The sequence below is a fragment of the Cyprinus carpio genome, chromosome A7 (assembly GCF_018340385.1).
Source record: "Cyprinus carpio isolate SPL01 chromosome A7, ASM1834038v1, whole genome shotgun sequence".
NCBI classification, from domain to species: domain Eukaryota; kingdom Metazoa; phylum Chordata; class Actinopteri; order Cypriniformes; family Cyprinidae; genus Cyprinus; species Cyprinus carpio.
In genome coordinates, this window is record NC_056578.1 from 24,837,034 (window position 1) to 24,901,510 (window position 64,477).

General features: G+C 38.7%; 4 protein-coding genes across 6 annotated transcripts; 2 read left to right on the plus strand and 2 right to left on the minus strand.

Moving 5' to 3' along the window:
* The first annotated feature begins 408 nt into the window (after positions 1-408).
* On the plus strand, positions 409-4,885 carry LOC109056293 (histamine H3 receptor-like). Its single transcript, XM_042760580.1, has 3 exons — positions 409-985; positions 1,076-1,242; positions 2,360-4,885. The coding sequence occupies exons 1-3, from the start codon at positions 613-615 to the stop codon at positions 3,269-3,271; spliced, it is 1,452 nt and encodes a 483-aa protein (XP_042616514.1). The 5' UTR covers positions 409-612; the 3' UTR covers positions 3,272-4,885.
* A 72-nt stretch (positions 4,886-4,957) lies between these two features.
* On the minus strand, positions 4,958-29,247 carry LOC109056304 (vacuolar protein sorting-associated protein 35-like). Of its 2 annotated transcripts, none has more exons than XM_019073512.2 (18): positions 29,200-29,247; positions 28,896-29,000; positions 27,240-27,338; positions 25,402-25,498; positions 25,107-25,230; positions 21,411-21,593; positions 20,137-20,350; positions 18,144-18,227; positions 17,884-17,993; positions 17,378-17,474; positions 17,135-17,283; positions 15,553-15,760; positions 13,486-13,641; positions 12,993-13,115; positions 11,608-11,787; positions 11,143-11,382; positions 8,857-9,000; positions 4,958-6,029 (listed from the first exon to the last, which is right to left on the minus strand). In XM_019073512.2, the coding sequence occupies exons 1-18, from the start codon at positions 29,230-29,232 to the stop codon at positions 5,850-5,852; spliced, it is 2,526 nt and encodes an 841-aa protein (XP_018929057.2). In that variant the 5' UTR covers positions 29,233-29,247; the 3' UTR covers positions 4,958-5,849. The 2 variants fall into 2 exon arrangements, with proteins under 2 accessions (XP_018929057.2, XP_042616511.1); XM_042760577.1 differs by lacking the exon at positions 29,200-29,247 and adding an exon at positions 29,121-29,141.
* On the plus strand, positions 29,244-33,410 carry LOC109056294 (origin recognition complex subunit 6-like). The gene is made up of 7 exons (XM_042760581.1): positions 29,244-29,442; positions 29,550-29,676; positions 30,398-30,561; positions 30,640-30,729; positions 31,333-31,442; positions 32,306-32,392; positions 32,641-33,410. Exons 1-7 carry the CDS (start codon positions 29,378-29,380, stop codon positions 32,769-32,771), a joined length of 774 nt encoding a protein of 257 aa, XP_042616515.1. The 5' UTR covers positions 29,244-29,377; the 3' UTR covers positions 32,772-33,410.
* Positions 33,355-52,299, minus strand: LOC109056295 (myosin light chain kinase 3-like). Of its 2 annotated transcripts, none has more exons than XM_042760579.1 (13): positions 52,015-52,299; positions 46,935-47,025; positions 46,475-46,805; positions 44,965-45,428; positions 44,185-44,290; positions 42,564-42,657; positions 41,099-41,208; positions 40,355-40,496; positions 39,559-39,629; positions 38,105-38,233; positions 36,645-36,797; positions 34,412-34,547; positions 33,355-34,287 (listed from the first exon to the last, which is right to left on the minus strand). In XM_042760579.1, exons 1-13 carry the CDS (start codon positions 52,204-52,206, stop codon positions 34,207-34,209), a joined length of 2,100 nt encoding a protein of 699 aa, XP_042616513.1. In that variant the 5' UTR covers positions 52,207-52,299; the 3' UTR covers positions 33,355-34,206. The 2 variants fall into 2 exon arrangements, with proteins under 2 accessions (XP_042616513.1, XP_042616512.1); XM_042760578.1 differs by lacking the exon at positions 52,015-52,299 and adding an exon at positions 48,504-49,302.
* Positions 52,300-64,477: the final 12,178 nt, after the last annotated feature.

Here is a 64,477-nt window from a genome sequence, read left to right on the forward strand (position 1 = left end):
AATGGATTAAAAATAATGATCTTCTATAGAACATTCAACAGCCTAATCTGATTTACTGGTCCTTGTTAGTCCTAGACTAGGTGGTTTTAGAGAAGATTTAGCCATTTTTCATATGGTCACGATTGGCGGTTAGCGAGACCAGGTGAAGACCAGCTTGGGCCTGTGAGAAGACACCTTAAACCTCTGACCACAGCCTGGGAGACCAGCTAAACCAGCTAAGACCAACAAACCATTTAAGGCTGATTTATTTCCTTTTTCACCAGAGCAGGATTTTAAATCACATTTTGTGAAACTGATTTTTGAGCAAGTTGATTGCGGCATGTGGTGAGAGGTGGAGACACAGCACACTGGGCTGTTATCACAGAGATGCAGAACATTGATGACAACACAAGAGCTGGGCGTCTGACACTCTTAACTAATCCTGGATGAACACTGCTAACGCAGTCGTCGACATCAGACCGAGCAGCGTTAAATAAGCAGCCAATGAACGCTCTGTTCCCTGTCGGTATAAAAACCTGTGAACGCCCGCGTCGCTCGCTGAACTGTGAATGAGCAGCTCACAGTCTCCGTCGGGCGCGCGGATGGCTCGGCAGCGTTTGCGCGCTGACTGTCATGCATAATTGCTTGTTTACAGAGGAAAGCACCATGCAGACGACTTTATTGTCCGCGGCACGCTCTCCCGGGATACCTACAGCCGTTTCATTCATGTGGAAATCAGGAAATCCGCAGTCGCCCAACTGGACCGGGCTGGAGATAGAAAACGCGACGAGTCTCGGCGACTTGGACACGTTCGAGAACCGGCGCGCGCAGTACGGCCAGTTTTCTCCATCCACCTCAATATTCCTTACTGTACTTATGACACTGCTGGTGTTCGCCACAGTTCTCGGGAACGCGCTTGTCATTTTAGCTTTTGTGGTTGAGAAAAGTTTACGCACACAAGGCAACTTTTTCTTTTTAAATTTGGCCATAGCGGACTTTCTTGTCGGTGAGTGACTTTGATGACTGTTTGTATTTCGGCTTTGGCATTAACTCTACTGTGTCCTTTAAGTGTATGTGTGTTTTATTGGAATTTCAGGCGGGTTTTGCATCCCCGTGTATATTCCCTATGTCCTGACGGGTGAGTGGAGACTGGGCAGAGGTCTGTGTAAACTGTGGCTGGTGGTGGATTATATGCTGTGCACCGCGTCGGTCTTCAACATCGTGCTCATCAGTTTCGACAGGTTTCAGTCCGTCACTAAAGCTGTGAGTGCTCCGCAGACACACATGAATGTGCTGGTAATGCAGTTATACTATGGCATTTGGGCGAATTCTTTTCGTCCCTTATTTGTCCAAATCTGTGTTGGAGAATGGCAATTCAAACGAGTCTGAGCCCCCACTGACAGACACTGAAACTTGTAAATGTACTTATTATCCACGCTTTTACAGAGAAGAGCACAGAATAACAACAACAACACAAAGATGATTACTTACAAGGAAAGTTTACCGTAAATTGAAATACTGTCATCATTTTTACTCGCATCTCGTTCCAAATTTGTATGACAATTCTTAGGTGGAACACAAGAGATTCTGAAGAATACAGTTAAAACCAAATGGGGTCAGTGTTTGTTTTAGCACAGGTTTGGAACAACATGAGGGTGACTAAAAGAGAGAGTTCATGTTTGCGTGAAATACTGTCGTAAATGTTTTCAAACTACAGTGTACAGTACAGAAATAATATTTTATCAGGCCATTAAATGTACTTTTTTATGGAGAAAACATTGAATTTGAACATAGATAAATCAGATTAACAAGTAAATTGTAAATAAGTATACATAGCTACAAAGTCTACATTATTAGAATATTGATGGAAATAAATAGCATAATTATACGTTTTAATACCTTCAGAATAAAGTGAAATGGATACCGCTGAAAATGAGAAATGTCAGATTTCCAATAAATAACGAGTATTAGGCTACTTTAAACATTTTGAATGTGTACAGATAATTTAACTCAGGAGTCAGCTGGTCACATAAACATAAAGCGTAATGTTTTGAAACAAAATCACATATACATAACTATTTGGGCAGACACAATGAGTGCAGACCTGCAAATGCCATGCACACTTTAACATTTAACAATCATCTGCCAGCATTAATTTGTATTCTATTATGCAACAGCACACAAAAGCATGAACCCCCTTGTCTCTGACTTGGAGATAAATACACTCTGACATCCATTTAATCATAATATTTAATTATTTCAGCTGGCAACCAGGGAAAAGGTTATATTTGTAAGTTATAAGTGCAATATCCATTCATCCATTCATCCATCGAGGCCTAAGTGTAATGCATATTAAATCAGTTATAAATCTGTGTTCCAGGTGAGTTACCATTGCCAGAAGGGCATCACTAGAGAGGCTGTTTTGAAGATGCTCTGCGTGTGGCTGGCAGCATTCCTGCTTTATGGTCCAGCTATTATCAGCTGGGAACACATCACAGGAGGAAGTGTAGTGCCAGATGGAGAGTGCTATGCTGAATTTTACTTCAACTGGTATTTTCTGATGACTGCCTCCACTGTCGAGTTCTTCACACCTTTCATAAGCGTCACTTACTTCAACCTCAGCATTTACATCAACATCCGCAACAGATGTGCAGTGAGGGAAGAACAGCCGACTTACATTCGGCTTAGGAGCTTCAAGTTGAAGCCGGTCAGAACTGGCGATGTACAGCGTGTGTTTTTTGTGAGGCCTGTCGAGGAAAGGGAGGTCAACTTGTCCTCAAGGTCACGGTGCTGCCGGTTACCTTCTACTGTAAAGGTGTCTGCTGCAGAGTTCGGCAATGGAAGACAGACTAAACGCAGAGACAGCACAATCGCAGACTTGCCTCCTCTGCAAGTCGGAGATCGGATCCTGACATCCAGTGAGGCACAGTTTCATTACGTGGATCATTCAGGTGGATCACATAGACACCGTCCTGATACGGTTGCCAGTCTGGCCAGCCGCTTTCGCCTGTCTAGAGATAAAAAGGTGGCAAAGTCTCTAGCTGTAATAGTTTGTGTTTTTGGACTCTGCTGGGCGCCCTACACGCTGCTGATGATCATTCGGGCAGCATGTCATGGTCAGTGCGTCCAGCACTACCTTTATGAAATCTCGTTCTGGCTGCTGTGGATAAACTCATCCATCAATCCAATCCTGTATCCTCTGTGCCACAGCAGCTTCAAAAGAGCCTTCAGCAAATTACTGTGTCCGAGCAAAACAAAAATTCAACCTCAGAACATGGACCAGAAGTATTAAATTAATGAGGATGACCACAACCACATTTTCAGATGGGGCCAGTCTTTTTTTTTTTTTTTAAGGGGTGCTCCGATTGATTGGCTATCGATCACTATTGGCCGATAATGGCTTTGGGATGACTGATCGGCGGTGTCCGATCTCAAAAAACCGATCTCAAGCTGATGATGCGCCTGCCGTCAGAGGTTTGGCAGGACATGCAGCGCAGCGGCACAGTCTCAGTCTCTGTCTGCCGCGGGTGAAATAATTGTAACGCTGAAGGTGAGGTACAGTTTAGATTTCTTCATTAAATAACTTAAGTAGCTAATTTGAAAACTTTCTGTGAGACATAATTTCACAGCGTGAGTGAATCACTGCGCGCGCGCTCTTTCTCTGAAAATGCGCAAATAGCTTTAAATCAAATCGCGTCTGCACTGTAAGTGAGCTGCAGCTGCACAGTTAACACAGGAATTGTCACTTGCACAATCGAGGCAGTGTCGCATCATCACTAAAGTTTATAAATTGCATTTCTTTTTAATTCTTGCCAGTGTTTAAACCTGGAGATTGAGCGCTCGTGCACACTCGCAGTGCACACACATAATGCCAAGGTCACATTACTCTGTTTGCACTTTGCAGTGTGTATGCGGTATAAGCTATTGTGCAACAATTGCATGATTGTAAAAACAAAAATGCAGTGCATGATCAAACATTTAGGTGAGATAAATATTTTTGAAAAATGTCTAAAAAATACCCTGGCCTCAAAAATCCTGATCGGAGGACCCCTACTTTTTTTTTTAACGTACTTGTATTTAGCAGTACCAGACAGTAGCACAACATTTTCCTTGTGTATGTTGTGAGAGAGTAGATCTTTTATCTACTTATTAAAACTCAAATTTTTGTAAGAAATGGTGGCATAGCTATTTTTCTTCCAAATTCAGTGATGACTTATTGATTTGTTTCATAAATTATGTATAAATGACTGGAAGGGTCTAGCGCAGTGTCATGTTTGCCTTGGTAAGTAATTTTTTAAAATGTACTCGTGAAGTTATGATCATAATGTGTTATACCTCTTGAAACTACAGTTTGCAATGAGAACAAATGAGATGATGTTAGATGAACTGTTTGTGATAACTGTATACTGATTCTACATGACAGATGTACAGGGATTGCTGGCGAAGCCTATAGTTCCCCTAGCAACTGCACTAAATACAGAGAAACATGACTCATCTCTTCTAATCATATCAAGATAACCAATTTATACCAGATTATTTCAGGGCTTATAGCAAAGTCCGAACACTTGTCTCTAATCAACGGTAATAAGATGTACAATGCATTGAGATTCTGTTCAAACACAGAGATACAGAACAATAAGTCAGAAAACCAACATACAAATACCCTTAATAATTGCATGTATTAAATAACCAGTACAGATGTTTTTACCAGCTTATTAACAATAACAGCACAAGTAAGCATTAAAAATTTACATTTAAATCAATTTTCTAAATGCATGCGATAGATATTATTGTCAACAATGTAAATTTTTCAAGTTTTATCTATTTTTTGACCTTGTAATGTTTAATAAAAATTTTATCACAGATTTCTCTCAACAAATGACAGAATGAACTAATTCCTGCACTACATTTCTTCTTTTTTAATAATCCATTACATTCGGATGTATGTCACAATATGTAAGAAAAGATCTGCCACTACTTGTTTTCATAACGACTTTAATAATATTAAAATCACACTTCAACAGGCATGTGGGGTTAATATCTTTTTCTTTTTCTTTTATTTGTGCAAATGCCATGAAATCAATGATATTTTGTTGTAACTGATTTACAATTAGATTATACATACAGTATAAGAGGGAGGGGGAATCATAATTCAAAAAAAGGAAACAAGCTGCAAGAGAAGGCTTCTGACATTGTTTCAATTCACAGCCACAGCTACTCATTCATAAACAGAGTCTATACACGTTCACCCATTCCACATATTAGTCAACAAAACGTCTCACTCCACCAAAGTGTCTGCCGTAAAGTAAAAAGGTGAGAAACAAGACTGTTCATTAGTTACACAAATGTCTTTAATTCAGCATGGTGTTTAAAATATTAATGCTGAAAAAACAAAGTAGAATCAAGTGTAGGTCCTCAAAATAAAGACTTTAACAATGCATGGCTGGCTGGAGGGGCTAGAAAGTGGTGTAGCCACACTAAAACTTGTTTTTTTTCTCTCTCTAATCTCTCTCTCTCCCTCTCATACATATATATAGTTTTATTCTTGCTCATTTGTATGGCAACAATAGTATCAAGAGGGAATGGTAGTCTGAAGGAAGCGCAGAGCAGGAGTGCAGTGTATACATGGTTTTCTAAGGACTTCACCAGGAAACGCCTCACGAAATGAGAAAAAGAAAGAGGAGAGTAAAACAGGCAGAGGACATAAACAACAGACAGAAAGTATGAGCAGTAAGAGGAATGGGTAGAGAGGCAGATGGGTTTGGCTTCGTTTTTCCCCTGGCTGGAATACCCTGGTGTGCACATGTGATCATATACATATATCTCTCTATGCGTGTGTACACAAATATAAATGTAAATGCGTGAGGCTCCTACAGCACCAACCCCTCGTAAGCAGGTCCCTCAGACTCGGGCGACTCTCTCTGCAGACGCAGGTGCTCCAGTGTGTTGTGGAAGTGTTTGTTAATCTGCTCCGTCTCCTCGCTGGCCTCCAGGTTCGGGAGATCCTCACGGATCTTCTGGATCAGCTGATTCAGAACTTGGACTGTCACCTGCAAAGCAAACATGCAAAGGTTGAGTAATCCAGACTGATCTGGATTTATGCAATTTAAAGTGAGAGAGAAAGAAAGCAATGAACAAAGACAGTGTTGAAGAGTTTTTCTTAGTAGCAAAGAGTGAAATCTTAAATACCTGTGATTAGATTATGTTTACTGACAATAATAATCACGTTTGCACCTATATTTCTAAAACGGAGATTTAGCTAGGAAAGATATATCAGTACCAAACTGGTTATTGTGTAGTGCACCATAAAAAAAATGGCAAGAAATGTCTTTCTATTAAGTTGTCCTCATGGGCTGAAAGAAAAAAAAAAATACAGTATATAAAAAAGCAAACACTGTGGTCATATTCTTGAACAAATTAGTCTTATGAGCTGGTTCTATTTATATTGAATTAAAAACATACAGCGAGACCAGTGTAGACCGATTCACAAACAAATGACACTTAGGACTCAGTTCTAATGAAGTTAAGAGGAGTTACTAACTCACTCATGTTATTATTTTCAATGATGCTGGAATCAAAATGACAATGAGACTTTAACGATGCATGACTGCTCAAAGATTTGGGATCAGTAAGATCCATTTCAAATAAATGCAGTTCTTTTGAACTTTATATTTATCAAAGAATCCTTAAAAAAATGCATCATGGTTTCCACAAAAATATATAGCAGCACAACTGTTTTCAAGCTTGATAATAATAATGAATGTTTCTTGAACACCAAATCAGCATATTAGAATGATTTGTGACACTGAAGTTCAGATTTGCCATTACAGGAATAAATTACATTTTAAAATACATTCAAATTGAAAAGAGTTATTTGAAATTGTATTATTTCACAGTATTACTGTATTTTTGGATGAAACGCAGCATTTGTGAGCATAAGAGACTTCTTTCAAAAACATAAAAAATTACTGACTCCAAACTCTGACAGAAAAATGAAGGACGTAAACAAAATTCCACAGGAAAAGAAGAAACAGAAAAGTTGCAGTATAGACAGTTCTGTTGATTATAATAGCTGTGCTTATCTTGTTTCTATAAATGTGAGCGATCTCACTTGCAGTGCAGACATGGTGCAAAAACTGTGCCAGGCACTGAAAACACACGGAGCTATTTATTCAGACACGAGACGACGAGCATCTCAGGTAAATTCACACACCCACACAATCACACACTCAAGAGACACCAGTGTTACATTAACACAAAAATAACTTTGGTGTCAAAAACTATTGATTTGAGGCAATTTGATTTGATTAATGCATTTGATTTCTGTCACTTTATTGTATACAATCAAAGAAAATAAATTTTGGTTTTGACTACGCAGAATCCAGTCATAAACACGGAATTCACCGTTTAATGCGGAATTTCATGGAATATGTCAAATTTTGAATGAATTAATCAAAAGTAGTTCATTACACTTAAAACAAATCATGATATGGAGTAGTAACTGTAAATATTATGCCGCAAAAGTCGATTTAAAATATGAATCCTGCATGTCTCTGTTAAAGAATGGCGCAGGTGCTCGGTTTCATTTACTGCACACATACTGAAGCGGTCGTGACGATCGAGGAGACTTTAGCGTCTGCCCTCTCACTAAATGATGACGCAAACACATAAACAACATCTCTAGAACTGCTCTGAGAGTGTTTGAGTAAAACTAGCGTCATATCACATACACAGAACTGTAAAGGTATTCACGGCAACCCGTCAAAATAAAAGTCTGGTTTTATTTGAAGACATTGTGTCTATTACTCTTTTTTTTAGTAGAATGTACATAGCCTACTCTAGTAAAATTAAACAAACATTATTTTTTAAAGGGATCCTATTATGCTTTTTCACTTTTTAAACTTTAGTTAGTCTGTAATGTTGCTCTTTGAGCATAAAAAAAGATCTGCAAAGTTACAAAGCTCAAAGTCCAATTCAAAATCACAACACAGACTGGCCCAGCTAACCAATCACAGCACATTTTGTATTTCAGAAGGCGGGCCTTTATTTGATACAGGAACTATTCCAGCCGTTCATGCCAGAGATATTGTAATAATGTAAAATATGTGAAAAAATAATGTGTTTTTCGAACAACCTGAGAGCCTGTTCTAGTACACCCCCAAAACAAAATCAAGACCTTGAAAAAGAGCATAATAGGACCCCTTTAAGGAATAATCCCACAACATTTCTTCCAGGTTTGAATTTTAATAGTAAAACAATGTTTGCTTAATTTTCAGTAATGAAAAGATAAATTAAATTAATGTTTTATGCCTTCATTTGATAACCAGAAAAATCGAAATACACAACAGAATTTCTGAGGGAAACAAGATTTCATAAGGCTACTTTAAGAAAAAATGTATGTAGGAATTTAGGAAAAAATTTAACTGATTTCATATGGCCCTTTATATCCACATTTAAAGAGGCCCTTATTCTTGGATGAAGCTCAGATGTCAAGAGCGACCTCAATAATAAGTCCAACAACTGATGGGCACAACTTGACATTGACTGCGTGCATGTTTGTCTGTGCTTCCTCTTAGTCCTAGCTGCCCTGTGCCCCCGATGTGCTCCAGCAATTCCTGACTCAATCTCCCCCAAATTGAACATGGATACAGATGCTTCCTCTCAGATAAGTGCAAGTAAGGTATAATCTAGCGCTGCTTGCACCAGACAAAAATGTGGAGCACGGAGAGGGAAAGTGAGAATGAGTGAGAGACGAGAGATCAGAGGAGAGACACAGCAAGACAACAGGTTAAAGGAGAGTGAGTAATAAGAGATATAATAGAGTGGAGAAGAATGAGAGGTGAACGATCAAGAGTGAAAGAGCATCTGTGGTCATACCGCATCATTCTCTCGCTCATAGAAGCAGATGTATCTGTTGAGGATCTCGATGAAGAGCTGAACTTGCAAGGACGGGTCCATGCACTGGTTAGCGATCTTCAGAGCCTTCTTCAAGCATTCCATCACCCTCCGCCCATCACGGATCTGACAACAGAGAAAAATCAACCCTGATTTCAGTTATGACAGCCTCAAATTATTCCATTTTATCTTGGCAAAAGCCACTTAAGTCAGCTCCACGTTTCAGCGTATGGGGTTATGAACTGGATTGGGGAAACTCTGTTGTTAGGGGCAACACATACCTCCCAGGAACATGCTGTGGAGCCGAGAGAAGGAAAACAGCATGATCCTGTTCCTCCAAATGCATTCATGAGTCACAACAACATTGTCTATCGATCCTTAATAAAAGAAAATAAATGAAATTGCCAAATCAGGTCCCCTGTATTTAGTGCCATTTCAAGGGGAGCTGATGTATTCTTATTGATCACTGCAAATGAGAAGGTCACTTACAATGCACTATGCACTCTAGAGCAAAGAAATGACACATGCTGAATACATACACATTTGACAATCTGCTCACGTCATGCGGTCATAAAATATATTTACAGTAGATATTTTACTAAATAAAATATACTTCATGCTGCATTTATTACACTCAGAGTGTTGTCCCTTTAACAAAAAACATAGTCATTAATTGCTAATAAAAAAAGATATCAATCTGCACAGAGATAAACACGACTTTTGAGAAACAGCATTCAAATTTTGTACACCAGCGCAAAATAAAGACTGTTAAAGAGGCTGTTTTATTTTACATAGATCAGGTCACACCCTCATGATCTTGGCCATGCTGATATATATGTCGATATACAGTATTATTGGCCAATAAATGTCAGAATCATAATTTTTATTTTGACAGTGCTGAGAACTCAGTGGCTAAGCACAGAATTTTCCCTCTTTATTAGCTTACTGTTTTTGGTTAAAAGCTCTGTCTAATCATTAAAAGGCAAAGCTTTCATATACTGCCTGCATTTCGCAATTATGGATTTTAAACAAGTCTTTGAATATGTAATGGAAATTAATGCCACAAACCTCGCAAAGTGACCGTATGTATCAGCACGTGTGCAGTACAGTCTAAATAAAATGAGTAGGCCTGGAAAAATTAAATATCCGAGGAAGCAGCTCTTTATAGAGTGATAAAACAAACCATGACATCCTGCAGCACTCTTAAAGGAAGGATAAATACTAAGTATAAAAATGAACACATGGCGCTTGCCAGGTGCTGGCCACGTATCAACACACAAAAAATGACAACTGAATCTAAGAATGTCTATTATATGTAATGGATGCATGTGCTATGAGTGCAAAATACCCCCCTACTGCTAGGGATACTAGTAACAACTAGTAACTAGTAGTATGGGATAAATTAATATCATGTAATGAGTTACAACTGCTGCAGATGTGTTTTATTTACAACTACACACAAATAAAATCTAAATCTTGAGAAACAACTAAACACTGCAGCAGTTTAACACAAGTAACAATCTTCTGTAACTGAACTGAAAACCTTAATTTTCATGAGATACACCTGCATTTTGGGAGTGAGCTTAAAAAGCTGAGTGCAGTGCGAAACATTCACACTTCTCTATGAGAGGTCAAGACACACAAGCAGATAGAACGACATTCTGAACAAACTGTCTACAGCCTGCACACATTGCTGCTTCACTGGCAGATTCATTTATCATTAAGAGCAATTTACCCATAATTCTCACCTCAATACAAATGACTCATAAGAACATCTTTCCACCTACAGCTTCTTGACAACGGAAAAAAAGAAAAGCTTCCGAAATGACAGCAAATACCTGAATATTCGATTGCACTGACATTTTGATTTTCATATCTGAAATAGCATGTTTCATTGCCAAAACACCCACAATAACTTTGTGATCACAAATAAAACCACTTGAAAATTGAAAATGAGATGCGTATGACATGCATTCACCAAAATTTGGACATTTAGATTCTGTTTGACCAAAATATAACAGGGTTATGAATGAATAAACATAGCACCACTGATTTTTTTTTTTTTACTCATGAGCATTATGTGGCAATTCATGGTGAGACCATAACTTTGTTCAAGACTATTCAATGTGACTTACATAACCTGCAATCCAATTACAACTCAAGGTTAGTCTAATTCACAGTCACAAAGGAACAACTAATTCTAGAAATGAGATTTTTCTCAAAGCCAGATTTCATTGGTCTTTTAAACTGCAGAAACCATATACCAACCTCTTCTCCATCCTTTTCAGTGTTGCGTCCTGACCAGAAAAGGTGGGCACAAATGCTGACCGCACGGCACTGGTCGGGTTTCTTCAGCAGTTTGGAGGCAGCCAGTGCACACTGGGTACGCAGGGGCTCATGGTTCTCTTCGCTAAAGCACCGCGTGCGCTCAAACGTGCCAATGATCAGCGTAATGGCGGCCAGCTGAGCCTTGGAGTCACTTATCTCATCTTCATACAGTGAGAACGCCTTGGGACACACACATGCAAAAAATTAAATGGCATTTTAGAAATAAGGTGTTGGGTGTGAGAGTGAGTGAATGCAAACCAATATTTTTCTGATCAAGTCTTGCTCTCAGGCTATTACTGTATCATTGTGAATAGTGATGAAAATGAGAGGCAAGGATAAAGAATCCAAACATGTTACCCATCTTAATAGTGACCTATTAGGCATTTAATCAAAATGCTTCTCTACCTGAGACATGAACTCGTAGGCAACAGTTTCATGGTTTTCAAAGCCAATCTCTCCAGCCGCCAGAGCCCCCTGGAGGAAGAGCCTCAGGGGTAATTCTGCCAGCTCTGCTTTGATCAGAGCACTGATGGTCTGATGGGCGAATGAGAAAATCTTCTGACATTTCTTTTCCCATTTATCATCCTGGAAGAGAAAGATTGACACATATATATATATAAAAAGTCTCTTCTATTATAAACTGCGATTCTAATGCGGGTGCATTTCATAAGTGTGAAGGTACGAGACAGATGAGGCTTCTGCAGGCGTACTTCCGTGAGAAAGGAAAGGAGCACTTTCACTTCCAAACTATGGATGCCAAATGAAAACCTTTAAAGGCTTTTCTAAGAATTCTATGAAGGAATGCTTCTTACTATTTCCATAAATTACAGTAAATTAGAGTTAATTTAATGACAGTTATAATTTGTATAGTTCCTGTACACAATAGATGGCCTGCTGACCTCTTGGCTAACCGACCAACCATATGGATTACAGCATTCGAGTTATAGAATTTCACAGATTTTTTTTTCTTATCTTTTATACCGGTGTGTAATTACACAGTAGCTTTGGTACAAAATCTAGTGAGCTGCCAATCTAAATGTAGAAATGAGCTGAAAACTGAAACACTAAATGTTTAATTCTGTATCATACTGAAAAAAACAGTTCCATCTAATTAGAAGTGGACTTTTTTTATTTTTTTTAAATATTGCAGGGGTTATTGGAATCCAATAAGTATGCTTGGAGATCCAAAGAAATATTGTGAGAAAAAAATAAATAAAATTCTTAGGGCTGTTCACTATATATGTAAAATGCAAGACTATTACTGAATTTATAAATGCTACCACATTTTTTATTTCAAAGTTTTGTTCTGGTCAGAAATCTTGACCTTACAAATTTTATTTAATTCAACTGAATCAAAGTATATTCCCTCTTCAATTAAATAAAAAGTAAATCTGTAAAAACTAAATATTTAATCATTTGTTTTAGTACGACAACAATATAAAAGAATAAGAACCTTCTTGTCTGCTTGTCATGGTTAATATTGTTCTCACAGTACAAATGCATCTCTATTCAAGAGAATATATAGCTGCTGTTATATTTTTAGTAAGGGGATCATAGTATTTGGGAGTTCTGGGCATAAAAAGTTTGAAAACCCCTTCTCTACTGGAGCGCTATTGCAAACGCACGTGTTCACCAACAGAGTTGCTGCCCAAACGCTTCAAATCCTTTTTTTATGATGGTCCATTTCGTTTAACATGCTGCCTCTAAATGTTGCAATGTAGAGAGAAGAAATCACTTTGAGGTAATGACACGGAAGAGTAGGATGATTTGTGGTTAAAAGTGGGACATACTGAGGAGGAGTTCTCTTTGTAACGGAAGGCCAGTTGATAAGCAGCGAACACCAGCGGGGGAAGAGTGTGTCGAATTCTCTGGTTCCCCCCAGCACCAAAGTGTTTCCTGGCAGTGTTTAAAATCTGTGGGAGGCACAAAAAACAAAAACAAAAAAAGGAGATGACTCAATTTGAATATTTCATTATGCAGCATGATGACCTCATCAGCTGATTGAATGAGGAATAAAACGTTCACTAGGAGTTAATTAGAGCAGTTCTGGCTGACGTCAAACAATCATGACATTTCAGTCATTTGTTTATGTTCCAACAAGGGGATTATTTCTCCTTAGGATCCAGTGCTTGTGAAATGATCAAAGAAACATGCTGTACTTCCCCCACAAATAAAGAGCACTTTAACTGCAGTGCATTTTATAGATTTCTCTGAGTGAAGTGTAACAAAGCTTTGCTCTGTCATATGTTGAAAGGAGAGGGTACGAGAGGAAAGAACGTGTACCAGATACTGCTGGTCAGGGTCGTCTGAATGTAGCAGATGAATGAAGCGGCCCACTAGGCTCTGTTCATCTGTAAAGTCCTCTGGGTCAGGATCCTCAGCAGGCTGATCTGGCTGGTCCTGGATCAGCGTCGACACTAGGTTCAGGATCGCATCAACCTGCAAGGAAAGAGCCATGAAATCATGTCTGGAAAGCAGGAGGCAAATAGTTAAGACAGAGCAAAAGTATACAGAAGAATGCTATTAGGTGCTCCTAAAATACACCAAAAGTGACTTAAAGAATCTGTAAAGACATCTGAATTCAGGTGAGATTATGTAAATATGATTAGATGTATTATAATCAAATAATATAATAAATTTGAGTGTACTAAGAGAGTACAAATGAATAAAAATTCATCACCACTGTTACTCTATCCAACAAAAACCACCCAAAAAACAAAATGTTTAATACTCCAGAGGTTAAAAACCCTCTTATCAACTGGGTATCATCTAAGGCTACGTTTACACTAGTGCGTTTTTGTTTTAAAATGAAAATGATCCTCATCTACACTTGCGTTTTCACTGCGTTTTTAGAAACGATCTCCGTCCACACTACACAACCGAAAATGCAGGTCACATGACCATTCATTCAGGTACAACAATGGGCATGATGTCATTGTTTACATTGTCATCAAGGATACACAGAGCAGAATGTGGGCAGCCACACCATCGTTTTCAAAAGTCTCAGTTTTGATCGGTTTACACTGAAACAAAACCCTGGAGTTTTCAAACTAAAACAGGGTCTGCAGCGTTTTCAAAAGTCTCTGTTTTCGAGGGTCGAAAACCCCTGAGTAGTGTAAACTACAGGCATAACCGTAGCAAAAGTTATGCACTTTAAAATGAAAATGCACTAGTGTAAACGTAGCCCAATGATCTAGAGGCCACTCTCGCTATAGTAAGGTTACTCTGAACAAGAATGTGGTGCTCTATTGAAATTCAAGAGGAATGCCTAATATTTGACAAAGGAACATGTGGATGAGCCAGAGGCTATTGGAAGAATGCATTATGGATAAAAGAGATTAATATTTGGCAAAAACTAAACACTGCATTAACTCAGTATAAATGTTGTGGAAGGACCTGAAGAGAGCGGACTTTGATGAGGATATCAATGTGCAGTACCATTCAAAGGTTTGGGGTCAGCAAGATTTTTTTCTAAGAAATTAACATTTTCAGGGGTCGTTCACATGTTGTGCCTAAAATGCGTGGAAAACGCTAGCCGCGATGCTTTCTCCTTTTTTCCAAAGTGTGTGGCGTCTGCCGTTGCTAAGCAACCATGACCTGCACTCTCCAAGACGGTGCAGAAGTTTCAGTGAAGAATAAATGGATTTCCAGCACTGAAAATCGCTTGCAGTAGCTCTCCTACTAGATTAATCCTAAATGTATTTAAACATGGCTTTCCCTGTACAGCTATGATCAGCTGTGCCTCCATCCTGGATGAGCTTTTAATGTTGTTACGGAAAGGGTGAAGGTAATTGGTTGGTTCTTGTCACGTGACTTGAGGTGTGCTAGCAGCATTCTGATAAGTTGAGATGTTCTTATCTCGTTACGGCGTAGACACACCTGGAAAAAACGAGCGCATCGCGACCATGCCGCTCTCTATTTGCACGCGTGCCTCACGTCTACATTTGAATGACGAACTTGAGGACGCAAAAGATGGGATATGTGAACAACCCCTTACTTAGCAAGGGTGCATTAAATTTATCAAAAGTGACAGTAAAGACACTAGCAATCTTACAAAGATTTCTAGTTTAAATAAATGCTGTTCTTTAGAAATTTTCATTCATTAATGAATTGTAAAAAACATGCATCACAGTTTCCATAAAAATTTTAAGCAGCACACTTGTTTTCAACATTAATAACATACACAAAACAATGTTACGGTCCCCAAACCTTTGTATGGCAATTACATTCAATGTAATTTACTGTACCAAGAGATACAAGACTCTCAAACTTTCCACTGTACTGGGATTTCACTGGAGACATGCAAAAACATCATCAGCCTGACCATTCAGTACTGTATATGATATAAACCTGATCTTGGGTCACTATGGTGGTGTTGTAGTCCAGAATGTTGCTCAGCACGTAGCAGCTCATACTTTTGCGTGACTCATAATCGAAGTACTCAAACAGTGGTGGAAAATGCTTGAGCTGGAGTACGGTGAGGATGTTATTGTACGTGTCCACGGGAATCTTTAGCAGCCTGGTCAACTCCTTAGACACTGCACTGCTGGTGGCAATGCTGCAAAATCAAAATCAAACAGTCACAAACAAAACAGGTATACTGATGTTGTAATGAGTGACCTTACTTCTGTGGCCCTATGTATTTTAAAAGACATGTGGTTTGTATAGCTATGTGCCAAATTTACACCAAGATGTTGAAGGCAGTGAAACAATTCATACATAAAAACAAATCCAGCATTTACAGATCTTCCAATCATCTTAAATAGTAAGATTTGAGGTATGACACCAAAAATCATTACCATAATGTGTGCTGAAGTGGCAGCTAGTCACAAATATCAGCCGTTAGCATGACTGGCCTGTGCTATGATCAGTCACTCAATGTGATTGCAAACAGTGAGTCATCATGTCTATGTGGCATCCCATCCACCCTCAAAATTGCTAGGTGTCTGGTAGGATTTTAGACGTCAGCAAAGAAACAATCACATTTATTTTTAACACATTAGAAAAAGATGAAAATGCAAACAAAGACAATACAGGAGCCAACTTTTATAGAGACATTTAAATGTAGTATCTGTATGCTCTTCTTTGATCAAAAAATGAAGTGCTTACTGTAACAACATGTGTTATTGTATTCTATTAATATTTCTTAACAAATCTGGTTTGAGGAACACTAAAATCATACTGCAAGATTTCTGCCTGAAGCACAATGCACAGACCCTATTCAAACTTTGTCAAAACTTTCTGTTATGCCTTAGGTACGCTGTTTTGTCAGTCTCCCACTGACTTGCACCCTGTCGACATGAAACGTGGGCACACCGCAAAAGCTTGAGTGTGTCTACACTGCCAGCGTCAAAGCAGCACGTCATCTCAGAAAGATCACTAACACAGACCAACAAGGTTCAACTGGATGCTCAAGAGAAAATGGGTGAATAACTATTTAGGCTACAAAATCCATTGGAATATAACAGATTTATATTAGAATAAATACAGTATTATTATTTTTATATTAGCATTTATTAAACTGTGTATACATATGTTTCCACACAAACTATAATTATAAATATTAGACCAGAAAAAGAGTGGGTCTGGTTAAAAAGTCATCTAAACAAAATTTTTAACTTTTAACCAGACATTACATTCCAATACCTTCAGATGGTCTAGTTTTCTTTGAATTTATTCATTCATTTATAAGCACCTACACAGTGACTATTAATGGGGTGCAACAACTCATAGATTAGGATCAGCATACTAGTTTAAAAGGTTACGTAGTTATTATAGGCATGATCTGAAATTAAGCACTCAAATCCTCCAGCAAGTAAAAGCCTAAGGATCTTTCAGCAACACATTTAGAGTGCTAAAGAGTGTGGGTGTTGCTTTGACCATGTTCTGATCTGCCGAATGGTGTGAGAAAAACATTGTAACTAATACTCACTGCTCCAGGTTGAGTTTGTTGAAAATCTCCACAGTACTTCCCAACACTTTATCCACATAGTCCACACGCTCAGGATAGCACTTCATAGCCAGATTAATGAGGGACACTTGGAGCGAAACAATGTCTTCAGATGGCATATCCTGACGAGACTGACAAGAAAGAAAAAATAAAGATGGCAACATTAAAAATCGGAGTTAGTGATTTTCACTAATATTTCAATAAAGACACCACGTGATATTATACCTGTATGACTGTTGCCACTTGCTGTGAGAAAATATCAAATAGCTTGATGTCAGCAGGGATTCCAGGTCCATCTTCTCTGTGAGCAAACAAGGCCAATCTGTGGGAAGAGACCACAATCGAATAAGACTCAATATACAGCCCTGAAAGGTTAAGTTCCACTAAAATTTATGAATTTCTTCAGTTTCACTTTATTTTAAAATGCCCTTGTTACACAGTAATAATACATTTATGTACTGAGTAATATTAATTAACTACATGTACTTACGGTTAGGGTAAGGATGGGGGTTTGTTTTAGTGTTAATTGCATGCAATAATGTATAATTTAGGTCTTTAGTAAGTCTATAGTAAGTACATGAAATGTGTAACAAGCACTGTAAAATAAAGATTGTAAATAACATTTCTTCGTGTTATATAACCAAGTGGCATTTATTTGAAAGAAAGACACAGTATGTAAATAACAGATCTCTCTCCGAGCTGAACAGTGAATAATTGGAACAACAAGCTACCTGTCAATAAGGGCAATGATGATGTTCTTGACATTCACATTTTGGTGCAAATCAGCACAGGAGCGAAGGAACAGGTTCAGCGTCTGCAGGTGGAACTCATCCGGAAAGACCTGCAGAGAAAGAAAGTGCAGACAAAATTGTGAGGGAATTAGCTATAACATGCACACGGCGACTATTTCAAATAATTGGGGAAAATGGGGAGCAAGTCTCCTAAAGTCAGGTACAACAGGATGATGAGTGAAGTTGGGGTATTTCTGTACCTGTATGATGCACTCCATGAGGTATTCCTGTGCTAGAGAGTCTCTACAGTTCACCACCTGCTCCAAGACCCCAGACAACACGACCTGTGGGGAGACGACATATATTTACCGCATGTCTCGTTAGTACTTTGCAAACAAGATATCTGCAAATCACAGCACAATTCTACAAATTTCTGCCCACAGTATATGCTGCTTTAAAACCAATATACATTAAAAACAGTTCTTGATGTGGTGTATACTAATAATAAATAATAATATGTTTAATTCATATAGCGCCTTTCCCAGGCTCAAGGACGCTTTACAAGGTACACCAAATACTGATTACAAAGTAACAATGAAGTGGGCATTGGACATTTGCCCTATCCAGTCACAGATAATGCAGTTGCATATGAGACAAATTGAGTAGTAATCATAATAATCATACACATGGGACAAATACACAATGTTATTTGGTGTTAGTGTTGATTAAACAAGAATGTTTTAAGCTTTAATTTAACATTGCTAAAAAAGTTAATTGTTCTGAGTGCCAAGGGGAGCGAGTTCCAGAGTTTGGGTGCCATGACAGAAAAAGACCTGCCGTCCATTGATGATAAGCTGAACCTAGGCACACAGAGAAGTTCTGAACTCGAAGAAGGAATATAGGGAGAGAGTAGGTCAGAAAAAAAAGGAGGGAGCAAGATTATAGAGTGCCTTAAAGGTGAGCAGAAGAATTTTGTATTTCACATGGAAAGACACAGGCAACCAGTGTAGCTTAAACAGAATAGGAGTGATGTGAGCAGATTTTTTGTGGAAGTTAATAGTCTGGCAGTAGAATTTTGAGTGTACTGCAAATGAGAGATGGAGTGAACTGGCCAAAAAAAATAAAAAAAATGAAGTGAAGGGTCTAACAGTAGCCGATGGAAAAATAGAAGAAGCGTTTAGGGTCTGTATAAGTCTTTTATGCGTTTAAGTCTGTTATGCTCACCAAGGCTGCATTTATGATAAAATTATTACAACAGTAATAGTGTGATATATTATTATGATTTAAAATAACTTTATTTTAATATTTCTTTTTTTAAACGTGATTTATTCCTGTGACGGCAAAGCTGAATTTTCAACAGCCACTGCTCTAGTCTTCAGTATCACACGATCCTTCAGAAATCATTCTAACATACTGATTTGGTGTATTAATGTTAACAATTAAACCACTTAATATTTTTGTGGAAACCATGATAGATTTTTTCAAGATTCTTTTATGAATAGAATGTTCAAAAGAACAGCATTCGTTTTGTAACAGAACACTTTTGTAATATTTTAAATGCATTTACTATCATATTTGATCAAATAAAAAAAAATTACAAAAAAAAAAAATATTTCCACAAATGTCTCAAAATGAGAATGGCTGTCTGTTTTACAAACTATTCAAATATAATATGGATAACTTAATAAAATTTTAATGTATTAACTTTTTATTCAGCGATATTTTCCCAATCGTGACACTTGTGGTTCTAAAAATAAGTGCGCATTTAAAAGTAACCTGACCAAGCTTCATGAGTCTATTTGCTGGAGGAATGAATCACAGAATTTTGATTTGGTAATATCAAGCTAAAATTATCATTTACCTCTGGTGAAAAAAAAAAAAAGAACTTAAAAGTACATCAGACAAGCTGTCCCGCAGGCACACTGTTATGCATATGTATGGGTGCTTGAATTTAAAAGTCAAATGAAAACATATTGAGCCTGTCACATTGTTAATTCATGATTGTGAACATGGAGTGTTTAAACAAAAAGCTTTCAAAGGACTATCAAAAGATGCCGTAACCTCTTACGCAGTTGTCGTTTCATCAATGGCTCTTTTACCCAGTGATTTATGCTAAGTGCTAACTTGAGGTTCCCACAAATAAACAGGTAATCAAGGTCAAATCTAACTTCAATGCACCCTTTTAAACCTTTAACAGAGCTTTATGGACTTTGAAGAAAGATCATTTATCTACATTGAAGCACTGAAACGCACCTGTTTGTACTTTTCCACATTGACGCCTTCCAGCTGGCTCAGTCGGACCAGATTGGTCCCTACAAGGATACGCAGCTCTTGCCTCTCCTTCTCTCTCTTTTCTCGGTCCCTACTGTGTCCTTGATGCTGCATTCGCACCCACAATTTATTCATCTCCGCAAAATTCAGCAGTACAAAGTCAATGGAGTCATTAATGTCCCCGGTCATCTCTTCCCTAAATCAAACAAAAGAGTACACTTGTAGTCACTTAATTCTTAGCAGATAACGACATTTGTAGTGATTCATTTTGTCAAAAGCTGTCTAAGCACTGAACATGGGAAAAACAGGCCTTTTCTAGCAATGGATTAAATTGTATTTTGGTCATCATTTAAAGTGGTCATCGGATGCCCATTTTCCACAAGTTGATATGATTCTTTAGGGTCTTAATAAAAAGTCTGTAACATACTTTGGTTTACATTTCTCAAAACACATTTTTTACCCTGTCAAAATCAGCTCTGCAGAAATCAACCCATTTTTGCATGTTGCTTTAAATGCTAATGAGCTCTGTTGACCCCGCCCCTATCTTCTGTGGGGTGACGAACCATCCTCTGAGATACTGTTTTCTTTAGCCGCATTTAACCGTGAAACTAGCTAACTAGCACGTTGTTAGGAACAGCGACTGCAAAGATTCAATAAAAAAAAAAAAAAACCCTTATACTCACTTCTGCTGTAAGTGAAGCTGGATCACGAATGATTCGAGTGAACAAACACATTTAGGTAGATCGGGGGCGCATTCCCTTCACAAACAAAAGTAATCCACTATGTCTTCAGCCGCTCAGATGTCGGGAGTAAATGACGACTGCTATGTTCATTATTACATCCAACAACAGAACACCTTGATCGCTATGGAGCCATTCTGGTCTACATCTGCTCTGGTGGTAAAACAATGGTGGTCTGTGACAGCTCACTCAGGGCAGGTCTAAGGCGAGACGGCACTGTCAATCATCTATCGTGGGAGCAGCCTTCGTCCGTGTGACGTCACAAAGAAAAGAAGCTGAGAACGGCCTGATTTGAAAAACGGAATATTATTTTTTGGGATTAAATAAAAACCACCGGGTGGATTTTTATCATTATAGGGTAGATGTGTACACAACGTGCCAACCCACATTTATGTTCAAACAACATGTAAAAGTGAATTTAGCATCCGATGACCCCTTTAAATTGCTCAGTGTGAGTCACAACACTCTTGAACTACTTGAGGTGCAATCACAGCCATTAGAAACGGAGTGTCGTACTCAGCCTGCTCTCCATCATCAGGCAGGATGTTGCGCGTACACTGCAGCAGGTAGTTCCTGAGGAACAAGCCCCGGAGTGGATGCTGCACACCACGACACATTTCCACTAGGTCCTTTAGTATGTCTTTGCGGGATTGGGGGAAAGAGCGAACGTACACCACTCCGACAGTTATCAACAGGTACCTGAGAAGCCCAAGAGAGAGAAGTTAATGAGCAATATTACTCAACGACCGCAAAAAGTGGAAAAACAAAGGTACCAGATAACTAAAGTACTTGAAGTCAGATCAGAGAACTTCAAAGCTAATTTTATTAAGATTCATAAAATGATGGATGTACTCAAAGCATGAACCCTAGAAGATTTATCTTTTGCAATATAAGCAATTTAAAGTGAAATTAAAGACATGTGCCAGGCTTAATGCAAATTCCACAGTAACGGGCACAAAAGCAACACTTTCTATTCCACGAGCCTTGACTGATTTCAGAGGATTTGAGAAGTTTATTTAGCTACACTCTGGTCTTTGATTTTTGGTGTCCATTAATTAACATTTGGATGTAGTAAGTTTATAATAATTCTGAAACAAACATGTTTAGGAGAATGAAATAAGAAATTTTAATACAAAAAAAAAAAAAAAAAAAAATTAAAACGAGATCATTACATTCAATGAGTGGTGATTAGGGCTGGGAGGTTTTTGTTTTTTTATACAAATCCTGTTGTATTTTTAGCATTTTCTTTTGATGACTTTCAATATTCTCATATGGCTCATACGGATGATTAAGACACTAACCAACCACAGCTGTCGCAAGGCATGTTAGAAACATTCTATACAGGAAATAAAATAGAGTAAAAATGTAGTTGAAATGGTACAGTATATGTTGCATTCATAAATGTTTTCCCATAAATTACTGCATAGTGACTTACATTTAATTAACATGTAACAATGTAGCATGTTCATTCTCATAAACAAAAATAAAATAAAAGTAATCAAAAAAAAAAAAGTTACCCACAAGATCACAATTCCTTCAATGAGAGGCGTAGGCAGAAATGATAGCGGGCACAATGGCATGAAAGCACTGCAGTTGAGTCAAAGAACTAGAGTGCACATTTCACTGCATTTGAGTGGAGGCGCCTTGTGTCGCCCCAGAAGACACTGCCTCTACCAGGCTCCCCAATAAAGGCCAACTCCTGATTCTACAACTTATGGCAATTACTACAAGGCACACTCAAAGGAGTAACCTAGAAATCACTTTATTTCTGTATAAAACCACAGCTGCTATGTGGTAAAAACACTGTCAGTGGCTGTACTTTCTTGCTTCACTTAAGCACTGCTTGTTTATGCCTTACTTTTTCTTCAAACAGATGCACTCCATCAATCTGTTACAGCACACACTTCCTCATTCAAGATAAGCAGGCAACAAAGGAGCTCCACAAAAATCTTTTCAACTGTGCTCTAACTCTCCTCTCAGTTTTTCCTCTCCCAATCCACAGTGCTCAAATTCAATCCATACTCATTTACAAATCTCCCTACCTTTAAGACTGCTTTTCTGAAAGCCAGTATACAACAAATCACAAAAGTGAAATTGTTCCAGTACTTCTTGGGCTAGATTTACTAAACCGGGCAGGCTGCAATCCCATAAAAGTGCAGATGGGAGCAGAAGGTTCTGCGGGTGATCAAATTAAAGAACACAAACACAACCAGCTTCCATTTCCATAATCACCAATGCAACTTATCAAGAGCAGTGCAAATTAGTAACTATAGCAGCCATGTCAAGCACACCCACCCTTTACCAGAATCACAACCCTTTAAAATAATCACATTTTATTGCTTTGCAGCCTGAAATGCAGACGGACACAGTTTTTGTTTTATCCAGCTGTATTTACTCAGCGCAACTATAACATCCAAGTGAAAGATATAGCACCAACATGTCAGAAATTTAAAAAAACAAAAAAAACAAAAACAGAATCAATGAGTTGGAAAAAGGATCACCCGCTTGTGTTGAACCATCTTTTGCTTTAATTACAGCCTTTAGTCTGTTGGGATACAGTATGTCTATTAACTTTGCACATCTAGACTTTGCAATATTTGCGCACTCTTCTTTGCAGAACTGCTCAAATTCAGTTAAGTTTGATGGTGAGTGTTTGTGGACTGCAGTCTTTAAGTCATTGCACAGATTTTCAGTGAGGTTTAAGTCTGGGCTCTGATCAGGCCACGCAAGAACATTCACCTTTTTCTCCTTCAACCACTGTGTGCTCAGTTTTGCTGTGTGCTTTGGGTCATTGTCATGTTGGAAGGTTGATCTTCTTCCCACTGACAACATTCTGGCAGAGGGCAGCAGATTTCCCTCAAGAATTTGGCGGCATTTTGCCCCATCCATTTTTCCTTCCATAACGACAAGTGCTCCAGTCCCTGCTGCAGAGAAACACCCTTATAACAGGACATTACCGACTTCCATGCTTTGCTGGAGGAATGCTGTTACTTGGATTTGATTTCCACCAAACATATTGTCTTGTGTTGATGCCAAATAATTACATTTTTGTCTCATCTGCCTCAGGATCTTCAAGGTGTGTTTTGGCAAAGCTCAGTTGTGGCTGCATGTGGCCTTTGAGGAGTGGCTTTTTTCTTCCAACCCTCCCATACAAGCCACATTTGTGGAGAATTTGTGATATTGTTCACATGCACACAATGACCACTCTTTTGTCATAAATTCCTGCAACTGCTTCAGACTGCTTTTATCCAGTTTGGATTGACGTCCTGATCCAGGGAGGGTCTGTGTTGTACCAAATACCTTCCACTTTTAATAATAGACTTCACTGTGTTTCTAGGCATTGATAAAGCCTTGGAATTTTGCATCCATCTCTTGACTTGTGGCAGTCCACAACTTTATCCCAGAGATCTTTTGACAGGGTCTTGCCACTCATAGTTGATTTTTTTCTTCAGTTGCACTACCAAGGACTGACATGCTCCAGGAAAGCTCTTTTCATGCTGAGCTAATCAAAATGACCACAGCTGATCATAGATGAAAGTAAAATGGCTTTGTGTGCAATTGAGAAGGTGATTAGCTACACCTGATTGAGTTTACAAGTCATTTTTAGGAGGGGGGTGATTCTGTTGTTTTTTTTTCTTCTGACATTTTAAAGGGGGGCGATTCTTTTCTATACCCACTGTAAGGATTCTTCTCCAATAATTTTTTGTTTGAAAGGGAAACTCCTAAAATGCATATGCAATAAGGTCAGCCGCAAATACAACCATGTCCACCCTTTTTCATCCTTCATTTTTCACTGCATGTCTTTAATAAATCCTGAGAGTTTATTTTTTTTAACTGCCATAAGAGGATTTCTGGCCCATTTTCAATAGTATTGATAAAGCGATACCAGCTGAGTTTCTCACTCCATACTCTCCAAAAAGGGAGTTGAAAAACACCACAGTTTGTATTTTAATAAAATAAGTGTATAGTTCATTGCGCTGCATGTTTCAGTGAAGCGTGGCACTGTGTTTATATGCGCAAGGAGCTTGTTTTCAAGAAAGCGAAGTGCGAAGAAATATATGAACAGCGAAAACTGAACAGTGGGTGCAGCATACTCGTGAAATTCTGGATCTTAACAAGATCCCCAAATGGATGCAGACTGCTCTAATGGCATTATTTTATAGTCACAATGTTGGCCAATGTAGAAATGTGAGATTTCCTTAAGATACTTACAGTCTAGGGATGATGTTCCCAGCATACTGAACAAGCTCATAGAGGTCCGCAACCTTGCGGCCTTTGGCAAACTCATCTGTCAAATAGACCTCCAGGTAATGCAGCTCATCTGAGATGGCCATGTCTACAACAAGAATTTAGTACAATAAATAAATGAAAGCTCTACAGATGACATGTACAGCAGCTGTTGAAAGAAAATAACAGCACAGTATACTGTTCTTTAGAAAATTCATAATGTTAATAGTGCAAATGAGTTCTATTCTTTTTAAACACATAATGCAATGGAGACACATACAGAGTTCGTAGTAGCTCTTGGGAGAAAGCATAGAAGTCCTCAACTCCCCCAGCATATTTGAGGCATGTTTCAGTGCATCCATCAGCTTGTTCTTGTCCTGGATTAAGGAAATAAATGTTCATCAACAGAGTAAGGGTTCAGATTTCTAGGGCTGGTCCGAATACCATTTTTTGAGCTTCGGTAGTAATCAACATCGAATATTCAAAGCTTCGGAGGGAGGGGGCTGAACATATTCTACTCTCTAATAAAAGCAGGAATCTCTGTGTGTCTGTCTGTATTTTTATTATGTCGAGAACCATTCATCCAATCGACTTAACGCGTGGCGGGTGTGTTTCTGCGGACCCAAGGGCAATGCAGTGTTGAATTTTGGTGCAATATGTATATGCAACACGTTCAGTCAGAATTAATAAACTTTTAATAAATGACAGCAGTGCGAGCCGGAAGTGGCGTGCCTCATGCTGGCAGGGCTTATATGCTCCGAGAACGGACACTGCACTAGTGATACAAAACACATAGGTCTGTTAATAGCAATACTTTTAATACAAACAAATTCTTATTAGGCTGGGCAACTGTACATTTTTTATGACTGCCATATTTGCAAGTATTTTCCAAGCAAATTAAATGCATGTTTTTATTGTGTAAAATTACTGATTAACATGGCGGATAAGAGAAGTTTTTTTTTTAAACCAACAATATAGCCTACAATAGGCGTACTACTTACAGAACTCATTCAAACTTGATGTGCTGTTGTGGTAGGCCAGTTTCAAATCGCATATTTGGCACAATGCCTCACTCAATTTAAAGTGCTCCCATGCAGCTGAGGTCTTCGGCATTTTTATCTTCTCTTCATGCTCATTTTAACTGGTTAACCAACCGAAAGAATTTTGACCGATTAATAGCCTACAATCAGTTAAATGGTTAAAAAAAGTTTTTTTTTTTTAAACTGAGCAGTATTTTTTTCCCATATGTTTGACTGACTATATTTTATTATGATAATGAACAGTCTGCATTGTCAGTGTAGCAAAGCTTAACTGTGTTCACAATAAAAAACAAATCTTTGTGATTTTGTAAAATAGGATGCTGCTTTCTGCCGTCTATTTCCAGCACAAAAACGAACCGAAACTCTGCACACTATGTCGCACAGTTTTTCTTTTGTTTTCTTAATTTATTATTTAAGAAAAAATATATTTATCGTATATGCCTATATTCATTATATATATATATATATATATATATATATATATATATATATATATATAATATATATATATATATATATATATATATATATATATATATATATATATATATATATATATATATATATATATATATATATATATATAGCCTAGCTTTATTATGTTTTTTTTGTGATGTGATATGAAGACCATGTGAATCCTCATGTTCTGTTGTTTGCTGCTTTTTATGCACGTAAAATTAATCCCAGGGAATCAAATGTTAGTATTTTTAACAGGTGACAGACACTTATCCTTTCTAATCTAATTCAATTCTAATTTAAAATAATCTAGTCAGTAAACGGTTAATAATCGGAGCGATTCACAGTCAAGCCCGAATGAGAACCGTTTCGCGGGGGATGCCAGGTGTTAAAAAAAAAAAAAAAAAAAAAAAAGAATATTAAAATCTCAAAATTTAAAATCGAATGCCAACCCACCGAAGATTATTCGAATAATCGAATATTCTGGTCCAGCCCTACAGATTTCACAATGCAATGTCAATAAAATTGAGTTTGATTTTAATTATTAAAAGCAAGAAGCATAACGCTGCTATGGAAATGAATAATGTTACAGACACTGTAAACCTGCATGTACTTAACTCACCAGACAGCGCTTCATTTGAAAAGACTGAACCTTGACTGCCTGCACAGCTTCATCCAACAGCTTCTCCTGCTCATCCTGGGGCGACGTCTGTGTGGTAGGCTGGAATAAACAGGTGCAGTCAAACAATCAAACTAGAGTCATGTGTCAATCACTTTTAAATTGTTACAAAATGTTTTTGAGTAGTTTCTTTCAACTTCACCTTTTGTATGTCCCAGCAGTTTTTTTTCCCAACTAATTTTAACTAATTTAAAGCATTTAAGGAATTTTTCTTCTTTTTTTTTTTTTTTTTTTTTTACCAAAGTCAAAAGTTTTAGACAGAATGACCCTCCAGTTTTCTATGATTCTTCATAAATCATTCATATATACTAATTTGGTGCTCAAGAAACATCTTATTATCAACATTAAAAACGTTAATAATGTGGAAACTGTCATACATTTGTTGTCAAAACTCTTTGAAGAATAGAAAGTTCAAAAGGGCAGCATTTATTTGACACAGAAGAAATCTTCAACATTAAAAAGGTCTTCACTTTTGATCAATTTAATGCATCCCTGCTGAATGATGAAAAATAAAAACAATTTGCCCTTGCACATATACACTACTGCTCCAAAGTTTAATTCCAAGTGCTGTAGCTAATCACCATTTCTTTTAAAAAATGTTTTTTAATTACATTTCAGCCTAGTGCATTTCGATTAGTTTGTCCTTTTTGCATATTTTAGAAATATGAAGTCACAAAACCACTGTGCATAACTGTAAATGTATTACAAAAATAGTTTAAAATGAAATACAGTGCATGAAGTACAGCACTACAGCGAGAAAGTCATGTGACATTACCAAATATTTTTTTCAATAGAATTCAGTAAACATACATTCAGGAACTTAAACAGTGCCATTATAGTAATCTGTTAATGTGCCTAATAAATACCTGTATTCACGAGATTATCAATGATTATATAGCTATATGAATGCCAGGCCAGGGTGGGGGGGTGACAGACGTATGACGATCTACGTCCACCCCTCCCAAACGACCCATCGTGAGTGTCAGTACCAGACAGTTACACTTCACGTGCAGAATAACAATTTCAGAAGTGTTATGATGAACAGTAAACTTAACAGATGAGCGTCTGCTTTGACCTGCATGAATGAACCCGTGACCAAACACCGTATACTAAAATAATTTCCTTTATTCAGCTATATGTAACGAACATATAAACAAAGCGCTGCGTATAAAAGTATCTCCGATATATGATAACAACGAATAATAATTCTGATATAACATAAACAGAACTGTAAAGAAATAAGGCTAATGCTAACACAATTAGCAGTTCAAGGTAGCTCATTTTGCACAAAACTAGTGGATTGTAATGACAGCTAAACATAATGGCTGTAAGTCTACTAAACCTACATGCCAAGTGACAACCCGCTAGTAGAATATAACAAGACAGGTGAAATAAACAAGAATGATTAAGTGTATGTAACGTTAGGCCTCCGCGTCCCAAACGCTAATGCTAATGCTAACGGCTATCTTCACAAACGCGCAACAGTCCGTCAAGAGCTCTCAGCGCCCCTCTGACACCATCACTGTTTTAAGCAACCTAACGGCGCATATAAAGCATCCAGCATCCAGTCTACACATACGATGATGGCTTATATCTTACCATGATTATTAGGTATGTTAGAGGAAACACCGGGACCCCCTGTGAGTGTGTGTAGTCACGTGACTGCCGCTGTTCCGCCTCATGACGAGCTCTGCTCGCAAACAGCTGTAGAGACAACACGAAGAATTAAAATCGATTTGTTTGCTATAAACTACTCGGATTATCATTATATTTGTCTAACAATTGAAGAAAAAAAAAAGTGTAATGGAAAAAAGTTTCTCTGACCAGCATTTAGCATTTAATATCGTGCACCTTATAGTATCATCTGACGAATAGTTAAAAGTAGTTAATGTTTATAACATACGTGTTTTACTCGAACGAGGTTGTCCTCGCCCATGTCTTGATCCACCAATAGCAGGCCCTGACGTTTATCTCGGGTGTGACACGTGTTTGTTTTCGCGGGAAATCAGTTTAACTGAGCAAAGTGTGCTGAGTCTGACTGCACTCCGCAGTGTTGAGAAAAGATCCAATAGACTTCACAAATGGATAAAGAGTTATTTCGTAAGCTTGCTTCGAGGGTCGGGATAACAGCTGTTAAAGTGTTGAGGTAAGTGAAGTGTGACAGTGTAGAGAGACCAGCAGCTTGCTCGGTTCAATCTGAAGTGAACATGTCAATATAACACAACTAACTAAATCGTGATCGCTTGTTTTCAGTCAAGCCGAGGAATACATGCGATTATCTCAAGTGAAGTGTGTTGGACTGGGCTCTGTCACAGCCACCAGCAAGACCATTATTTGCCTCGAGCTGGCAGCGACTTCAATGAAGTTTCCTCTAGACAAGGCAAGATCCTGGTCCCACACTGATCGTGATGTGATGTGCAGTGTGTCACACATACGCGCTTGAATATTTTACTGTGTTATGTGATATTATATAATGGAAATATGCATATGTGCGAGTTATCTTTAACTGTTACGCCCAGTAGGCTTTCTTTTTTCGCGTTCTCGCTAATTTATTTGCCTGTTCCCTTTGTTTACTTCCACTGTCCAGTTGTGGCATCAGAGGAAAATTGTGTCCTTTGCTCATCTCAAATTATGTGTTGAATTAAATAGATTTCTTCATTGAAATTTATTGGTGTTTTATAAATAAATAGCCTATTACTTTGCTTTGTCATGGGTAATGTTATAGCTACCCCTTTATGTATACAAAATGTACACAGATAATATGTAAACACTTTTTGCCATCATTTAGACAAAATTACAGCCTGGTTGGCAATGAAAATAAATATTCTGTTTTCTTCATGCATCACATATCTCATATTTAATATAAGGAATAATTGTCCACAGACTAAAAAAGAGACTGTAAAATAGTTTGATGTGGTGAAAATGAAGTGGAAACTGAGACAGCCGTTATTGTTGAAATATTGTTGAAAATAATTTTCACACAATAACCATTGAACTTCGTATATGTAGTATTTAATCCACTCATTAGCATATGTAGTAATATGTATATTTTCTTGCAATAATTTTAGAAATTAATACTCTTTCAACTTTCTTCTGGTTAGGAGTATGCCATCAAACTATCCGGACTGAGTCCTAAGGTGTACTCCAGTAATTTGAAGGCTGTGGAGTGCATGCTGGGCCTGCAGTCAAACCTGGGTCTCAGAGATCTTGCAGTGCAGTATGGCTGTTTGGAAGCGGTTAAAGTGGCCTCTCAGATCCTTCAGCGGTGAGTCTTCACGTTGCATCAGTGCAGTCAAGATTAATCGAAATACTTGATCTAAACCTACATTATGCATTTGTTTAAGTATGAGACCAGTTTGCCTGCTGCTCAGCGACAAGACCTTGACCTGTCCAAGCCTCTCTTTACCACAGCAGCTCTGTATGCAGCTTGCAAGTGAGTAAAGGACACTGTAATGTCATTGAGTCAAATAATAAATGGTTTAAAAATACTTAAATTGCTGGATGATTGTGTGTTTGACAATCACATTAGATATTAATTTTGATTGTGAGCTCAGTTGTCTCTTGTGTCCCTGATCAAGCTCTTCACAGTGCCAATGTAAGGTCATAAGTACTTTAATATGAGGCTATGAGAAGTGCATTAAATACTTAATAATTTAAAAAGGTCAGATATTGGATTGGCTATCACATAGTTGTTAAATTTAGTCATATTTTTCCCTGTCCGCACTTACAACTAGGTTATCTGCATATTAGACTCTATGAAAGTGAGTGCTTTCATAAGGAATGCCACTACCTTTCTTAAAGGTGCTAATGTTTTAAGACTGGCCAAATCCAAATGTCCTGGGCCTGAGTGACTGTGTTGGTCTGTTGTTATCCATCCAAACTCTGTATGATAATGAACAAATCAGGCTCCCAGATGGGTCAAAAGATTTTATGCATGTCAACAAGCCACAGAAATCTCCAAATCTAAACTGCACCTGGTTAACATTCAGTTACTGAAGATGGAAAAATAAATTGGTTCTGTCCTTCCTGTTTGAAGGTGCATGAAAATCAGAGCTGACAGGAAATTAGCTTCTTCATCTGGAGCAAAGAAGGGCATCTTTGACCGGCTGTGGACACAGTTTCAGAAATTCGGACAGGAGATCTGCAGTAAGTGTGACTCCTTCAAACAAAAGCTTTTAAGAAAATGACACGTTGCCTAATTAAAGTGAATAAAGGCACAAAAGCATTTTTTTTTTTTTTGTAGGAGGACTTGGTCTGACTTTCATGTTTCACAAAGATGTTGTAATTGAAGTTGCACAACATTTAATCTTTTTTTTTTCTTTTTCCTTTTCAATAAAGAGATATTACTTCAAAGAGATCTGTCATAAAGAGACATTTCACTGGTTACCATGGCTACAGACATATTATAATTAGACTGTTTATTTTTTGTGTAGTTCAACATCAAAGAGCAGCTTGTTTGTTCTCAAGTAGTTAGTTTCAGGGCCCTATCATACACCCGGCACTAGTGTTTTTGATAGTTTTAGCCAGATGCAGTTCTCAATTTCCCATCCTGCGCCACGTTGTTTAAATAGAAAATGCATTTGCACCCATTTGGTGTGCTGGTCTAAAAAAAAAAAAAAAAAAGTGTGTTCAGAAGCATTGATGGCGTGTCGCTATTTTGAGGAACTGAAAATGGACTGCTCGTTAGAACAACTCAACTTTCCTGGTCTAAAGTCTGGCGCAATATTTTTTCTTTATTTAAAGAGCACGTTAGTCATATGCTCCTATAGGCGGGTGTACAACGCGCGTACACTTTGCTTATTACACACGCACAGCAGCACACAATTTTTTTTTTTTAAATTACATTCTGCCATGTAAATAGCGAACCTGCCATGGCGCGAGTACAACTGGCTTTTAAAGGGGATGGGAGATGAGACTCTGGTTTATTGCACATTACTCTCAAAAAACACCCGTTTCCCCTTAGATCGTTAAAATAGAGCCCTCAGTCTGATATGTCCCTGTACCTTCAGATGGACCTTCATATATGGGGAAACCAGTCAAAACTGCTCAAAAGAGGCAGAAGACTCTCACTGAACTACTAGAAGTGGAAGAGGATGGTAAGAAAGCCATTTGCTTACCACAAATAATGGCAAATTATTATTCTACCCATCAGCTGCTCTTATATACAGTGTATGCACATCTATGTAACTTTTTCCAGTTCATCAGCATGTTTTTAAGCGGTGGAAAAAAGTTTTCTCTCAGTAATAAGACTAATAATTAATATTTCTATATGTAATATTTAATAATAGGCAGAACATGTCATGTTTGATGATAGAAGTAATTGTATTTTTGCCTTTTTTTCCAGATGGAAAGATTTCAACATCCCCTAAACGAGAGCGAGTTGAGAAGACTGAGGAAGAAGAGACAAAAAATTACGAAGAGTGGAAAAGAAAAATTCTTGAAAATGCATTAAAGGCAAAGGCAGTAGATTCTTGAACTCTGTAAGGTTTTATGTTTCCAATTTATTTAATAATGGTTCTGCATAATGTTAACAGGACGTTTGAGCTGGACCTTTGAGCTGGATTTAATACCCCATTACTAAGAGAAGTTGTCTGTCCCCTTCTGGTTTCATAGTTTCATTCACATTTGGGCATTTCCAGAGGAATTTAGGCACTTTTTAATGATCCTTTTGATTTATTGCCATTTCCCGGTGCAAAGATGGTTACTTTTTTATATGACAGCTTTAATATTGTGCCTATGTTTAATAAAGGTTTGCGAAGTGTTAAGTTCCTTACTTAGATAATGCATTTTTAGATTGCAGTATTTTACCTTCATTTAGTTTGCGTGTTAATATTTGTTTCATCCAACATTATTTGGGTGATTATGTCTGGTTACAATGTGATTTTATTTCTCAGTGTTCTGTGGTATTGCTTTGAATCACCTTTGAAAAATCTCAGAGGTGGTGTATGATGCATTTAAGATCATCTGTGCGTTATCCATTTGTTTCAATAAGGAATGTCGCATCTGCTTCCAGTTTGGTCTGATTTTAATATGAATAATATGTGTATTCTTGACACAATTAAGTTTTCTCAGTTTCTTTGGGTTTTTTATTTCATGAATAAAGATTAATTCTCTTCAGGCAATTTGTGACAGTCTGTATTATGCTGGAAAATACCCAATACAATGATTAATATATAAGCACACTCTATGAGTTATGACAGAGAAATGGCAAACAGAACTTCCCTATAATTCTCGGTGTACTTGTATGCCATTTGCTATGCCAAGAGCAGAACCACCTTCATGTATATCTTTGTGGTTATGCTATTACCATAAGAATTTTGTGCAACTGCACAAAAAAAGCAATTGCAATGAATTCTTAGAAAGCAAAAATTTCAAGTCACAGTATTAACATTAAAATTATTCTGGAACAGCCAGTGAAAGGTTGTAAATGCAAATTTTGAAAAGTAAAAAACTCCATGCCAGCTGAGTCTCAATCAGATTCTGATTCCAGTTCTAATCAACATGCTAAACAAAGATCAGAAATATAGGATGAATACAGTGTTTCTACATCAAATCTTCATGCTATGTTTTTTATACTAATATAAAATACTGAACCATGAGAATGAAGGCACTCAATTTTAAATACTAGTACAAGGCAGTAGTGCCCAAGAAGAAGGCCTTCACAGAAGGGACAAAACTTTTTCATGTGGTTCAAAAGCACATCCTGCAATCCATGCCATACACTCCTGGTGTGAGAGCATGATAAAGAAGTGTGAATTAAATGCAATGGTGTTGCAAACAAGGTACATTAAGAAAACGCTTTAACAAGTTCTAAAACACTTTCTAAAAAGCCAATTCAAATCTTCAGACAACAATCTTCCAGTGTGCAACGTTGTGATGTCCTCCCATGCTACTGACACTCTCCTCCAGGTTAATAATTCGGAGTACTAATTGATCTGCTCTGCTGAAACCTCTTCAACCTGTTTGCTGCAGTAACCGCAAAGAAATGTTTCTGTAAAAACAAAGTTAACATAAGAACAGGATCATGTTATACTGTTATGTGGTACAATACCACAACACCAAATGTTCTAAAAACATTTAGAATCGAACACATGTACAGATTCATGACTCCATACCTTCCACTGGCGGTGAGCAGCGAGGTAACGCTGAAGCCTCAACTGGGACTTCAGTCGAACTTTGTACATCTTGGCCTTGTCCTCCAGGTTATTTAGCCAGCTATGCTTCATGCACCCTGATGCACTCATACGGCTGCTACAATAGAGACCACACACAAACACACACCCTCACATTAAGGTTTTAAAAACGTCCGGTGCTCAAAGAAATAATCAGTTCCATAAGATGCAGTATACAGTTCAAGCCCTTCTGTGTGATGACTATGAATCACACTGGGAAGGTCATGGCCTAATGGTTAGGGATTTTGACTCCTAACCCTAAGGTTGTGGGTTCGAGTCTCATGCTGGCAATACCACGACTGAGGTGCCCTTGAGCAAGGCACCGAACCCCCAACTGCTTCTCGGGCGCTGCAGCATAAATGGCTATCCACTGCTTCGGGTGTGTGTTCATGGTGTGTGTGTGTGCACTTTGGATAGGTTAAATGCAAAGCACAAATTCTGAGTATTCTGAGTACAACCATACTTGTGTCTATGTCACGTCACATTGTTTTCAAGCCTTAGACATGTTTTGATCATTATGCTGATCAAGCACTTTCCATATAGATGGGACATCAACAAATATTAGTGGGCCTACGGTCGCTTTATTACAGATTTATATATCATATTATATGTATTTTATATTTTGTGCTTAGTTTAAAACATCTTTAACATGATTAATTTCAAACTGTCTCATTTCAAAGACTGCACCCTCCAGAGGTGGCATTGTCGACTCCATATGTCATCGAGAAAAATTATCATTCTAAAATGTATTACTCCTTATCAGATGTAAATTACTGAGATTTATTTCTTTGCAGTGTAATGGTTGCTTTTCTTAATTGAGATATCCTCAATACTGTATGTGGCAGAAAAACTCCGCCTCAGGAGGGTGCAGCCTTCGAAATGAGACACAACCAAGTTTTGGCTAACTGTGCTTGTCCCAATACCCACACTTGTGGTATCTGTAGTTGACCACTTGTCTTTTTACAGACGCATCTCTGGTATTTGGCCAAAGTGTTCAAGTAGGCTCTCTCAAGTGTAGAGCTTTTACCTAATGGAGCACACTTTTATTTTAATGATTTAAAAAAGTTTTTAAAGACAGTTTGATTTTTAATACTTTGCAGTGCACTCTAAAATAAACTTCTGAATGTCTGTTCAGTCCCTATAACAGGCAACACAATTTATTCATTTTAGTTCATTTAATTAAGCGAAAAAAGCAGATGCAAATGTTCCACATTTTACTTCCAAATTAAATATTATATCTGGACACACTGGACAGTTTTCAGAGCATGTAAGTTTCTGAACATAATGAGTAATGGGATATGCTCAGCCTCAAATACCTGATTAAAGTGATATTAACAAGACACTGAGCTTTGGCATTTTTCAGACCTGGGACAGTTTTACTCACTTACTTCCTGTGGCACGTACTCACTCAAAGGTGTATGTGCTGGGACAGGCTCTGTGGTAAGTTTGGCTAACTTGTGCTAACATTTGGCAAACAAAGCCAAAAGACTGCTTCGTGCACTGCATGAGTGCATTTTTACCAGTAAGAATGACATAATCTAGCTGGTTGTACTACATTATCATCATGCCAATAATCCATTAGTATTCATGACACGGCATGTTCCGGGGGCTGTGATGCGGTCACCACAGATAAAGAGAATGGAGGAAGGCCAGTGTGGGTGTCCCACTGCATCTAAATGCACCTTGTCAAAGTGCACTGGATCATTAACTATCACTTTTACTGCATAGACCGTGGAAAGATGGTGGGCAAAAGACAATGTGCCCTCTTATGACCACCTGCTGTGCCAGCCTGCTATTATCTCATGCCAGCTGAGCAATACAGCCCTTGTGTGGGAAAGGTTAGCTAAGACAGAGCAACATGAAAGTGAGCTCCAAATGCTCTAAAATTCACTGGGCCATGTAACATCACCAGCCAATTATATGTTATTTGTGCCAGTTTTTGGTGGACAGCTCTCCATTTTGAGAGGTTTCAGTTTTGATGTCAGGATGCATTAAGGGAACCTGAGCAGGTCAAAGTGGGGCAGAGATGGAAGAGAAAAGTGAGGCTCTAAATGCCACGAGAGAGCAGGCTAGGAAAGTAGGAGAAATAACCTATGTGCGATAGAAAGCGTGACTTACAGTATGTTCTGTAATTTAAGGTTTTGCATTAGTGGAATAATGATGGATGGATGAATACCATTTGGTGGGCACAAGAAGGCTGGAAATGAAGTCTTTGGCTTCTTCTGACACATTCTCAAATGCCTCTGCATCAAATTCCCACTTGGCGTGCAGAATATTGTTCATGGTTTCTGTATCGTTGTCACCCATAAATGGAGAAAGGCCGCTCAGACTGAAAAAAGAAATCATAAAGGGAGTGAATAACCCAGAAATCTATTCACCTTAATTTTAAGATGATCAAAGTATGACATAAAAATAGCTGCTTTGTACCATTCTGATCTACTTTTTATATTTTAATATTGCAGTACTGTGAATATTGTTGACTTCTAGTCATGTTTGTACTTTTCCTCATTTGTTTGCTTTGGTTAAAATCACCACCTTAATAAATATATAGCGACAGGTTGAATTTGTTGACATTACACACAATAACAATGAACAATACATTTACAGCATTTATTAATCAGTTAATGTTAATGTTCTATATATACTCATACATGTTAAATATTTCAAGTTGTATATAATATTTAGGGGAAAAAAGTTCATTGATTGGAATTAAAAATTAAGATTTATAAATTAACATTAACCTAGATTACTAAAAACTTCACTTTGCTGATATGATAGCAAATGCATTAAGTAACGTAAAAAAAATTAACTTTGTTGTAAAATGTTACTGAACAAAAATAAAATAAAAATGTACATACACATAATATAAACATAAAAGTACATGGATACACAATCGTAATGCCAATATTGTCTATAAACACTTTGAAATGAAGGCAACAACAGTTATGGTGGCTTAACTGACCACTAAAAAAAATATTGGGTTTGTGTCTACTTTAAATAAAACGCTGTAATGAAATGAATAAACTGTGGTTTGTTGGGTGTTCAGTTCTCAGAGAAGTGTGAAGTAGGTGACACACATATTCTCTGGATGGGCAAGCCTTTCTAAATCTCCACCAGCAGCTGTCAGGTAATTAGTATTGATTCAGTCATTGAGGCCTGGCCACTATTGGCCAGAGCAGAGGGCCAGTACTGCTCCTGGGGAGCAGAGTGATGGGGGCACAGGATCAGAGGTGGGATACTGTGTTTTGTTTTTGTTTTGTTTTTTTGTTTTTCAGAGCAGCAGGGTTGTTATCATGCTTTCTGAGCTGTATGGAACTGGTGCCCTTTTATCAGAGCTCTATTCAATGCTTTCAGATCAGCCCTCTAAAACTTTCATGGGCATCACATTTGCATTTGGCTTTTGAACTCTCTGATATTTCACTCAGGAGTTTATACCACTGTGCAATTCAGCATAGCAGGAAAGGGAGACTTTTCTTCCTATAATGCATAAATCATTAATGTATGTGCACTTACAGTATTTCATGAGTGTCGATTCTGCCTCTTTAATGACAAACTTTTGGAAGTCAGCATAATGTTTTTTGAAATAATAAATACTGCATTAATAGATCTGCCTTACTGCCTCTATTGTGTACTCACAGCATGTATGTGATGACACCAATACTCCACATGTCTGTAGGAAATGACACAAAGTCATAGTTGACAACTTCTGGTGCCAGAAACTCTGGGGTTCCAAAGTTGACCTTCAGCTTTTCTCTGGGTCTATACCTGGTGGGATGAACAAACACATTTTGCAGATTTGTTTTTGGATAGTGTATAATAGCAATATAAAAAAAAAACAGACCCAAACTCACTGACTCGTAACACTAAGCTCATTCAACAAACCAACACCAGGTCAGTCAGGAACCTGGAAGAATTTGTAACTTTTTAAATTAGCTGAACTTCAAGGACCAAGTTACAAAGGCTGCCCAATTATGCATTTTTGCACTTTACAATGGAAAATCAGGAAGAGTACACCCTGTCTGAGCATGTCAAACTTCAAATGATCCCAGCAACAGCCCGCCTATGTTCATGCAACAATGTTTGTGTCAGTAGAGTCACTGGATCTGTACTTTCTACCTCTTCTCACATCTGCATATTTGTGTTTTCTACAGAAATTGGAAGTAAGTTTGTGATTGGAATCCCATGGCAACTTCACAAAAAGCCTCAAAATCACTTTCCCCAACCTTCACATTCACTGTGCCTCAGTGGTAGAATGATCTTCCCTCTCTGCTATAGAAAACACATAACCCCCCTGCAAGAACTTGACTCACACTGTACTTAATTTAAAAAATCTCTACTTTTCTCTTTCTGCTGTTCCACAGTCTCACTTACCTCTGTACTGTTCTTTTGTATTTCTTTGAGCAATTCTGGCGCTTTGTATTGTGCCATTTCTCATGTTAGTCTCTGTAGCATGCCTTGCTTTTGTTGTAATGTTTTTAGTTTGGAAAACAGTGTCTGCTATAATATATATATATATATATATATATATATATATATATATATATATATATATATATATATATATATATATATATATATATATAATATAATATAATATAATATAATATATATAATATAATATATAATGTTTTTACAGTGTCTGCTATAATATATATATATATCTACCACAGATCCCACACCAGTGTTTTGTCCACCCATGAAGATTCTTAAAAGATATGCAAAATGAAAAGTTATGCTAGTTTGCAGTACATTTAGTTGATTTTGTATGGACTCTGATTGTTGTAATACTTTTGAACTTTAAAGCTTAAAGTAATTGAAGATATAAAAATAAAAGATTACTCATCGAGGAACGTTAATGTAGTCATGGTGACCATGTGCAGTGTGCCAGTGCAGTAGTGAATAAAAGACTTGATGTCAGCTAAAAACACATTATTATAATATTTTATTTTATGTGTAAAAATTAGGGAAATAATTATCCAAGACCGAGAAAAGTGCATCTTTTTTTCACTTCAAAAATATATTCGAAAATCTTGTTATTATTTACATGCCTTCTTTTTAATAAGAGAATTTAATGAGGTCTGGTTACTTACTTTCTGGCGAGTCCAAAGTCAATGATCTTGATCTGATTCCCTGTGCTGCTCACACATAAAATATTTTCTGGCTATATTGCAGAAAATATAAAAATTAAAAGACAAATAAGATTTAAAATTAAAACTGATTATGAATACTAAAACTGTAACAATATATATAACAACTTTAGTATTTCAAACTAAATATGGGATTTAAATGTATTGTTATGAAGGGTAGTAACATCCGACACCTGACTTAAGGTCAATTCACACCAAGAATAATAACTAAATCAATAACTATACTGACATCCACACCACTGTACATAATCATTCTGTTTGTGTGCTGCAGATTTGTCATCTGTCACTTTAAATGCTTGAGCTCTTTAAAGCAAGATGGACTCTGATTGGCTGTCAATGTTTTTATCATTCATCAGCTGAAAAAAAAAGTTCAGAAAGTGATTCCAGCGATATCATTCCTCTGTTGTTATATTTTTAGGGTGGAGCGTACTGCTACTTCTTTATCATTTTCGTTCTTGTCCTTGGTGTGAACAGGCTTTTACTTACACATAAGCAATTTATGTAGATTGATAATTCATATGGTATGCATTTCATATTTCCTATAAACAACATGTTAACAGCAACACAAGGCACAAGTCCCTTGTCAGTACGCTAATTAAAATGTATGACATTCAGACTACCAATGTTGACATTTATGGGTGATTCATTGGTGGCTATTTCCATAGAGACACCTGACACTATGCACTGCTAAAGCCATCAGTATCACATTATAACATTCAGTGCTGTGCGTGGGGTTTACCTTAAGATCTAAATGGAGAATGTACTGCTGGTGAAGGTACTGGACCCCCTCACAAATCTGCCTGGTAAACACGATGGCATCCAGCTCCGTCAGATGGTAATTCTCATCAATGATTCGTTCAAACAATTCACCACCCTCCACACTGAAATAACAAACCATGGAAAGATATTTTAAAATGAACGTCACAAATTAACCCCTATTTTTTAGTTCAGTCTATCTGTACATGCAAAGTGATATTAAGTGGCTTAAGTCATGTAGGTTCAAGTATTTTCTTTAATGCTAAAACAAAAATGAATTTTAAGACTCTTTCCTTATAGTGGTACCTTCAAGTAAAAATATCCATCTTCTTAAAAAAAAAAAAAACTTAATTTATTGTTATGTCTTGTATTATAAATATTAATATTCACACAAATATTTCATTCAAAAATCAAAAGCATTTGTTTGCCAATTCAATACCATCAAAAAATGTGAATTAAATCTGTGAACAAGGCAGGAAGATGACACACCATCATGACTGTGTAAAGTGGCATGTGTGGGAGCTCTATGTTCTTGCGACAGAATGTGAGGACCAGGCCAGGAGAGAAAATTTGCTTTGCAAATAAGGCCTGATGAATACTGTCCAAAACCAAGTTAGAATTAATATTTAGAACAACAGTTACTATATACAGTATACTTAACTTTTTATATATTCTAAAATAAGTAAATATTTCAATGAACCTTTCTAGTACATTGGGGCCTACTTACCATTCCATAATGAGTGTGAGATTAGTCCGAGACTCAAAAGCATCATACAGCTGAATCAAATTCACATGGTTTAACTGGTTCATTACTCCAATCTCATTCTTCACTTCATCCTGGAATGAAAGCACAAAAAATATATAAATATATATAAATATATAAATAAATAAAAAATATATAAATAAAAAATATATAAATAAATATATATATATATATATATATATATATATATATATATATATATATATATATATATATATATATATATATATATATATATATATATATATATATATATATATATATATATGTATGTATATAATAACAATGCCAGAACAAATAAATAAATATGATTTGTAATGTATTTCTTTTTCAAACAGCTGTCTAAAGCCTATATTTTAAGCTTTTGAAAATATGTTGTTACACTCTCCAAAGGATAATAGCAGCAGTGTTAAAAATGAGGTCATTAGTAAGAGAGAAGCTATTTCAGAATTTAAATTGCGCAGTTAAATTGCTGGAAGTGGATTTACAATGATTGCACAGGGTAGCAAAAACAAGCATTTAAACAGTTTCCAGAATGGGGGCTTGACAGCCTTTGCCAAACCTGTAATTGTCTGCTCTAGTTATTCTGGTTCCTCCTGTCCGTTATTCTGTGGACTGACCCAGGAAAAGCATTCAGTTATTTCATATAAAGCTACTCTTCCTCTCTTAGGCATGCTTTGGAGCAGACGCCGCATGCAGAAGGAATGGCACATCATGTTGTCACTAGGAAGGAGCATTTCAAAATGCAAATATTTCTAGGAATGGTACTTAAAAAGACTGAGTGTACATACAGTCCCTGTGTGATTGTGTGTTGACTTCTTTTGCTCTTTTGACATTTGTGTCAAATGGCGGGAAATAAGACGTGAGAGTGAAAATAATCTGTATTTCCCATTCCTAACTCACTGCTCTCTAATGGTGGCAAATGACAGCACAGAGGGCATGGAATGGCATTGCACTGAGGGCAATGAAGAGCTGTCATTACACGCAATTAGCGGCACTTGTTGAAGCTTGAAAGATGTAGGGAACAGATGAAAATACATGTTATTCTGTGCAAAGATTTTTATATTCCGTATTATATGAAAACAGCTCAATGTTTGGAGCACTGTATAAATATTTTGTGCTTTTCTGCTTGAATGTATGCTTTTTTAAAATCTGGATATTAGAAACAACATGCGCTTTCATATCTATGGAACTATGGGTGTTATTATGTTATGTGCGAGAGTGCAAGAGCATGTGTGAATGTGTGCACATTTTTTCATATGCTCATATGCACAGAACTGTCAGTGGTTGTCAAGGAAATGTTCTCATAAAGCAACCTAACAGGAACAGAGTGATGGACAGATTGGAGTGGGAGAGGAGAGAGAGAAAGAGAGAAAAGGGGGCTAAACATTTTTGAAACACTAATGGTTTATGCATGTTTTGTACTCACCCTCTCTTTCATTCCCCGGACTTTTATAATCTTAGCAGCTAACATAAGACCTGACGACAGTTCAGCACACTTGTGTACCTGTCCAAAACGGCCTCTGCAACAACACACATACGCAGAGATTTAATTTCATGGATTATGGAAATCATTTCAACCTTTGTGAAAGTTATCTGTCACCATTTGCTGTTTTTCCTCTCACTGTGTGTTTACTTGCTGTGTCTCCATGGGGTGAGATAACATGTTTGTGTCAAGATGGCGGCTGCTGCTGGCTGAAAAAAAGTCCCATGCAAACAGACCTGCTCAACACCTGCCCAAAATAAACTCTGCCTATGATGAGTCAAAAAACAAGCCAGTGCTTATTTGTGGCATACTGTATGTGTGGAGCGAGAGGTGAAAAGGGGGTGCAAATGAGCCCATGTCTGTGTGTACCAATCATTCAACTAGCGCTAAATGTTCCATGGGCATTGCCTGCATGCATATCTGCCAGTCCTGGATAGAGAGTAACCCTCCCTCCACTTAATACTCTTATCTTCTGCACTGTTGTCAGCCTGTCAGATGTAACTGGGCAAATTCAATCACAGTGCCAAGAGAAAAACGTTAGCCAGTGTCAGACTGGTCTTGCTTTCAAAAAAAAACAAAAAACAAAAAAATTTAAAACAAAATATTTATATAAATTAAATCTTTTTTTTAGAGAACATATTATGAATTATGTTTTTAAATGTTGACATTTTTGCATGTTTTAGCAATATAAACAAGCTTAATTCATGCTTTTTTATTAGAAACATGAAAAATCTGATTAATATTCTTTCATGTACAAACACCTGAAAAATAAATTAAATTGTGATTGTGAGGTTATGACATCCTCATCTGGTCCTTTGATTCACTGAATACATACCATTTAAATAGAGCATTAAATGGATTTAAAGTGATAATTCAACCAGGGATATTCGACCCCAAAATGAAAATTTTGTCATTAATCATTTACCCCCATGTCGTTCCAAACCCGTAAAAGCTTCGTTCGTCTTCGGAACACAATTTAAGATATTTTGGATGAAAACCGGGAGGCTTGTGACTGTCCCATAGACTGCCAAGTAACTTACACTTTCAAGATCCATAAAAGTAATGAAAGTCTTCATCAGAATACTCCATCTGCCATCAGATGTGCAATCTGGGTTATATGAAGCGACGGGAAAACTTTTTGTAAGCGAAAAAAACTAAAATAACAACCTTATTCTACAATTTCTTTGTCAACAGTCTCCTCTGTGTCTCTCCATATCACCATATGCTCTTCTGTATCATCCGCGCCACAAGGATGCGCTGTTTTCTTTCAAATCAAAGCTAAATACACGTAGAAACAGTGCAAACGGACAAAGCTTTTACAGGTTTGGAACGACATGGGGGTAAGTGATTAATGACAAAATTTTCATTTTGGGGTGGAGTATCCCTTTAAAGTGTGTTAATGGAAGTCGGTGGTAACCAAAACTGTTTTGTTCCCAGCATTCTTTAGTCATCTTTTATGTTCCACAGAAGAAAGAAAGACATACAGGTTTGGAACAACAAGTGATTAAATGATGACAGAATGTTTTAGTTTTGGGTGAACAATGTCTGTAAAACATGGACTCACCCGCCCAGCACCTCATTGGGTTTGACGGCATAATATGTGTTCATGGGAACCTGCTTGGCACTGACGATGCGATGCTCAAACGGGGCTGGAAGAGGTGGACTGTCATCTAGAAAACAAATACCAGCAGGCTAAGAGACTTCCCATTCCCACCAAATACATGCATGCATGGTGACATGATGAATCCTGATATCCTTAGCGCAGTTTTAACAAAGTTTGCAGTTTTGTTGCTGCAATTTCATTTGGATGTTTAAGACATTTTAAATTGTCTGATTTAATTAAATGCTTTAGTCTGACTGAAATCGAACTTTTAAAGTGCATGTAATTGTTGTGCTCTTATGAGTTGATTCTGTTTAGTAAATCAAAAACATACATGTGTATTCCAACTCCCAATCAATTGACTCTTACGACCCTTATTTTTTATGTGAATCAAACAACTAAATCAGCCTTAATTATGTGAACAGTGTAGTTACTTACTGCCAATTTCTGGTTGTTCATTTGATAGTGTTTAGATAAAGATACACTTTACCATTTTGTTAATAAATGCTAGTTATCAGATTGCATTTATGCCACCTAAAAAATGTATTTGGTATTAAAATATAACATTTCACAATAGAATTTATTTTCTTTTTCTCCCAAATTTCTTAAAAGTACTAAAAGAATCATTAATGGAACAGCTAAGGATCTGGATTCATACATTTGTTTCATGATCCCCATCCCCTGCTAGTGAGGGTTGAAATGAAATGAATTTTGTCAGCTGGCAGTAACACAAGGTTAACTCACCAATGATCAGTAGCTGTGACTCAGCTTTTCTCAGAGCTGATGATTTTGCATTTACTTCCTCAAAAACGGCTGTGCTTTGAGAACTAGGAGCTGCACAGTTCTTCATTGGGTCAGACTCCAAAATCTTCTCAATTGTTTTATTTTCTGGTTCAGATTCTGTCATTCTCTCATCACTCTTTGGTACAGGTGTTACCCTCTCCACTGTCTTTTCATGTTGTGATTTAACCTCTACACCCTTATTGAAAGGCTCTTTGGTGCAGGGCAGATGTTTGTGAGGAACATCCAGATTCTTATCCTGTTGCTGTCCAGGAAAGAATGGTTTCAATGAGACATTTTCACCAGCCTGTGAAACCTCTGCCTGTTTTTTAGGATCCTCATCCTTCGGCTCCACTTGTTGTTCAGGAACTATTGACTTGAGTGAAGCCTTCTCACCAACCTGTGAAGCATCTGCCTGTGCAAGATACCTGTGAATAATCAAAAGAACAACCATTTGATGCGCCCTTCATTCACTTTTCAAAGGTTACGATATATGTGAGAACATGATATATGTAATCAATTCAAAAATATGTATATAATGGGAATCAAGAATCAGCATATTAGGCATTCAAGTGGCTTTATGGGTTTGTTGTCTATGATATATTATGTGGCTGCAGATGATAGGCTACTATGAACAATGGCAAACCCCAAAACAGCACAAGGTCCTTAATTGGAATGTTTTGAATAAAACTAAATGGCCTTAAACACATAATGCCTAGCAACATGCATTCAGTCAGTAGTTGCATGCTGCATAGTGTAATCTCAAGACCTTGGCCATTAGTCTAATGAATTATGCTTTCCAGCAAGCACAACACAGTCTATTATTTGAGGCAGATGGTCTTTTGTGTCTCAGTTGCAAAACACACAGCTAGCACATTATAAATACAGAGCTCTTGCAATTGTATTATCAGCACTCTGCCTTTAAAACTCTTATGAGAAAAACATGGCTGTATGGTTGTGCCTTAGGAATGGTGCATTGCTGTTCTTGATGACTGTGATATTTATTTTCTGGACTGTTCAGAGATGTTATTATGAGCATAATTCACTGACAATGAGCATATGTTATATTTTTCATAAGTTTTGTTTTATAAGTTTTGTTTTATATTTCAGCTTCTGTAGTGATTGTTCTGGCCACTTCAGCAGGGTTAATTACAATCATTTGTAAATGTGAGGTCTCTAATCTTCTATATAGTTCTTATCTGCTGGAGAAAAGTGTAAAAAGTCCATTAGAGCAATTATGCTCCTCACTGCCATATAATTATCTCCAAAGGTGGCCAATGACAATGTTCGGTCTTCCGTTATAACTTGTTTGCTTTTCAGCCCATAGTAATTTTTGACACTTTTTGCTACAGTCTTGAAAAATCATACATGCCATTGGAAACATCCCTTTTAAAATTCAAGATGGGAGGAAAATAAGCTAATTTTACAGCATTTTGCTTTGAACCTTAAATGGCAATTTGTAGGAATATCTCACCTCTCTTGCTGAAGAGCCGAATCTTTTTGCACTTTAGTTGTTGTCACAGTGACACATTCAGCATTAGCTGGCGCAGCGTCTGTCTCTTGTTTGGGTACATAGTGCACTTCATTCTCCTCGGCCTCCAGCTGGACATCAGGAGCAAATGTCTGGAACTGCGAAGGTGCTCTGCTTTTCACTGTCACCTCTTTGGCTTTTTTTAAGGCTTTGGAGCTTTCTGCTGTACTAACAGGTATCAGAGGTTCACTTTCTCCTCTAAGGGCTTCAGGAGAATATAGGCTTCTGGGACCAGTGGGAACAGTGACCTCTGTCTGCTGAAGTTCAGTCTCAGCTGTGTTTTTCAAAACCGTACATTAATATTCATGCCGGTAAAAGCTCTGGCATATCATCTTTCACAAGCTGCCTCTTTAATAAAAACATTTATAGTCCATAATCTGCTTAAGATATATTTTATTCATACCTGAAATGACTTCTTTAATCTCCTCTGTCTGTGTGCTCTGGTGGCAGAAGCTGTTGTTTGGTTTAATGCTGTTGTCATCTGGTTTGTTTTTCTGTGGATCCGAATTGCAGATATATTACACTTTTGTTGGATTTTATGCAGTATAGAATGATTAAAACATTTATTTCACTTTGCCAGCTTTCTTCTAATTGCTGAAACAGACGCGTACATTTTGTAAGTAATAATTTCATACGGTTGAAATAACAGAACTCCAAAATTTCAACAATTTTGTCAAACTTTTATGGATTTAATTTCATGTATTTGGCAAAGTTGTACTTAGATACTTCTATGAGTAATTACATCTTGAGATTTTTTATACGTGAGGTGGGTGTGTGAATCATAACAATACACGATGTTTATGCTGATTATGGTGAAGCATTATTAAAATAGTCAACCTGTTTACAGAATGGCACTTCACGTAGCTTCAAGTTCATCACACGGCTCAGAGGGGATTTGTGACAAAACATTCCATCTTTGGTTTTTGGCATTTGATGCATGAAATGTTTGGTATAATTACTGTTGGACAACAGATGTTGATTTGCTTATTACACACAGTGTGAAAGGCTCCAGTTTCTAGCGTAAGCCAACTATTGCACAATTTTACTTGGATCCAAAAGCAATTTCACTTTATAATTATAAAGAGATGCAGTCTATCAATGTTATACCACTCTGGGTAAAAAGAATGGAATATGTCCTCTAACAAGCGGTTCTGAGAGCATTTCAAGAGGAAAATTCACATTTCTATACACTAAACATAAAATATGTGTTTTAAAGGTATGGGTTTATGGCTAATTGCAAAGCTGGGTTAACATATACTCAGTCACCAGCAGCTCAGTCACATATCCACTCTAGGAATTTGAAACATGAGGTATGTTCAGCCTCATCATAGATAAAATAGCAACCTTGGTAAAAGGTTAGATCGGCCATAAACATAACAAGCTCACTAGCAAGAATAGATCAGCTAACAAAAAATAATAAAAATAATTAGTGGAGAAACTTATATACTTATATACACAAATGACCTTGACAGTTGAATATAGCATTGTATGTTGTTATGAATTAGTTATTATTATGTAATATAGTTATTACTATGTTATAACTAAGTTACATCTTATAAACTGTAAAGACAACCTGACAACTACCACACTGAAATGCTATGTTTTGCAATTAAATAAAATGATAACATGCATAATATAGTTATTGTAAGGATCTAATGCAATAACCTAAAGAAAAACCAAAGTGATTAGCCTAAAAAAAGGAGTTCTAAACAGAATGTTCAGTTCTTAGTGAGCTCTTTTTAAAAGAAACAATCAATATCTTGCACATTAGGTATTATTCCCCTTGCAGGCTGTTTTGAATTTGTCCTCATTTTCAGGGACAGCTCTAGCTGTAGTAAACAGCTTGGAAATAAACAGCTTAGATTTCACTCATTCTACATTATTGGCTCTGTTACACTGAATATCACATAAACTGGGTTTTTCTGTTTATCTGTTTCGAACAGAGATCTAGGATGACCAGGATCTTACTGACCTCTTCCTCCACATTGTCCAGAAGGCCTTGTGTCCTCCAAGGCACCACACCATTGAGAATGAACGCCACTATTTTTGAGTTACGGAAAGCATCACCCACATACCCTAATACTTTCTCCAGAGTGGACAAAGAACTTTCCATACATTCAATCTTCTTTCTCTGCTCCTGATTCTCGTGCTTGAGATTATGAAGCAGATCCACAGTTTCACCACAAAGTGATCTGACCTCAATCAGCAAAGGGAGTTTGTTGCTCTCTCGCTGGCCATTTTTAATCACATTTGATTCTTGACCACCCTGCTGCTTAAGGCTCCTTTCTAGCGCCTCCATTCCTTGGCACAATGAACTCAGTTTGTGAAGCACCTCCGTCTGGGTATGTTCGATCTGTTCCACCTTCCCCTCCAGAGTGTTTAACTTGACCTCCACATTGCTCAGGCTAACTAACAGAGTTGGATTTGGCTTCTTGACTGTCCCAGATGGAGTTCCAGAGTTCTCCAGCCTGCCACCATCATACATCTTGGCAATACAGGTGGCCAGAGTTGCCTGTTTACTCATGGCTGGCCCCTGTCACACAAACTGAGAAAATGTAGAAAAAGAGGAAGCCTCACTGATCCTTCTGCACCCTATTTCTGTTCCCCCGCAGTCTCTGTGCTTGTCTAAGGTATTGTGTGACTCTCACAAAACAGAGAGCTCAGACAAACCCTGTTGTTGGTATGTGCCAGAGACATGACACCACTTAAATAAACACCTCCAATGGGTCTCTTATCTCTCCACTTCTATTTTCCTCCCCCCTTCTCTCTCTCTCTCTCTCTCTCTCTCTCTCTCTCCTACATACTCTGGGACAGGCCTTTTAAATGACCTACCGGGCCCTGATGATTGCCAAAGTTCCAGTGGTCTCTTGACGTCACCAAAACATTTAAATTCTCCTCAGCAGATGCTGTTGACATGTGGGCATGCAAGGAATGACCTTTGTAAATGGTCAGTCATTAGGTAGGTTTAAAGAAAAATATAATCTCACTCTTTCATGTTCTTGTCACATTTTCTTTTAAATTCATTGTTGCACAGTTGCATCCATTTTTCTTTGAGACTCAACCACTGGATCCACCCTGCTAATTATATATCACCTTCACCACCCTCACTGGAACGTGACGTGACATTGGCTGACATTTTAAGAAAAAATAAACCTCAGTGGACACTGGTATGAGGAATGATTTGCTACAACTGCCTCTCTCTCTCACCTCATCTGGAATCCAGCCAGAGTTAATCCAGGGTCTTTCCATTAGCTGAATCATTACAACAAATTAAAAAATCATATCGAACATCATCGTGACCAAAACAGAAGTAATTTAAAGAAGCAAATGTCTCTAGACAAATTTCCTCATATTAATGTACATTCATTCACAAAATTTAAAATATCTACCCATGTCTATTAATAATTTATTTTTACACTTTACAAGTTAACATTTGTTAACGTCATCATACTCATTTCCATCATATTCATTTCCAACATTTCAGGCTGTGTAAATTAACATTAGCTAATGAATTATGAATAGATTATATTAATTACAGTCAGCTATAGCAGATTCATAAGTGATATTAATTAATTTGTTAATAGACTAGAAAAACTGAATGTTATTGTAAAGCTCCTTTTTTTCTATTACCTAAAATCTATTAATAGGTTTTAAAGAAATTATTAAGTAATTATTATTAAGTAATTTTTTTAGTCTAGAAAATCATGTTTATTTACTTTACATGTCAAGAGCTCAATATAGCTAAGATAGAAGCACATAGTGCTATCAATGACAAGGTCATGGGTTTGATTCCCATTGTAACAAGTGATAGAATGTATACCTTGAATACAATATGAGTTGCTTGGGATAAAAGCGTCTACCAAATGTGCAAGACACCTCTAATAAAAGTAGAGGCCTGGAGGGGAACCTTGATCTCTCTGGACCTTCTGTCCATAATGTCAGTGCCCCATGTGTAAGCCAGGGACTTTTTGTTTGTATCCTTCTGAGCTTTCTGCTGTGTTCACATGCCAAAATGCAATACTCACAATATAGTATAACCTTATTATGCAATAGAGATAGAGGCCAGGGTCGGGACAGCCACAGGAATGTGGCTCCATGCTGACTATTTAGTGGTAGTGGGCATCTGTTATTACAAGCTGGCACAACATAAGCAACTCAGTTTCCATTCCACAGCAGGACTCGGGCCAGTAAGATAGCTAACATCACTGGGAAAGAATATCTGTCTGGCAAAAATAAGCATAACTTTAACAATGCTTAATATATTAAAACCTCTTTGATCTCTTATATTCATTTAAAACGTCACACAAACATGTTGAGTACACAGTGTGCATTAAGAGGGGAAATGCAACTCTGCTGTTAAACTGCTGTACTTGTGGTACATCGTTAGCCTGATAGAGACGATATGGAATTGAAAGAGCTTTGTCATGTTAATGGGTGTATGCTGTTGTCCATAGTGGTGTTCAGCCTTGCCCTCTCTGAAGGGAATGTTTGCACTGTAGTCTCATTTTACAATCCCTTCTGTGCCCTCACATAAATGCTTGACTTGGCAGGGACAGCAGAAGAGAGAGCAGAAGAGTCTGTAAGAATCTGCCTCTGACAAAAGCGCTCAGGATGATGATGTGTAAATTTGATGTAAATCCCATTATCGTTTGGACCATTCGATAAAAATTCACTCTGAGTGCTGAAATTGTTGAGACAAATTAAAATTCAATCAAATGTAATCTGTTTAATAGGCTAAACTAAATATGCTTACTTGAAATAAACTGTTTTTCTTCTTCACACACCCACACAAGCTAATTGCCTTTTGATGTTTCATCTTTGTTCTGAGAAAGAAGACAGGATTTTGCTGTCTAATGTACAACAATGTGCAATTTGTCACAAGGCCAAAGGGGCACCAGTGTCAAAAAGTGCAACAATTTGCGAGACAATGCTGAGATGATTTGCTACCAAAAAGAAGAGAGAAAATGACAAAGAGCATAACTGAAACAACAGCTCAAGAAAGAAGCTTATAAATGATCAAAGTACACAGATAAAGTAATTAAAGTAATCACATATTCTCCATGTAAGAGGTAAAGGCAACCCTGAATGTGTTTGTTAGTAAAATTGGTGAAAATACTCCTCCTCAGAATTACAAACTCCTTGAATGAAAAGGAGCTTACATATGCAAACACAAATGTTTTTGCATGAGAGAGTCCTAATTTAATATTCACATAGATAAGGGGATCTTTAAAAGATTTATTTAGCTCCTAAAAAAATAGCAGTTTATTGCTTAAATGTCAATGACCTAAATAAGTTTTATGCCAGTCATGATATTATAATAAAATAAATATATTATAAATAAAATATGATTTATGATATTATGATAAATAAAATAAAGTATAATAAATATACAAACATGTTTATGACATTATAAGAAAAATCTAAAAATATATTCTCTAAGTACTGAATTTTCTCATCCTTTTTGCCTGAAAGCTGGATCTTACCGTGAATTTGTGTATATAGTCCGACACACTGAAGCCACTTGTGCTGAGAAGCGTTGATCTGTACAGAGAGGTCCCCATCATGCATTCCCCTGTTGTCCTGAGTTTATAGGACTCAGTGAACTCCATTCCCAATGTGGGCTGCCACCAGCAATGACTATTCCCCAGACCTGGACTCTCAGGGTCCTGTAACATTCTGGAGTGGACAGATCACCCCTCAAACACTAACTATCTTATCACTTTCAGACTGTTTACTGGGTATGCACCCCTGTCAGCACGGCAGTGGGCCCAGAAAGCTCTTCCTGCTTAGAGATAACAGCTGCCTGAGATTAGCGTGAGTATGATGGAAATGTGAGTGTCCTGTTTTATTAATAGGTCTCAGATTTGTCTCTTTGTTTTGGGACCATCCCCACAGGAACCCAGGATGGATGGATAGTTGGAGGGACGGCGATTTGATGAGGATGCTTGGGGTCAGACCAGATCTCAGTTTCTCTTATGCTGTTGTGAGAATTGGAGGATAGACTGTGTGTGCTTGTGAGGGATCTGATCTCATGCACTGCCCCAATTTGAGACGAATGCGTCAGTCGTGCTCAGATGTGTAGGCATCGAGTAGCTAGTCTAAGTCTTTCCTGATAAGGAATCTTAAAGAGCTGGAGCAAGATAAGAGAGCACATTCATCTGGAGTTGGAAGAGCCCAGAGCTATATTACAAGCATGCAAAGTATAAGACCATGCAAGTGGCTCTGGTCTTAGAAGCAGATATGTAAAGCCCCAGGAGGCTGATGGAAGAAAATCCATCTGTGATTGGTGGCATTGTTTCCAGTCTGAAAACGATTCTCTTCATGACTGGCTACTATTGTCTCTGTAACACCAGTAAGATTGAGCATGTTGGTGCATGTCAGCTGTGTTTATATGTAACACAATTACAGTGGTTGATATGATATGAAAATCAGGTCCTAAAAAATGTGTAAATGAAAAAGCTTCCAGGATCCTGTCAAGAAGTGGGGTGGTTTAATTCACTGTATATTCATTAGTCAAATGATGGGCGTTATGAAAACCTCCAAATATTATAACTCATTATTAGAGACAAACTACTTCATGATTTGTTCATAGGGCTTGTTAAATTATGTGGGTGTACTCCAGATGGCACTGGAAACGCTTTAATGTTAAAACAATGATGTGATTGTGTGCTGGGGCTGTTGTTCCTGTTAGTAATGGGACAGGTGGCACAAGAGTGGCATCTAACATGACTCACATGCAATTTTGTCATCACGATGCTCTTTTGTATGACATGGATTTTAATGACTCAATTTGCGCCACACCAGCACTGCCTGTTCTGACCTTCATTGATATAACTTCTGAAATCACTGTCTGTCTGTGAAATATGATTGCAGCCTACTAAAGTCCCTGAAAATACTAAAAGTTATTCAGTCATGGCTAAAAAATGTGGGGGGAAGTGCTTGTTCAAAAATGTGCTTAGAAAAATGTACAATGGTGACAATCAAAATATCAATTCTAGCTATTACAGCTAGAAATTAACTTTTTTTTTTTTTAAAGTGGTATTAGCTACCATTGTCAAATTCTGAAAGCCTCTTAAGCTATTTGAGGCGAAACAAATTAAAGGGATATGCCACTTTTTCTTTCTTCAGATGAATAATAAAGACAAATAATATATCTTTGAGTCCATATAATGGGACCCCCTAAGCTGTCATGTAAAAAAGTAAAGTGACAGTAATCCATCAGTCTATGTCTTCCAAAGTGAAACTTAAAAAAAAGGGGGGTAGCTCCAAACAAAAAAAAAATAGGCCCAAATTATTATTATTATTATTATTTTATGTGTCACAGAATAAACATGTTTTATTTATTTATTTATTTTTTAACACCTAAATATTTCAGTCAAACTGTCATTATGCCTCCCCTCCTTTTACAGCATCAGCATTTTAATCCATCTTGTAGATGTCCTGGGAACTAAGGTTCACTTAAAGTGGGAACTACACATCTTTTCCAACTTGAGAATACAGTCACAAATAACTGTTTATTACACAGAGTCTGTGCCAATATCATGGACCATGTCAGCATCAGTTAGCCATTGAGTTTAGTTTAGGCTCCTCCTCAGTGCATCCTATAAATGTTATTAAGTGTCTTGATCTCATGCGGTCTGTTTTTCTTAAATGATTCATTGAATTTACTAAAATTTTTTATGGTAAGTGGTTGCAATCTATTTATTTTAGCTACATTTAAATGAACTAATTTTGCTGAAAGTTAATCAATTAAATTAGTTTATTTAAATATAGCTAAAATAAATTGATTGCAACCACTTACCATAAAATTTTTTTAGTAAATTCAATGAATCATTTTTTTCAGTGCATGCAATTATTTAGGAGGTGTTGAATTTTATCTTTAGCTCCTTAATATGTAGACAACAGGTTAAGTTAAATATGAAAATGCAATACAACGCATATATTTCAAAATGCTCCTCTTTATAGTTATTTTTTCTAGCTGACTGATGAGTTATGGATGCCGAATGTTTTTTCTGAGGCAAATGGATGAGCGAAATGATGGACTGGCCATTCATCCAGGGAGTTTCCTCACCTGTGGCTCGAGACGCTGGGTTAGGATCCAGCTCCCCATGACCCTAATAAGGACATATAGTTATGGATTATAGAATGGATGGATTGATGACTTCTTCAAAAGATTTATTTAAAGATACAGTTCACAACTCTGCGGGCATTTTTTTTTTCAGAACAAATGTTCAAATTGAAAAACTAAAAAACAAAACAAAAAAGATACAGAAATACATAATATAGCTACAGATACAAAAATACAGAAATGGGCTAATAGAACATCCCACTTATAAATGCTGCAGGGAAATAAAATTTCATAAAAATTTCAGTGGCCAAATTTGATAAACAAGGCTTATTTAAAGTTTACAGAACAAAATCAAGTTCAAAACAAAGAACAAAATCAAAATAATGTTTGGTGTAAAATAATCAATTAAATATAATGTATAATTATAGTAAAATACTTTATAATCATAAGAAGGTTTGAGCCACTGGCTCAACTTACCCCAGGACCTTTGGCATTTTAACAAACTTGTATCATCCAGCAGTTTAAGAGCGAACACCATGCTAACATTATAGCCTCATATCAGCCTATAACCTCCAAAAGCACAAACTCGTGATATTTATTCAGATTTGTCTGTAATTGTTCAGACACAGTAAGCATGAGTCCTTGAACATACAAAAATCACTTTGAACAGCAAAAAAAAAAAAAAAAATAAATAAAATTAATTAGTTTATTAAAGGGTAACAGAGCACAAATCTTAATGCCACTGGAGGGCGCAACAAATAATATGACGTTCACATTTTAATCTTGAAGCCATTTCAGTATTGATTATAAACGAGAATTGTTAACGATATTGCTAATGTTCACACAGCTGACAGCTTTAGCTGTTGTAGTTTGTTCAAGTTGTGCACGAAATAGACACTGCTTTTCTGCACGTCTCCATCATTTTCGATCTCTGGAGTAACTGGAGCTGCTGTTCGGCAGAGACGAACACAGTTTCAGTCTCTTTTTTTCCACTAAAACTTTGATGCGCATTGTCTAAGTTTACTTCAACATAACAAAAGATGTGATCGTAAAACAAGTAGGAAAAAGACATTACATGCAAATTTCTTAAATCATGCAAATCATAACATGCAAATTTATATATCATCTCGGTTACGTATGTAACCACAGTTCCCTGAATAGGGAACGAGATGCTGCGGTGACGTCACCGTATGGGAACACCTTCGGTGTGACGAATGTCTGAAGCCCTATACCATCTCGCCAATCCTATTGGCCAAATAGCGCTTGGCACCGCCCTACGCATGCGTACGCATCGTATACCCGGGCGCCGCGCGCTATTTCGCTCAGATTTCATGAACTGAAGAGAAGAACGCTATCAGGTATGGAACGGCCGGGACCGCAGCATCTCGTTCCCTATTCAGGGAACTGTGGTTACATACGTAACCGAGATGTTCCCTTTCATAGGTCACTTCGATGCTGTGGTGACGTCACCGTATGGGAACCCTATACCATAACGCCTGACGTACCTGATAGCTGGGATCCAAGGAAGCATCTGCTCAAGCGGAGAGAACCCGGGAGCCAGGAGCCGTCCTTACATCCAGACTGTAAAACTTGATAAAAGTGCTCGGTGAGGACCATCCTGCCGCAGCACAGATATTAGCCATAGAAGATCCACTGAGGGCCGCCTGAGAGGAAGCGACTGCTCTAGTGGAATGAGCTTTGACTCCTAGAGGCGAGGCGAGACCGCGCGCCTCATAGGCTAAAGATATTGCCCTCCACCAACCAATGGGACATGCGTTGCTTTGTGACAGCATGGCCTCTATTCTTGTGTCCAAAACAGACAAACAGCTGGTCGGACTCACGCCATGAGGCTGATCGATCGACATAAGTCTTAAGCGCTCTGACAGGGCAAAGACTTAGATCTTCTGATCCTGTCCCAGCAGGGGGGTAAAGCCTCCAGGACCGTCTGCTGAAAATGAAAGGGGTTCGAAGCGACTTTAGGGACATAATTAGGCCTCGGTCGCAGCAATACCTTCACAAAGCCTGGTGCAAAATCCATGCACGACGGCGAAACAGAAAGAGCCTGTAAATCCCCAACTCTCTTGAGGGAGGATAAAGCCATAAGAAGAACTGTCTTCAAGGTCAGGATTTTATCCGGTACGGTTTCCAAGGGCTCAAACGGATGTCCTGATAGACCTTGCAGTACAATAGATAAATCCCATGAGGGAACTCGCACAGGGCGGAAAGGCCTCAGCCGTCGCGCACCTTGTAAAAAGCGAGAGACCAGCGGATGACGGCCCACTGAAGCACCATCCATATATACGTGGTTAGCTGAAATGGCTGCCACATAAACTTTCAAAGTTGCTGGCGTTACTCCATCAGAGAAACGGTCTTGAAGGAACTCCAGTACTGAAGCCACTGGGCAGTAAACTGGGTCTATACTACGAAAACCACACCAGGTCGTAAACAGCTTCCATTTGAAAGCATATAAGCGTCTCGTAGATGCTGCTCTGGAATTCATAATAGTCTCGGAGGTTTCCGCAGAAAGACCGGGACATATTAACTCACTCCGCTCAGAGGCCACGCCCACAGTTTCCACAGATCTGGCCTCGGGTGCCAAATCATCCCTCGTGCTTGCGATAGTAAGTCCTGTCTGAGGGGAATCTCCCATGGAGAGCCCACTATTAGACTGACCAGTTCCGCAAACCACGGCTGTGTGGGCCACCACGGAGCCACCAGCAGCCGCTGCTCCACTCTGTCCAGCCGTATCCTGGACAAACACCGCTGGAATTAAACGAATTGGAGGAAAAAGCATACAAGCTGGTCCTGGGCCAATCGTGAGCTAACGCATCCAAGCCTAGGGGCGATGGAGGGCATAGGGAGAACCACAGTGGGCAATGCGTAGTCGTGCTCGACGCGAATAAGTCCACTCTCGCCTCTCCGAATATCCGCCATAAAAGGCTCACCGTCTGTGGGTGTAATCTCCACTCCCCCTGCTCCAGAGTCTGTCTGGATAGCAGATCCGCTCCGACGTTCAAACGTCCGGGGACATGAACTGCTCGGATCGATAGAAATCTGTTCCAAGACCAAAGAAGAATACTCCTCGCCAGCCTGCACAGGGGGCGAGAGCGTAACCCTCCTTGATGATTCAGGTATGACACAACCGCCATGTTGTCTGACCTGAGTAGTACATGACGGCCGGTCAGCAGATTTGAGAAATACTGGAGAGCTAGAAAAACTGCCAGTAGTTCCAACCTGTTTATGTGCCAACCGCGTTGTGTCACTGTCCACACTCCATGAGCTGGGCGCCCTTGACAAACAGCTCCCCAACCGGTCAAAGACGCGTCCGTCGTGACAGTCTCTCGGGAAGCACAAATCCCCAGGCGAACTCCGGCTAGAAGGAACTCGGTTGACATCCACTGTTTTATTGACATAACACACCTCCGTGTCACCGAAATCGTACGATGCGGAAAACAACGGGGGTGAAATGTTCTGACTTTTCGTCCACCACTGAAAAGGGCGCATGTGAAGTAAGCCCAGACGAATTACAGGGGATGCCGCTGCCATCAGACCTAACAGCCTGAGACACAAACTCACCGTCACTGTGCGGCCTACTTTGAAGTGACGCACGCATGACGTGAGAGACTGAACGCGCGGGAGAGATAGTCTGGCTGTCATCGTGCGAGAGTCCAAATCTATTCCCAGAAAGGTTATCCGTTGAGAGGGGATTAAAACACTCTTCTGGAAATTCGTGCATAAGCCCAGGCTGCTTAAATGATTCAGCACTAAATCTCGGTGAGAGAGTGCTTGAGTCTGTGATTGAGCTAGCACCAGCCAATCGTCCAAGTAATTCAACACACGAACGCCCTGGAGCCGCAACGGGGCCAGAGCTGCGTCCATGCATTTTGAAAAAGTTCGGGGAGCCAGGGCTAAGCCGAACGGAAGAACACGGTATTGATACGCTTTGCCCTCTAAAGCGAATCTGAGGAACTTCCTGTGTCTCTTGATGATCTGAATATGAAAATATGCATCCTTCAGATCGATCGTGACAAACCAAGTGTTTGGTTGAATCTGAGACAAAATGGACTTTACCGTTAAAAGGAGGAAAGGAGGCGGGCCTTTTCGAAACTGAATGGTGTATCCGAGACGAATCGTGCGTAACACCCATTGCGAAATGCCGGGCAAGCGTTCCCACGCGGCCCGAAATAGCGTCAGTGGTTTCAAGGTTTCCGCCTTTTTCAGCGTTTTCATACGCGTTAACATGCCCGAATACGGAAAGCTCGCGGCGTCTGTAAGCCGGGGACGCGCGTGCGTCAAATCCGTTGCATCTCGTTGTGTATAATCCTGAAGCGTGTCCACGGCAGGAATTAATCCAACAAGATGAACATCGGGCTCTGCCGCTAGCGAAAAAGCGGCGGCTGTATGAGCCGTCATAAACGGGCCGTCTTTGCCAGACCCTTGTAGCGTTCCTCGGATTCTGAAGGCTGAATCGCTCAGAGTGTCTGAGGAAACGCCTGACATGGTTGCTCGATCCAATGCTGCTCGAAGCGCCTTTTGCGGCGCGAGACAGTCAATGTTAGAGCGTGGGGACTGCAGTGAGAGGGTTGGATGCGCGAAAACGGTCCAATAGCGCTCTCTAGCGGAGGGCACAGTCCCTGGCAAGCAGCGAGAATATCAGGAGCTGCTATTAGGAGCCCGAGAGCGAGAGGCATTAGCCGTCGAACTCAGGTCTAATCTTTTCCGCTGTCGCTGGCGAGCTGGTGGAAAAGCCTTAGGACCCCAGTCCTTACGAGGGGGCGCCATAGGCGAAGGCTCTTCCCGTGAGGCAGCCCGTTGGCGGTTTGAAGAGGTTGAACGAGACCGCGCGGGCGCCTGCCGCCGTTCAGTCTCTCTGGGTCTGCGTGGAATCAGCTGGCGGAAAGCGGCTGATTGCTGTTTCGCTGCCCTAAATTTATCCACCACCGACGTAACTGCCTCTCCAAACAAACCGTCCTTAGAAATGGGCGCGTCCATGAGAAAAGATTTATCCTTTTCTTTGATATCGGTGAGATTCAGCCAAAGGTGGCGCTCAACCGTAATCAAACCAGCCATGGAACGGCCCACTGCCCGAGCAGTATGTTTGGTAGCGCGTAGCGCCAAATCCGTTGCTCGACGCAGCTCTTTCACAGCCTCGGGTGTGATGCCCTCCCCCTCGTCGAGATCCTTTAAAAGCTCCGCTTGGTAGGCCTGAAGGACCGCCATAGAGTGGAGCGACGCAGCCGCCTGACCAGCCGCCATGTAGGATTTACCCACCAAACTAGACGTGACTCGACACGCCTTCGAAGGAAGAAGGGGGCGCGAGACTTCCATGCCGTGGCCGAATTAGGCGCCAGATGTTCGGCGAGAGTCTCCTCAACCGGAGGCATCGCTGTATAGCCACGGTTCGCCATATCTGAAATGGTGGCGAAATCCGCAGCCGCAGCGTTCGTGATGCGCGCCGAGTAGGGCTGCTTCCAGGACCTCGAAACCTCCTGGTGGAGGTCCGGGAAAAAAAGGCAGGGGCCTACGGGGCTGCGCAGGAGCACGACTAGTTACTAGACCGGTCGTCCAGCTTAGATGAAGGTTGGGCCTCGGCCTTCTCAACCTCCCAGTCCAGTCCCAGCTTACCCACCGCACGAGAGACCACATCCAACAGCTCGCTGTAGGAGGGGGAAACGCGCTTCTCCTGTCCGCTAGGAGGGAGAGGGCTGTCCGTATCTGCCACGAAGTCCTCAGACTCCGAAGCCGCGGTGGATAAGACGTCGTCGTCGAACTGCCCACAACCGAAGGAGATAGCATCGTATGCCTCCGGGGTGGGCTGCAAACCCCCGTCCGAGAACACAACGGGTTCGACGAAGGTGGCATCCTGCACTCGGGTAGGGGAGAGCGAGCGATGTGGAGAAAATAACTCCAGCGCCGCGCTGTCGTCGTAAGTGAGGTCGCACATGTCTCCCCAAGCCATCGCCTCGTGCGGTGCCTCGGCAGCCGCAGAAGCGACACGGCGGGGGTTAGACGCGGGGGCGACCTTGGAAAACACTTCTACCCTCGAGCGCAGTACTTTAAGTCGCAGGCCATCACAGTGGGGACAAGAGGAAAGGCCACTAAGCGCAGACTGCGCGTGATGTAATCCCAAACAGACTGCGCACCTTTCGTGAGTGTCTCCCTTAGTGATGAACCTGGTACACGGTTCCTTGCACTTTCGAAAGCTCATCGCGTCCGCGAAGAGGAATTAACACTGCTCAAGAAAAACCGCTATGAACGCGAGATGATTCCAGGGCACAGATGATTCTCTTTCCTGAAGGAAATGAAATCTGAGCGAAATAGCGCGCGGGTATACGATGCGTACGCATGCGTAGGGCGGTGCCAAGCGCTATTTGGCCAATAGGATTGGCGAGATGGTATAGGGCTTCAGACATTCGTCACACCGAAGGTGTTCCCATACGGTGACGTCACCGCAGCATCGAAGTGACCTATGAAAGGGAAATGAGTTTATATAGTCGCCAGTGGTGATCTCATCAAATTAATATTTTTGGTCGCAAGTCGCAGTCTGGAGCACAAAAGCAAATATTTTCTACTTTTTTTTTTATTATTTAAAATTGTGTTGTTGTAAGCGCACGAAGATCTTTGTGATATTTGGCCGAAATAAATTATGTAAATAAAAGTAATGGTTTTCTCGCACACACCTATTTGCCACACTACTGTTTTGCTTTAGAGGACATTCATCCACTGGGGTCATATGGAATAAGGATAAGTTTTTTTCCATCTTAAGAAAGAAAGTCATCTGGGACAACATGAGGGTTAAAGAGGTCATATAACGTTGCTAAAAATAACTTTATTTTGTGTATTTGGTGTAATGAAATGTGTTTATGTGGTTTAAGGTTCAAAAAACACATTATTTTCCACATACCATACATTATTGTTTCTCCTCTATGCCCCACCTTTTTTTACAAAGCTTATCGGTCTGAAAAGTGAGGTGTGCTGTGATTGGCCAGAAATGTTACGCCTCTTAACATATTGTGATGCCCTGTCCAGCCGGAGCGACGAGACATAAACATAAAACCCAATAAAAACATGATATAAACATGATTTCTAGTCGTGTCCTCTTTTGGGAGGCCAAACAAAGTAGTTTCGCTTTCTCAATGAAACAGCGTCACACACCACGGCCGGCTTGAGTGAGCAGAGGCCGGAGGCCTAGAGTGAGCCACGGCTTGAGTGAGCAAAGGCGGGCGGCTTGAGAACGGCGCGGCTGGCGGATTCTACGAAAGAGCATCCGTTGGGCTTGTGGCAACCACATGTGACGACCCCGGGCTGGACTCCGCTTCATCCAAGTTGAAAGCCCATTCTGCGATCCACATGGCAGCATGGCAACAACATGGCAGTGGCGGAAAGAACCATACTACAATGAGAATAAAAGGTACGCCTTCATTCTTTGCGTGAACATCTGGGCAGCGTTATGCAAATCTTCCCACACAGTGACATAGAGATGTGGGGGCATGTTAGAACGAGCCGTTGCAGGGGGGTGTGGTTGACTCTTAACTTTAATAAAGAATATTTCTTTGGATTTGAGACTTTAGTCTTTGCAACTTCACAGATCTTCTTTATGCACCAAGAACTTCTAACACTCCAAAGAAAAAGGAAAAATTGAAATCGCATCATATGACCCCTTTAATAAATAAGAGAATTTTCATTTTTGGGTGGAGTGTCCCTTTAAGTCATGGTGGTTTTAGAGCACCAAACCTACTGGATTTTGGCAGGAACCATGTTTAACATTGTAAGTTACATAGTAAATATGTAGTGTGTTAGTTGGAATTGCTAACATCCACCATTTTGTGACCAAAACAGTTACTAGAGCTACATTTTTCATGTTAATAAATGTTGGGCATAAAACATCTGAGAAAAAAAAGTCTTCCTCAATCTGCTGGAGAACTGTTTCTGTAGATGTTGTATGATAAGTACTATTAATAGTAGATGATTATGGTTTGGCTGCCATCTAGTGGTTCATAAAGAGACTGCCACAGGCACTAACTATGAATAAGACCAAGCCAACTGAACGCCAGAAATCAGACACTGAGCTGTCTCATATGAATGATACAAAAAGGCAGGGATCTGTTTTATTCCACACCCTTAGGCAAGAAACCAGAGCCCGTGATTCACTCTGAGTTTCCATCAACAACCCAAATGTTTTTTCAAGGCTCACGAAACATCTGAACAAAGTGGTTTCAGAAAGAGGGTGCCATCTCAATAACATTTTAAATGATGCATGCTAACGAACAGCAGAAGATATGTACTCCAGTTCATTTTCTTTGATGTCTACTGATAATTAGTGCCTTTTGTGTTTGAACCCTGTATGTTGTCAGAGACTCATGTTTATCAAAAGGCCTTGTTTTTCCACATTAGACAAGAACATTAAGAACCTTTTATGAAAAGGTTTTATGAAGGAAAACATAAAACTTTTCATCAAGCTTTGTAGCCTGCATTAGGACCTCAGGCCTGAGCTCTGCTTAATAATGCAGTTGTACAAAACTACATGAGAACTAGTAAAGACAAACAGCAGAGACAAAGACTACATCTAAAGAAATATTGTGAGGAAATGTCTCATCTGTAAGATTCGAAGTGCACAAATATTCATTTTCTTTAAACGAGATGGTATTATTGAACTTCTACATTTCACGTAACCTAATGAATCTGTTTTATTCTTGTCCTCCAGGTAATGTGCCAGAGATGGTGATTCACACTGAGGAGCCAGTGCCGAACAAGATCAGACCCTCATCACCTCCCCCACAGAAAGACACACCACCTGCCGTTGACCTTAAAACCATTCAGAATAAAAACACCAACTGTCCAGTGACTCATTACATCGTCTTGTCACTGAAACCCACAAAAGCAGATATGATAACAGTTTCAGCCTTTTAATAATCACACGGGAAAACATTGCCACAAGCAAAAATCCCCACCGGTTATTCTCCACGAACTTGTCTTAAACAAAGTGAATGAATCACGTTGGATTTTGTATAGGTCTACCCCCCCAGAGAACAAAATCTGTTAACAGCTGTCACACTGTTCTTGACTGAAGGTGAAAGTTGGAAAGCCCTGGTGCAACTCAACAACACTTGTGTCATGTATATGAAGATAAACACAGCGCTTATCTCTTCACCTGTCTCACCTTATTGGCCATACAGTTGCAGAGTTTCTGCTGTGTTTGCACTTTTATTGTTATACACCTCTCATTGTTTAATCATTCATATGCAAATTTTATTGTACAGGTCATAATTTTTCAGGCTCTATTTTTCTTTTCAAACTCCCACATTACTCCCTTCTTTGGCCCCTTTGTCTTGGTTTCTCTATCAACCCCTCCATGTTTTCCTTTAATAATGCTTCACACCTTGCAACCTTTTAACACAAAAGAAAGGACATGGCATCTGTTTACAAGCTATATATTGACTGTGAAATATTTTCTGCACACTAATGGCTGAAGGAAGGTAAAATATATTGACCAAAGAGACATAGTGTGTACTATTAAGTAGGCATGTTTTACAATTTAAATGATTCATTAACATGCCCTTTAAGAACCACAAAGGTTGCTGGGGGCAAGTCAGTGACAAATTTAAAAGAGAATATAGAGCCGGCGATCCGTCATCTCTGTGGAAACCACAGCACACTGGATTCTCTGAGGTGAGCTTGTTGCTTGGTGATGAAGCTTTGGAAACAGACTGGCTGCTGCGGCAGCTGCTCTCGTAGGGAAGCTAAAATGATCCGAACTGAGGTGGAAATAAATAAATACAACATGTTCAACATGGTCTAGGCTCACTGTAAATGATAATGTTATATAAATCAGAACAATCCTCATGCATTGTATTCAACACATTTGAGTCTGGCTCCTT

What these genes read in the sequence shown, in the direction of transcription:
- LOC109056294 (XM_042760581.1), top strand. Translation starts at nt 29,378, where the DNA reads ATGGATAAAGAGTTATTTCGTAAGCTTGCTTCGAGGGTCGGGATAACA. An exon ending in GCCTCTCAGATCCTTCAGCG is followed by an intron (nt 30,562 to 30,639) that starts GTGAGTCTTCAC and finishes GCATTTGTTTAA; the next exon opens with GTATGAGACCAGTTTGCCTG. An exon ending in GCTCTGTATGCAGCTTGCAA is followed by an intron (nt 30,730 to 31,332) that starts GTGAGTAAAGGA and finishes TCCTGTTTGAAG; the next exon opens with GTGCATGAAAATCAGAGCTG.
- LOC109056295 (XM_042760578.1), bottom strand. Translation starts at nt 49,055, where the DNA reads ATGAGTAAACAGGCAACTCTGGCCACCTGTATTGCCAAGATGTATGAT. An exon ending in GTCACAGCTACTGATCATTG is followed by an intron (nt 44,291 to 44,964) that starts GTGAGTTAACCT and finishes TTTGTTTTCTAG; the next exon opens with ATGACAGTCCACCTCTTCCA. An exon ending in GACTTTGGACTCGCCAGAAA is followed by an intron (nt 38,234 to 39,558) that starts GTAAGTAACCAG and finishes TCATCCCACCAG; the next exon opens with GTATAGACCCAGAGAAAAGC.
- LOC109056304 (XM_019073512.2), bottom strand. Translation starts at nt 29,232, where the DNA reads ATGGGCGAGGACAACCTCGTTCGAGTAAAACAC. An exon ending in ACCTCGTTCGAGTAAAACAC is followed by an intron (nt 29,001 to 29,199) that starts GTATGTTATAAA and finishes TTGTCTCTACAG; the next exon opens with CTGTTTGCGAGCAGAGCTCG. An exon ending in AACAAACTCAACCTGGAGCA is followed by an intron (nt 15,761 to 17,134) that starts GTGAGTATTAGT and finishes TTGATTTTGCAG; the next exon opens with CATTGCCACCAGCAGTGCAG.
- LOC109056293 (XM_042760580.1), top strand. Translation starts at nt 613, where the DNA reads ATGCATAATTGCTTGTTTACAGAGGAAAGCACCATGCAGACGACTTTA. An exon ending in CATAGCGGACTTTCTTGTCG is followed by an intron (nt 986 to 1,075) that starts GTGAGTGACTTT and finishes TTGGAATTTCAG; the next exon opens with GCGGGTTTTGCATCCCCGTG. An exon ending in TTCAGTCCGTCACTAAAGCT is followed by an intron (nt 1,243 to 2,359) that starts GTGAGTGCTCCG and finishes TCTGTGTTCCAG; the next exon opens with GTGAGTTACCATTGCCAGAA.